General features: G+C 39.7%; 5 protein-coding genes and 2 long non-coding RNA genes across 7 annotated transcripts in view; 4 read left to right on the top strand and 3 right to left on the bottom strand.

The window, feature by feature from the left end:
• Nucleotides 1–482, top strand: part of LOC130721450 (uncharacterized) — a 2,251-nt gene extending 1,769 nt beyond the window's left edge. Inside the window, exon 2 of the mRNA XM_057572245.1 lies at nt 176–482. Within this exon, the coding sequence (XP_057428228.1) occupies nt 176–201 (26 nt within the window). The 3' untranslated portion in view covers nt 202–482. The remainder of the gene's footprint in view (nt 1–175) is intronic.
• A 3,871-nt stretch (nt 483–4,353) lies between these two features.
• Nucleotides 4,354–5,958, top strand: LOC130718394 (uncharacterized). Its single transcript, XR_009012619.1, has 4 exons — nt 4,354–4,511; nt 4,704–4,818; nt 5,160–5,222; nt 5,594–5,958. It is a non-coding gene; the product is annotated as an uncharacterized LOC130718394 (long non-coding RNA).
• A 1,558-nt stretch (nt 5,959–7,516) lies between these two features.
• On the bottom strand, nt 7,517–10,237 carry LOC130720965 (uncharacterized). The gene is made up of 3 exons (XR_009013299.1): nt 10,181–10,237; nt 8,627–8,694; nt 7,517–7,738 (listed from the first exon to the last, which is right to left on the bottom strand). It is a non-coding gene; the product is annotated as an uncharacterized LOC130720965 (long non-coding RNA).
• Nucleotides 10,238–18,158: 7,921 nt separating this feature from the next.
• On the top strand, nt 18,159–19,411 carry LOC130719284 (uncharacterized). Its single transcript, XM_057569911.1, has 2 exons — nt 18,159–18,331; nt 18,484–19,411. The coding sequence occupies exons 1-2, from the start codon at nt 18,159–18,161 to the stop codon at nt 19,409–19,411; spliced, it is 1,101 nt and encodes a 366-aa protein (XP_057425894.1).
• A 2,473-nt stretch (nt 19,412–21,884) lies between these two features.
• LOC130719285 (uncharacterized mitochondrial protein AtMg00810-like) lies at nt 21,885–23,126 on the bottom strand. Its single transcript, XM_057569912.1, has one exon. The coding sequence runs from the start codon at nt 23,124–23,126 to the stop codon at nt 21,885–21,887; it is 1,242 nt and encodes a 413-aa protein (XP_057425895.1).
• Nucleotides 23,127–39,069: 15,943 nt separating this feature from the next.
• On the bottom strand, nt 39,070–39,666 carry LOC130719288 (uncharacterized). Its single transcript, XM_057569913.1, has one exon. The coding sequence runs from the start codon at nt 39,664–39,666 to the stop codon at nt 39,070–39,072; it is 597 nt and encodes a 198-aa protein (XP_057425896.1).
• Nucleotides 39,667–41,167: 1,501 nt separating this feature from the next.
• Nucleotides 41,168–42,856, top strand: LOC130719289 (uncharacterized). The gene is made up of 2 exons (XM_057569914.1): nt 41,168–42,544; nt 42,659–42,856. Exons 1-2 carry the CDS (start codon nt 41,168–41,170, stop codon nt 42,854–42,856), a joined length of 1,575 nt encoding a protein of 524 aa, XP_057425897.1.
• Nucleotides 42,857–72,089: the final 29,233 nt, after the last annotated feature.

The following is a 72,089-nucleotide window of genomic DNA, read 5'->3' on the forward strand; positions in this document are numbered from 1 at the left end:
AATTCACGGTACCGTCACCACAACCATACCCACCTCACACCAACCTCTCACCCTAAACCGTGTTTTGCATGCCCCGCAAATTATTAAAAATTTAGTTTCTGTACGACAACTCACAACAGACAATAATGTCTCTGTCTCATTTGACCCATTTGGTTTCTCTATCTCTGATTTTCAGACGGGGGTCCCTCTTCTTCGATGTGACAGCTTCGGCGATCTCTATCCAGTCACCGCTCCCCCCAATTTTGTTGGTCTCACCTCCAGTCTTTGGCATCGTCGACTTGGTCATCCTGGAGCCTCAGTTTTGAATTTTCTTCGCACAAATAAGTTCATTAGTAGTAAACCTTTGGATTCATCTGTCATTTGTGATTCTTGTGTTTTTGGCAAACATGTTAAGTTGCCGTTTTATGATTCTCGAACTACTACATTGATGCCCTTTGATATTATTCACAGTGATTTATGGACATCTCCCGTTTTAAGTTCTACTGGTCATAAGTATTATGTTCTGTTTTTGGATGATTTCACAAACTTCTTGTGGACTTTTCCCATTTCCCGCAAATCACAAGTGTTTGACATGTTTATCTCTCTTATCACTCTTATTCACACTCAATTTAGGCAACCTGTCAAATGTTTTCAGTGTGACAATGGCGGTGAATATAATAATGAGCTTTTTCGCAAATATTGCACTGATAATGGCCTTGTTTTCCGCTTCTCTTGCCCCCATACCTCTCCTCAAAATGGGAAAGCTGAGCGGAAAATACGGACCATTAACAATATGATTCGCACTATGCTTGCTCATTCTTCTGTTCCTCACATTTTTTGGCCTCATGCACTTGAAATGGCGACTTATCTTTTGAACATTCTGCCTCACAAAACACTCAAGAATCAGTCTCCCACACAATTGCTATATCATCGTACTCCTTCCTATACACACCTTCGGATATTTGGTTGTCTGTGTTATCCTTTGTTTCCTTCTACTACTATACACAAACTACAACCTCGCTCCACTCCGTGTGTCTTTTTGGGTTATCCGTCCAATCATAGAGGCTACAAATGTTTTGATTTGTCGAACAGAAAAATAATAATTTCGCGGCATGTTGTCTTTGACGAGACCCAATTTCCTTTTGCCCACCTCAACCCCCCTCCTCCTCCATCTTATGCTTGTTTGGATGATGACTTCCATCCCTATTTAGTTAATCAGTGGAAGAATCAGTTACACCAGCCTGTTGTAGTTGAGCCAGCCACCTCGGCCCCCCACCTTGCCGAACCACCCACCTCTTCCATTAGTCAACAGCCACTAACTGATTCTATCCCAGCCAGCACTCAGTCCCCGCCCTCAGCACCAACACCATCACAACCACCGCCCCGCCCTAACCCACCTACTAGGACCGTCACCACTCGTAGCATGACAGGTATTGCCAAGCCCTGAAAGCTATTCACCTTATCGGCCTCTATATCTGATCCTGCTATATCTCCTGTTCCCAAGAACCCCAAACTTGCTTTGTCTGACCCGAATTGGAAATCTGCAATGCAATCTGAATTTGATGCACTTATTAGAAATAAGACGTGGGATTTAGTCCCTCGACCTTGTGATGTTAATATTATTCGTTGCATGTGGATATTTCTGCATAAGAAGAAATCTGATGGTTCTTTTGAGCATTACAAAGCTCGTCTTGTAGGTGATGGCAGGTCACAGGTTCCAGGTGTTGATTGTGATGAGACTTTTAGTCCCGTGGTGAAGCCTGCTACAATTTGCACTGTTCTCACCATAGCTCTCTCCAAGTCTTGGCCCATTCATCAACTCGACGTCCAGAATGCCTTTCTGCATGGTGACCTTTATGAGACTGTCTACATGCATCAGCCCCTCGGTTTTCGTGACCCACATCATCCTGATCATGTCTGTCGCTTGAAAAAGTCCCTCTATGGTCTCAAGCAAGCTCCAAGGGCGTGGTACCAACGTTTTGCTGATTATGTAGCCACCATTGGTTTTCACCATAGCACGTCAGATCACTCTCTCTTCATCTACAAACAGGGTTCTGACCTGGCATACATACTACTTTATGTTGATGACATCATCCTCATCACCTCCACTCAAGATCTTCGACGTAAGGTCATGTCTCTCTTGGCCTCTGAATTTGCGATGAAGGATCTCGGCCCTCTGAGCTACTTTCTGGGCATTGCCGTTCATCGACATCCTCATGGCCTCTTTCTCAGCCAGAGCACTTATGCTTCAGAGATTATTGAGCGTGCTGGCATGACGTCATGCCACCCGTCCGCTACTCCTGTTGACACCAAACAGAAGCTCAGCACCTCCTCCGGCACTCCTTATGCGGATCCCACTCTATATCGGAGTCTTGCAGGTGCATTACAGTATCTCACTTTTACTCGCCCTGATATCTCTTATGCTGTTCAGCAGGTTTGCCTTCACATGCATGCTCCGTGCACGGATCACATGCTAGCTCTCAAACGCATCCTGCGCTATGTTCAGGGTACTATTCATTTTGGATTGTCTCTGACCCCATCTCCCATTCAGAAGCTTATTACTTACACTGATGTTGATTGGGGTGGATGTCTTGACACTCGCCGTTCCACGTCTGGCTATTGTGTATTCCTCGGTGACAACCTCATCTCCTGGTCTTCTAAACGACAGCCTACTCTCTCTCGTTCCAGTGCTGAGGCTGAGTACCGAGGTGTCGCCAATGTTGTCTCTGAGTCTTGCTGGATTCGTAATCTTCTCCTGGAGCTTCATTTTCCGCTTCCTCGGGCCACTCTGGTGTATTGTGACAATGTTAGTGCCATCTATCTCTCTGGTAATCCTGTGCAGCATCAACGGACAAAACATATTGAGCTGGATATTCATTTTGTTCGAGAGAAGGTAGCACGTGGCCAGGTGCGTGTTCTTCATGTTCCTTCCCGGTACCAGATTGCAGATATCTTCACCAAAGGTCTACCCCGGGTTCTTTTTGATGATTTTCGGACCAGTCTAACCGTTCGTGATCCTCCCGCTTCGACTGCGGGGGTGTGATAGACTAGAATATTCTCCTGTAATTTTCCTGTAATTATGTTGAGTCATAATTAGGTTGTTGACCATACATTATATTTCTTGTATATATACTATTCACATATGAATGAGAAAGGCACCCAATCAATTTCTCACATTTGCATGTTTGTTGCTCTGTATATTTCATATCTTCTTGATATATTAATGTCTAAATACCATATGTCATACTCCTTGCTGTCATAATACACCAATTGTCATAACATCCCTACTCCTCATGCTTTCACTTGATACCATCTATCACTTTTTTTTATCACAAGCTAGTATCACCTGATTTGTATGCATGCCATATTTCTTCTCAACCGATCATATCCTCAAATATACATTATCTGCATTACATCTCTCAATATCCTATTCCTTCTTTGCCATTCTAAAGCTTTATTCATTTTATCCCCGTAATGCTTTTTGATAATGACAAGGGGGGGGGGGGGAGAGTTAGAGAAAAAGCTAAGTTCTTAGAGTGTTTTTAGAAACAAAGGTCATTGACCTATATTTAAAAAGTTGTCATTGACCTATATTTGAAAAGCTTTGATGTTACAAGTGTTGCTTTGAATATGTCTTCAAAAGGTCTAAAAGGAAAGTTTTCACAAATCATATAAAGGGAGAGAAAAGTAAAAAGATGTAAAAGCTTTTTCTGATAAGAATATTATCTCCTTTAAAAAACTCGTGCTTCAAGTCCAAACGTGAGGGGGAACACCAAGTAGAAAACTCAAGAGGAGATTTTTTATCGTTTTTCAAAAATTGGAAATCTTGTTTTTCTCTTTAAAATTGTCGTCATAAAAAAGGCCACCTGACTTATTTCCACCCCTACTTGCAGGTTGATTAAATAAGAGAGGAAGCGTCATCATCTGGTTGAGGTTGTGTTTGCCAATATTTCATTTTGATAGTGGAAATTTTTCATGAATTCTTTTTAGAGACCCCTTTTGAATGTTTTTTTAAACTATCTAACATCTATTTTAAGGTTTTCTAGCACGGGCTAAGAAAAAATTACTAGTTCAAAATTAAGAGTTTATTTGCAAATTTATTAAAATATAAAAGAGCATATAGATAATATATATATATATATATATCTAAAACCTCTTATTTCAAGGTTTCCAATGTCACTGTTCATGCAGGAAAAAAGGGACATAAAGAGGTACAAAATGGTATTGTTCATCCAATTGCAAATCACATAATGAGGAAGTTTCGAGGCAACTGTTCATGCAATTTTCTAATTATGGGCCGTTTTTTTGTGGTCTTTTGTTGTCTAGCCTGGCCCAACAAAACACCTTCCCAAGTCAAGTTACTAAACCCTCAACCTCCTCCCCCCCCCCAAAAAAAATAGCCACCCTATACTCAGTTCTCAATTCGAGCTTCAGAAGCCGTATCTCACCCAAATCCTACAATGGATTTCCCCAAGATTTACCAAATCCAAATCTCTAGCCGCCGGCCTGCACCCAGCTAGAGATATCATAAGGTACTGCCAACGATTTTGTTTAGATTTCCTATCTTCCACTCCTCAATTATTCATCAAGCTTATATATAGTTGTGTGTGTGTTAGTCTGTTCATATCATATCTTTTACACCATTGTTGTGTTAGATATTGTGTGAATCAGTTGTAACTTCCTATTCTCTGACATTCGATGGGTTCAATTAACTCTGTTGCTAGCATCTGCCATGGGAGAAATACTTGGAGGATTCATATTCGGGTGCTGAGGATGTGGGAGATGTGCCCAATTTCTGAGCTAGACATTGCAGTGCAATTGTTTCTTATTGATGCAGAGGTTTGTATATTGTATTTTATATTGTCCCAATTTATTTGTAATTCATTTTCTACGAACAAAAATTCAGTTGTTTATTAAACGTGTTGTGATTTAGCTTATAGCAGTATTGTTCTCATTAATTGTTTTTGCTATTTTCCTGTTAATGCCAACCTATTGGTATGTTTTTGTTTTCTTTTTCAAATCTTGCGTTAACCATAACACAATCATGGACATATCTTTCAGGAACTATTTAAACTAATACTTGCAATTGGACATTTTCTCATTTGTTACCAGGTGTGGTTTATGGAGTTTGTGATCAATATACTGCACCACCTAATTCTCTATTTTTTTTCCCTTTGCAGCTGGTTTGAATTAGCCTTAGGTGATTTGCTGGTGATCTCTGAACTTTGCATGTCCAGTTCTTGGTGATTATCCTCACTTTTTCTTATTTAATTTTTTTTACTAAAATTCTCCTTTGTCTGGTTTATTTCCCTTTTTAGGACCGAAAAGTGAAATTAAATGTTCACAAGTTATATTTTTTCTTTTCTTTCTCTTGGCATCCACAAAAATTGAGAGAATTAGAAAGGAACTGAAATATGAGCTCCCTTCTCTGTTGTTAGTTTCTTAATATGCTTTATAAGTATGAAGAAAATTCATTTATCATGGATTTAAAACTCTTATTCTATAGTAGGACAAAGCGCAACATGAATTTTCTTAGTATTTGTTCTTTATGTATCATACAGTGCAATATTTTGTATTTGGATCACATGTGATTTTTCCTTTTATCCCTATGTAGTGGTGTTATGCTGGTCTGGATGTTGCTGGAGAACATTTGCTTGATGATATTGATTGCCAAGGTGTTGTGAAGGATATATAGTCTTCAGTTTACTTGCTTGAAACAAATGGTTTGAAGAAGGTTTCTCTCTGTTCATTGGTTGTCAAGATGAAAATTTATTCTTTTTCAATATTCCCTATCAACTACAACTGTGTTAATATAATTGTCTCTAAATAGGAGGATATTTGACCATAGTTGGGCTTTTGTCAGATTTTTTCTTTCAAGTATTGTGTAATGACCCCAATGAAGTAGCCTCTGAGTGTGTACTCTGTATCATTTTCCTCCTTAATTCTCAGTCCTTACAACATATTTACATATATACATAATTCGTTAGAGTACATCTCCCCCCTCTAAAGAATGCTTTAATAGCCAATCATTATTTTCCTCAGCAACTCCATCTCATGAAAGCTCCAACTATTTGATGGTTTCACAAATTTCAATCTAATTATTTTAAAAGATTTTATATGATTGAGAATTTTGGTGCTCACATGCTGGCTTAAATAGATTTGAGTATCAATGAAGTAATGCTATAAGAACAATGACTTTGAAGAAAGCATGTGTCCTTGAAGACATATTTAATTTTCATTCTTAGGAGTATTTGATCTCATGAATTATGATGAGACTATTCGAATGAGCATACTTTGCTACAAATGTTGAACCAAAACCTTATTATGTTAGTAACATTGTATTATGTCACATGCATGTCATAGCACAAAATATGTGCCTTAACAACTCAAGGAAGGAGTAGTCTATTGGATGACATCACCTACTCATTTCTGAGTAGTAGTATGTTGGAGCAGTATATTTCTCAGTAGTTCAACATTATTCCAGGTTGAAGAAAATAACGTTTTTTTTTACTTTTGATTTTTATTTGTCTGAGTATTGAGTCAATTAATTTAATCACGTGTACTCTTTTTAATGTGTACTCTTTTTAAAATGTGCAAGCTGCTACAATTTTTTGAAAACTTGAACCCACGAAAATCTTATTTTGGTCCCCAACAAAGATGCATTGTTTCACGTTTGCCCACTTCTACCGTCTTTTTCATTGTTGTTCTTTTTAAGAGCTATTTGTTCTCATCTCTGTAGAGATTGTCTAACTCTATGAATTCAGAGCTTCCAAATTATTTTCATCATGAGGGTCAATGTTTGTATGTTGAAACAAAGTTTGATGAGTTTCGAGCAGCTGCAGTATTGCAGAGGCTATGGCTATGCAGTGGGCAACAAAAAAGGCATACCAGCCAGAGATAGACTGTGTGGTTGTGGAATCCGATGCCATAGAGGTCTGCACGGATTTCTCAGGGAGGAAGAGGATGGCGGTTTTAGAGCAAGCACTACTAGAAAAACTAGTTTTCACATCGGGTATTTTTGAGTTTTAACATCGGTTTTTATCCGATGTAAACAATGTTGACGTGGTATCTCCTAACCTTTTCACATCGGGTTTATAACCGATGTGAATGTCGGTTAAGTCAACCAACTGATGTGAAATGTACACTTTTCACATCGGTTCAGTCAGCCAACCGATGTGAAATGTATACCTTTCACATCGGTTCAGTCAGCCAACCGATGTGAATACTTTTCACATCGGTTCAGTCAGCCAACTGATGTGAAATGTATACTTTTCACATCGGTTCAGTCAGCCAACCGATGTGAAATGTATACTTTTCACATCGGTTAGACAAAAAACCGATGTGAAATGTGTATACTTTTCACATCGGTTAGACTAAAAACCGATGTAAATGCTCAACCATTTTTTTTCTTTTTTTTTTACACGAATTTGACCTGAATATACATATTTTTTTTAATGAAAATTTATTAAAATAAAAAGAGATCTTGAGAACAAACTCTCTCAAGTGAGTTAAACATCCAAGGTCCCAACAAAAAAAAAAACATAATAGCCTAAAAGAACTAGAACAATTCAGCAATTCTAGTTCTTTAAATGTAGTTAAACAGCAACAGCTCATGAAATTAGGACAAAATAGTTAAACAGCAACACAGCAACAATTCAGCAAAACAGCAACAGTTCAGCAAATTAATGCCCCAAGCAGGAAAGCCACCAGCACCATAAGCATAAATTAGGAGAGCAGTGGAGGTGAGCAACTTTGAACCCTATAAACAGATGCAATAAATACAGAGATCAGCAATCCATGTTATAATGTAAAAAATAAGTTGCCCAAACTTTAATTCAGACTGTTTAGGCACAAACTTTAAATACATACCAAATAAATTCTAAGGTTTATACAAGTCAAGAAAGCAAGTTGCCCAACTGTTTCGCAAATCATACAACTCTTGTTATGTTAATGCCGTTGGATCATTGAATACCTACAATTTGTAGAATAGGTTAAAATACCTATTTTGTGACATTTTGATGAAAACTCAAACAATGAGACAAATAGGGAAGAAAAACATTTGTAATACCTCCATCCAAGACTTAGTAATACTAGCAGAGACAATGTCAACCATATTCTTCATCACATAATATCCACAATCATTCCCATTAGGCTGCAACCTTGCCTACAAATGAATAGATTTTTATACACTGAATATATATCAAAACAGTACATATTACAACCAGTGTTAAGTAGTATAAACAGCAACATCAAGACACAACCATAATCTACACTACACTTACTTTGGGATGAAGCCATTGAGTCTTTTTTTTATTAACCTCAGCCAATTGATAAACCGCCATAGCTCTATATAAAAAACAATCATCGAAGTAAGTTATACATTTTAGTGTAAAAGGACATAATAATATATAACAAAAGCGACATAAAATATACACTTACTTTGTAACAATATTCTTCATTTGTGAATGAAGATCATTGTGTAATGAACAAAGGAGAACTAAAGTATTGTCTTTCAAGATTAATATTGCAAAATGTGTAAAACAATTTATGCATTTCCCAATCAAGCATAGCATCTAAAGAAATCATACTGTTTATACTTCAGACAAAGTATATGGCATGAAACTATAAGTATATAAAACATAGTTACCATAAATAAAAATCTTTTCTCCAAGGTGCCTTTTTAACTCAGCCTCTGCATAAGTCCAGTCATATGGGCTGCATCAGTTAAAACACCAATCAACTTTATATAGCAAAAACCAGCAGAAAGAAGTTAACAGATGCTAGGCATCTCTTGCTCTATATTTTGTACTGAATGCAAGAGATAACAGTACTTGAATGACTAATGATTTACACTTTTTTTTTAAAGGATAAAGATATATTAAAAGGGAAGATGAAATAGCTTGGAAACAGCCCATCCAAGTAGGAAACAGAGAACAAAACACCAAAGACAAAACTGAAGGGTTAACCACATGCAATCAATCATTCTCATTTCTCAGCTTTGAGTTTCTAGCTAGTAGCTGCTGGCCATTTCCAAAAATTGGAGAAAGATCTCTATATTGATTTGCTGCTTGCAATATCTTCCAGTGAGTTGAATAAACTTTCATGCATATTCACCTCTCTAATTCTATATCTTTTCCTTTTATGATCTTTGTGCTGGTTCTGTGAAGTGTGAACTATATAAATATATCGTATTCCAGCAAATTTGTATATGTTTCATACAAAGATCATGCTTAATTTATTTCCTTTCATATGGATTTGGATCTATATATGCTTGGTAGCCTATTTTACTATTGTATATCCTTCTCATGTTATGATCATTTCCTGGTAGTATTAATATTCTCTAGGTTGGATAAAAAAAAACAGCAAACTTTAAAGCAATAAGCTCCAATCCATGAACCTTCAAAGAAACAAATAAGCATGATTGTTGAATCATATTCTCTCTCTGTTATAAATGCTATGAGATCTGAATCAATGGCTTGGACTATTCAGAATGTCATACAGGACAGTAAGGAACTACCTATCTATAAGTTGTTTAAATGAGGGTATATAAATCCCTGTACAAGTTGAGCTCTTTAACAGAAATAGAATTAGTTAGAGCCTGAGTACAGAAACTAACCCACTAAGAGTCTATTCACATAAAAAATTATCAGCTTGTAATGACTAAGTATATTGCATACTCTAACAGAATACAATATATCATGGAAAAGAATTCCCAGAAACCAACTACCCTTGAGCTCTGATCACACACCTCTCTTACATTGAAAATATTTATCCATCCAACCAGAAAAATATCACACTTCAATGTTCAAGACATGCTCAAAAAAATATCAGTTTCATTCAAAGGTAACATAAATCAGAACAATCCCTCATCCAAACAACCATCACTAATTCACTATGCATAAGTCATAATACCCGAAATCCCTACTTAGCTAGTTGGTCTTAAATATTTAGCCAACCATATTTCTTGTTCAGTTAAATGATCTTCAAACTAGATCATAACAAAGTCAAGCAGTAGTGGCTCTGTAGTGCTGGAGGTCAATTAACTATGCCAATGCATTGAGACCAAGATAAAGACATAGCCTATTATACTAGCAATAAATAAAAGAAAGATACAAGATAACAAGATTATAATCTAAACACAACAAAGCTAGCCGTAGACTTGATTCTGCAGAGAAAAAAGGCAAGACAGTAGGCAACTTACTTCTTCTTACCAATTCTTACTGGAATACCAGTTCTGTCAGCTTTCTTCACAATCACCTGCACACAATTGCCATATTTGAAAAATTGAGCCTTAAGAAATAATAAACAAAGACACATAAAAACTCGGTCAATTGGAGAAAGACATGTAAGAGGTATCAGGATTGAAAAACTTAGTTTTTTGGTTGAAATTCCAGTAACAATTGGTAACCGATTTCCACTATTCAAACCGATATCTAAGTCAACAGAGGAGATTGGAAATCGATTTCCATCTTAGGGAAAAAGGGTGTGGTTTAAGGATGCGAAGGAGGGAGAGGTCGAAGTCATGGAACTTGAAGGGGAGGAGTTTAGCGGAATGTTCAACCAAAAGGAGGAATGAATTGACAGTGTCGAAGCAAATTACCTTGTAAGCAAACCGATTCACAGAGCAGGAGCGGCGGCGAGTCACAGAGAACGAGCGGCGGCGAGACTTAGCAACGAGCAGGAGCGGCGGTGAGGCTTAGCAACGAGCAGGAGCGGCTGCGAGGTCGTAGATTCTGGTGAAGGTTTCTTCGCGGAGAACGACGTCGTGGTGAAGTGTCAGATGGAGAACGTGGTGGGAAGGGGAAGAGAAAGGGAAGGTTTGTGAGTAATAGGGTTTAGGGTTTGAGTGCAGGAGTTGAGCAAGATGAAGCAGGAGCTGAGCAAGATGAACTTAGATTTTTCGTGAATGAATGAGTTTGGGTTTTCATGTACGGGTTTGTGTGAAAATTAAAGAAAGGAGAGACTTTTCCCAACGGTTACATTATAACTGATGTGAAAAATACTTCATCAAAATTTCAAAAATGTCACCGCACTTAGCTTTCACATCGCTTATTGTATCAACCGTTGTAAAAACTATTTACTAATTACTTTTCACATCGGATATATTCCCAACTGATGTGAAAACAATCATAAAGAAGGGACTTTTCCCAACGGTTACATTATACCTGATGTGAAAAGTACTTTATCAAAATTTCAAAATTGTCACCGCACTTAGCTTTTACATCGCTTATTGTATCAACCGTTGTAAAAACTCTTCACGAATTACTTTTCACATCGGATATATTCCCAACTGATGTAAAAACTCTCATAAAAGTTCACAATAATTTCAATATTGCCACCGGTTTATCTTTCACATCAGGTATTTCATTAACCGTTGTAAAAACCCTGATGTAGAAAATACTTTTTCTAGTAGTGAAGTGTTAGAGGATTGCAGGGCATTAACAACTAAATTCTTTGACTCTTTGAGTGTTGGTCATGTTAAGAGAGGAGCCAATACCACAATAGGGTGGCACATGTCTTAGATTCATTATTAGAACAACTATCTTAGTGAATGTATTTGCAGTAGAATATATTTGAAATTAGTACTTTACATTAAAAAAATGTTCATTTGTTTACACTTTTTCTATCAAAAATCGAGTCTTCTGATAAATCATTAATTAATATTTATATTTCTTCCTGATGAGATTTTACAGATTAGGACAAAATTACGAGATACTTAAGGTAACTATATATTCTTCATATTTTTTCTTTAAGCTTATGTGAAAAATCTAATTTATTGATTTTGTTATTTACAAATCATAACAATTGATATAATAAATAAAAAATACATGGACTTCCATGGTTGACAAATACCTTACGTTTATAAAAATTCCTTTAGGAATGGTTTGGAAATGGTGATATGTTTGGTTTTGATTAATCAATAATATACCATTTAAAAATTTCAAATATTAGAAGACATCTTAATAAAAAGGATTTGAACACTTATTTAATTTTATTATAACAAACATAAATATACACAATATAGTCTGCCTGATGAATTGTTCATCTTCACTACATAAATAATTTTAATTATATTGTGTGATCTACTTGATATACATTTTTCATGAAATCAAAATGAAATCATTGATTTAGAGAAGTCGTGCATGGCACGAGATTATCACTAGTATATATCATTGTATAACAAGTAGAATTGCCTATGTTTCATACATACTTATATTTTATTATCATGTTTTGTGCACTTATGACATGTTTAATGTTAAATAAAACACAATTGCTATTTTATTCATGATAATAACATGTATCTTAACTTTCTATTTTAATCATGATAATAGCATGTAAGTTAAAGTATTAATTATCGTGTTAGTCATAGTAAAAAAAAAGAATATCATTATGAAATTTAAATGTTTTAACACAACATGCATTGATAAATGAAATAATTTTTAATGACGAAAATCTAGGGTGAGAGGATAATGCTCTATTCTAAGCCAAGGAAAGTTGCAGGACTCAAAAAGCACTTACAGACGACTTACACTTATCTGCCTCATTCCAAGGGGATTAGGTACAATATAGGTATAAAATATGGGTCTATATACATGGATCTTAGCCTAGGTAAAAAATAACCCTTATAAATATAACTAGCCCAAAACCGGGGCGAGGTCATCTTAGGCTAATAAGTACATCAATCGCCAACAAGGCATAAAAATACATGAATCATAAATGGGGTGGCTAAAATACATAAATAATGTGGGCCGCCTGTATATGGAAGTGATCGCCTACGAGACAAAGACGTCGCAATTGAGGGCCCGCCAAATGTGAAGTGGCACTGCTCGCCAGCTATAATAAAATTGAATATTATAGATATAGATATTTGATAATTAAGGGGACAAGGCCCAAATGATTTAACAAAAGATAAAAATAGAAAAGAGCTATAAATAATAGTTTAAAAGGTACAATTATATATACTGAATATGGAAAACATTTAATCAGGTAATTGGGTTCATTCGGGTTATAAAATTAAATTTGAAAAATTAAATCAATTACAATTGGCTTCAAGTTTAGCTAAAGTGAGCTAAATAATAGTTTAAAAGGTACAATTATATAAATTGAATATGGAAAACATTTAATCGGGTAATTGGGTTCACTCGGGTAATAAAATTAAATTTGAGAAATTAAATCAATTACAATTGGCTTCAAGTTTAGCTTAAGTGAAACTAATTAGACTAATAAAATCAATCTGGTTATATTAATTTAATTTGGATCATTAAGTTCATCATCAAGTCAATCCGAATCGAGAAATGCCCTAATTAAAACTGTGTTTTTAATTTAAACATGCTTAGAAGTTTACTTTTTGAATGAGCCTTGTATTTTATAAGGTCTCCCTTCTACTTTTCTACTTGACAATCCATACTATGTTCTTTCAACTACATTTTGAAATTTTAGTATTACCAAATGCATATTGTATACTAAATAAATAATGTTTGAAATTTTTTAAATTATAAAAATGATATTTAATAAATTTATATCAAATAATTTAATTTTTTTTATGAATTAAAAGTTTGGGTGGTTTCGACTCTGGTTACCATTACGGGTCAAGATATGTTTTCAGGATCACAAGTCGCTTACTTACAAATCTCCGACTAACACAACCCTCACACAACAACGAGAATCTAACACACAACCTTCTAAAGAGAGTAGTGCTCTGTCCTTACAACTAAGCTAATCCAAGATGTGTTAGTTTTTTATATAATTTATTGACTAAAAAAATTCTCCCTTCGTTCCTAATTATAATACCCTTTTGAGACAATTACAATTATAAAGACCACGTTCGGGGTGGTTGCTAGTTTTCAGTTTTTGTTTTCAAATGCAAATCTGAAAACGAAACATGTTCGGCTAAAGTGGAGCTGGAGGGAGTTTTTATTGATTTTCAAAACTGTTTTAGTTTGTTTCTCAACATCACAAAATATGAATCTGGATCCTCTCCAGCAGATTTTCCCATCCAGCCCCTCCTGCAGTAATATTGGTCCTCATATTCATCTTGCGGTTTAGAATATTCTAGTCTTAAAATTATAATAAAAATTCAATGACAGCTCTTGGATGCATCTAACGGTGTACAAAATAAACCTCAATGGCAGATTCAATGGCAATCCAGAATTACAATTAATTCAAGAACTTCTTATCTTTCCAACAATCACCACCACAATACAACACCCTGCCTCCTCCTTGCCAAACTTAATCCATTTAGTTGCATCTGTGATGATTTCAAGCACCACAATTTTCTCCAACTGACAGCAAGTTGAAATTCAAATGACCACACATGAAATACCCCAAGATGACAACAAGTTGAAAATTTATTGTTCTCTGTAAAGGGTGGTCGGAACTGTGACGGCTTCGCTGGAGGGAAGGAAGATCAGAACTGCAACAGCAGCGGCAAACGATCTCTGGCGGTGGAGAGTGACGAAAATGTGCGCGATCCTTAAGGGTGATGGACCAGACGAAGCTCGGTGAGAGGAGGAGCGGTTATCGTTAATTGGAACTCAACCGTTGATATGAGGAGGAGATTCTCTCACGACTACAGGGAGCGACAAAATTGAGTGTTGATTGAGTTTCTGTTTGGAAAAATCCCTAATTAATGTCAACCATTAGATTAATCAGACAGTTGAGATTAACTTTCAGTATATAATTATTATAATTTTAAGCCTAGAATATTATCGACCACAAGAGGAATCAACCAATGTTATTGCAGGAGGGACTGGATAGAAAAATCTGCAGGAGAGGATCCAGATTCCACAAAATATGGTTTTGTGATTATGGTTCTTAGTTTCAATAACATATAACTTCATCACCATCACCACTGAGCGCAATCACCACCACCACCATCGCCACTACAGCCACCACCATCACTGCCACCACAACCACTTCACCTCCACCGTCGCCACCACCATCGTCACCACCTCCACCCGTGCCACTGCCCTTGACCGCCATTACCACCTCCACCACCGCCTCTCACCACCATTTACAACTATCACCTTTGCCACCACCACCTCCATCGTCACCGCCACCACCACCCCCACTGTCGCTGCAACCACAACCTCTACCATTATAATCGACACTGCCACAACCACTGCGTCGCTTCCACCACTATCATCATCACGAATACCAGGTAACACCCTCTCCGCCACCAAACCTCATTGCCACTACAACCACCTCCATCATCACCACCGCCGCCATCGATGATGGCACCACCACCTCCGCTGGTGTCACCACCCCTAACACGGCCACTGTTTCCACCTCCACCACCACTATCATTATTGCCACCACCACAACCGCCATTATCACCGATATTAGGTAACATCGAAACTCTACCACCGCTGCTATTTGGCCCCTCCATTATTATGTCGTCGTTACCACCCATTTTCGTGAATTCACAAAGTTGATCATTGTTGTAACTATAGTGAATTTACAAAGTTGACGGACATGCAAGGTTTGCTCTGTACAAGATCCTAAAGAGGACAAAGATTAACCCTGCATACTTGATATGAGACTACTTGGTCAAGTTCCCGGAAAGGGGAGCAGAAGAAGAAATCTGAAGAGAAAGTCTATTGCACCTGCTTTAGTGATCAAGGACTCGTGCGGGTAGATCAAGACAAGGATTTGAAGCTCAATCCGCTCCTTCCAGAAGAAGAAATCTGAAGAGAAAGTCTGTTGCACCTGCTTTATTGATCAAGAAAAGGAAGCTGACTATTGATATAAAAGATTCCTCACCTCTCAGCAGCCCAAGCTCTTCTTTGAATGAAATGCTCACACCTCCACACTATTCAAGTCATTCAAAGGACACTGAGGATATGAACACTCACGCCGTCTACACCATAAGTTCTGACAGTGAAGAGCAAAGTGTTCGTAACTCTCCAACAACAACATCTCGTGCACAACCAAAAGACACAACATCTAAGGAATCGTCTTCAAAGTCTGACTCTTTTTATGCAGCATCCAAAGCTCGCAAAAGACGTCTCAACTCTTTTGTGCGAGTTTCTCTGAAGAAAAAAAGGCAAACACCTCAACAAAAGCATCAACTTTCGAGCCTCCTTCTTGCACAAGCTTGCTCAACAAGTCTGGGAATCCGAATTTGACTATACTATACATTCGTGGATTGTGTCGCTTGCACTAATAAGAAATTCACACTCTTCGCAAGAAGAGACGTTGCTCCTACTCCTAAAGCTGATCGCTCTCAATGGAAACTGTCTCAAGTATCTGGACACATAGGAACAACACCACATTATCTAATCCAACGACCTTGGGCATTCATAGCTCCATGGTCCTCTTGGCCATTTGTTATGTTCCCTGCAGTGTCCCCAACAACGGAAGTGGATACACTTGATCATTTTCTCACTGGTTTCTCACTTCCGATCCAGATCAATAGAGAAACGATGCAAGCTAACCTACAACGACTTCATTTACCAAGTGGTGAAGGCCCATCAAAATCTAATGTTGCTTCATCTTCTGCTCACATTGAAGAAATCTATGAAGATGATAAAGAAGAGAAGAACCTGGTGCACCGCTAGAAGATGGTGATCTTGCTCCACTTGAAACTGATGATGAAGTTTGGCTACATGACCAGGAAGCTGACAATGATGGTAAAGATGCCAATGATCAAGAAAACGAACCAGCTAATGCGAACAGGATTTCCCAGCTTGCTCAAAATTTGGAGGAGCACAAGGCAAAGATGTGTTGTTCATGATCCTGGACAGACTCAAATAGAGGCTAAATCTTCTCAACTCTCAACTCTCAACTCTCAACTTTCAATTCCATTATTTTTATGCTCACATACCTTAGTTTAAGTTTTATGATTTTTTATGACTGCTATGACTTTCACCTGTATGCATTATCTTTATTTTCTCTCATCTGCTATTCCTATTAATTATTGTTTGTTTATGATCTTTATCTGTGTGATTCTTTTTTATTATACCAAAAGGGGAGAGTAAGAGAAAAAGGAAGTAAAAGAACATGAAAATGCTTTGAAAAGTTAAAATAATTTTTCAATTTAATGTAAGGGGAGAGAACAATACATGTTTAATGAAAAGTACATCTCCTTTTGAAATAATGCGTGTTTAAAGTGCAAAAGTTAGGGGGAGCACTGAGTAGAAAATTCAGGGGTAGCATTTTCATTTTTTTCAAAATTATTTTCACTGTTTTTCTCTTTAAAATTGTCATCATCAAAAAAGGGAGATTGTTAAGTTCAAACGATGCACACATCGTCTATCATATTTTTAATGATAACAATTTTCAAGAGTCTGAGTGAACCGGTGATATATTTCATGTAAACTACATTTCAGAAAATAACCCTTACGCTCACATCCTCATCATCTTATGACAATAAGGTACAAGACTGTACCAGAAGACTCCAGCAAGGCATAAACAGAAGACGTTCAAAGGTAGACAATGCAAGGCAGTCCAAACAAGACAAGAAAGGTCAAAGCTTCAAGCCAAACTACTTAAGCAATGGAAAGTCAAATCTGCAAAGACGTTTGAGCAAAAGAAGAGACGAAGACACAAACAAAAGGTATCCATACTTTTATCTCCTAGTATCTATTTTTTTTTCCTTTTTTATCGGTTGTTCTTTAATATAAACCAGGCCATTGCAATTGACTCATTATACATGAACCTGCCAGAAGCTTTACACAGGTTTAGTGCACGAGAGCCTAATTGGGGTTTTCATCAGTTCATATCTTTAGGTGAACTTTGTGGCTCTAGGAGTGGGTTTATTGAGAATGATACTTGTATCATTGAAGCTTATATTTTTTTTTGGCGAAGTCAGTTGTTGAAATTGAACCTGCTCGTGATATTGAACCTGGTGAACCGACATTTAGTATGGAATCTACTCAATATTTTGGTGATATTCATTTGCCCAGGGAAATCTCATTGGGTGACCTTGTGGAATTCAGGGGTTTAGGGAAAATAGAAAATGCATTTTTTCCACTACTAGAGGATATTTGTTTACGGTATCCTTCACTGATTAGTTGTCAACGGAAGAGAAGTCGTGAGTTTACACAATGGGCATTCACCTTGTTGGGTCGAGTTCTACATTTTCTTGACACTAAAAAAGTTAAAGAAATGAATGATGATGCTTGTAGTCATCTCCAAATGTTATGGGAGGAACTTGAGACATGTAGGTTTGATTTGACATGGCTGCAAGCCTGCAACCCCATATTCAATCTTCCTTGAGTATGAAAAATTATATGGAGAAAGTTGTGCAAGTGAAAATGATGAGGGAGAATGTTGCTAAGGGACTGAAGAAAGAGATGGTTACTGCAGAGGTCGATCTTGAAAGAGCAAAACGAGATTTGCTGAAAGTGCTGTAAGCAGAAGAAGGGTTTGAAGAGAGGGATGTGGATGCTAAAGTAGGATATGGAGGACCATAATGTTGATAGTGTGGTTGTGTTCTTGGAAAAATTTACGAGTTTTGATGCATTAACCCTTCATTTTTCATTTCATCTCATACTCACTTAGGGGGTTGGGGAATAGAATAAAATGGAGGGCAATTAGAGACTTAGTAGTGAGGGAGAAGATAGAGATGGTGATGCTGCAAGAGACAAAACTGCAAGAAGTGGAACAAAGTCTTTGTAATACACTATGGGGTGACTCGAGTTGTGAATGGAAAATGAGCCCGGCTGCGAATAGTGCAGGCGGCCTGCTTTGTATATGGAATAAAGATGCTTTTGAACTGGTAGATTGCACTATCAGCAGTCTTTTATTATATTGGTTGGTAAATTGGGCAAAAGACATTATTGTAAATGTTTATGCTCCTTGTGACCGGGAGGGAAAGAGGGATGTTTGGAGGGAACTTCAGTCGTGGAAACAAGGCTGCATGATTGATTCTTGGTGCATTGGAGGGGATTTTAACACGATGAGAGTAACTCAGGAAAGAAGAGGGGAAGCGAATATGTTGTATTATGGAAGAAGGGATATTGAGGATTCTAATGATTTCATCATCCAGATGGAACTATTGGACATACCTATCTCGGGTAAGCGGTTCACTTGGTTCAGGCCAAATGGCAAGTCTATGAGTAGAATTGATAGATTCCTTCTCTCGGGAGGTTGGTTGTTGTGCTGGCTCGAAAGTTCACAACATGTGCTTGATAGAGATTTCTCTGATCATTGTCCATTATTGTTGAGGTGTGTAGTCTGTGATTGGGGCTCGAAACCTTTTAGAACTCTTAATTGCTGGCTGAAAGATCAACGTTTCAAGGAGTTTGTGGAGAAATCCTGGGGTGAGACCCATGTTCAAGGTTGGGGGACACACGTTCTAAAGAAGAAACTTAAGTCCTTGAAAGCTTCTCTTCGCATATGGAATAAGGAGGTGTTTGGAGATGTGAATAAGCAAAGGAAGATCATCATAAAGGACTTGGCTAAACTTGATAAGAAAATGAAGAAGTAGGGTTATCAGAAGAGGAGTGTTTGAAAGGCAAGGAGTCGATCCTTTGCCGAAAAGCTCGGGTCCAATGGCTGAAAGAAGGTGACCGCAATTCAAATTTTTTCCATGTTTGTGTGAATTGGCGAAGGCGTACAAATTACTTGACGGGACTCACTATTGACGGAAGATGGGAAGAAAGGCCTTGTGAAATCAAGAAGGAAGTGCAGACTTTCTTTGAGAAGCGATTCGAGGAAGTGGTTCATCCTCAATTGGGTCTAGATGGTGTCCCGTTTAAGACTATCACCTCGGCAGAAAACATTGGCTTGTGTGCTAGATTTGACCCGGCTGAAATCAAGGAGGCGATATGGGATTGTGATGGCGACAAGTCCGGGTCCAGATGGGTTCAATTTTCAATTCATAAAAGCTTTTTGGCATATTCTGGAAGGAGATGTACATAGAGTCCTATATGAGTTCCATTCGTATAATGCTTGCCATCTGGAAGCAATTCGTCATTTATTGCTTTGATCCCAAAATGTGATTCGCCACAGGGCCTTAATAATTTTATGCCTATCTCATTCGTCGGATGCATCTACAAAATAGTGGCGAAGATCTAATTGGCTAATAGGCTTAAGCTCGTGCTCCCCAAAGTGATTTGGATGAACAATCAGCTTTCTTAGCTTGGAGGAATATGTTGGATGGCATCGTTGTGGCAAACGAGGTGATCCATGATGCAAAATGCAGGAAGAAGCAGGCTATGATTTTCAAGGTAGACTTTGAGAAGGCTTACGACACAGTGGGATGGGGCTTCTTGAGCTATATGTTGTGAAGGATGAATTTCCAAGAGAAATGGGTGGGTTGGATAGAGAGTTGCCTAAAAACTGCAAGAGTATCTGTCCTAGTGAACGGAAGCCCAGGAGAGGAGTTCAAAATGGGAAGGGGGTTGAGGCAGGGTGATCCAATGGCTCCTATCCTCTATCTCATAGTCGCGGAAGGCCTAAATGGCCTATTCTAACAGGCGGTGCGTCTTGGGAAGTTTGAAGGTTATGTTCTAGGCCAGTCAAATGATGTAGGAGTGTCTTTACTACAGTTCGCGGATGATACACTTTTCATTGGTAAGGAATCCCTTCAAAATGCCTTAGCAATAAAAAGTGTCCTTAGATGCTTTGAATTGACATCGGGGTTAAAGATTAACTTTCACAAAAGCAAGTTAGTGGGGCTTGAAGTGGAAGGTAGCACTACTAGAAGCATTGCTAGTTTTCTTAATTGCAAGGTTATGAAAATTCCATTCACGTACCTCGGGCTACCGATTGGGGGAAATCCGAGAGACTAGCTTTTTGGGGTGGTGAACAAAATTAAAGGAAAATTATCTCGGTGGAGGCAAAAAACTATTTCCTTCGGAGGGAGGATAAATTTGATTGCTAGTGTGCTATCGTCTTTACCGTTATTCTTCCTCTCTTTCTTCCGAATGCCAAAGGGGGTATTGAACAAATGCAAGAGAATTATGAGATCCTTTCTTTAGGGAGGCGTAGAGGAAAGCAATGGGGTAGCATGGATTAAGTGGGACACAATTTGCAAGCCAAAGGAATTAGGGGGGTTAGGCTTGAGAGATTGGGGCACTTTTAACAAAGCGCTTCTTGGGAAGTGGAGATGGAGGCTCTTATCCAACACAGAAAGCTTATGGGGTAGAGTTTTAAGGGCAAAATATGTCATCCCCCAACAATTTGGAGGTGTTGATTATGGGGGGAAAATGACTATTTGGTGGAAGGACATTATTGCTATGTGTTTTGATGATGGAGACAGTAGGTGGTTAGATCACGGAGTGAGGCGAGTGGTAGGCGATGGAAGGGGAGTTAGTTTTTGGCAAGAATGCTGGGTTGGACAAGAGAAATTACAAGACAAGTACAGCAGGTTATATAACCTGTCTATTCAGAAAATTTATTTCGTCTCTGATTTGGGATTTTGGCGTGATGGTTCTTGGCATTGGAATTTCCTTTGGAGAAGATCGCTATTGGCCCATGAGGAAGAGATGGTGGCTGCTTTTACCTCAGAAATAAATTCTGTAGCTCTTGCTGAAGGAAAAGAACCCAAATGGTTATGGTTGGTGTTAGAGTCTCACATTGGCTAGAGATGTGGCCAAGCAATTGCTTATATATGGTTGTGCAAACCTTAACTCTTGAGCTAGCTTTTGGGTTGAGTTAGGCCTACCTACTTCTAATATGGTATCAGAGCCAATGGTTGTTTGACCATGGGCCTGGGCCCCTATCCTAGATCCATTTGTTGACTCCCCATATTTGGGTCACCCGTTTCATTCCACGCTCCAGATGTTCTACACTGGGCGTGAGGGGGTGTGTTAGAGTCTCACATTGGCTAGAGATGTGGCCAAGCAATTGCTTATATATGGTTGTGCAAACCTTAACTCTTGAGCTAGCTTTTGGGTTGAGTTAGGCCTACCTACTTCTAATAACAAATATGGAATAATTGACATATTCCTATTCTATCACACCCCCGCAGTCGAAACGGGAGGTTCACTGACGCTGAGACTGGTCCGAAAATCATCAAAGAGAACTCGAGGGAGGCCTTTGGTGAAGATATCCGCAATCTGGTGGCGAGAAGGAACATGAATGATGCGTGCTTGACCACGGGCGACCTTCTCTCGAACAAAGTGAATGTCCATCTCAATGTGTTTAGTGCGCTGATGCTGGACAGGATTGCCTGATAGGTAGATGGCACTAACATTATCACAGTAGACCAAAGTAGCTTGAGAAAGAGGAAAGTGAAGCTCCAAAAGCAGGTTGCGTAGCCAACATGATTCTGAAACCACATTAGCAACGCCTCGGTACTCAGCCTCAGCACTGGACCGGGAAAGCGTGGGTTGTCTCTTGGACGACCAAGAAATGAGGTTGTCGCCGAGAAACACACAGTAGCCAGAAGTAGACCGGCGAGTGTCGGGACATCCACCCCAATCGGCATCAGTGTAGGAAATAAGCTTCTCGATAGGAGAAGGATAGAGATTCAAACCAAACTGTAAAGTGCCCTGAACATAACGCAGGATGCGCTTCAGTGCAAGCAGATGCTCTGTGTGGGGGGCATGCATGTGAAGACATACCTGCTGAACAGCATAGGAGATGTCAGGACGGGTGAATGTGAGATACTGTAAAGCCCCAGCAAGACTCCGATATAAAGTAGGATCATCACACGGAGTACCAGCAGAAGTACTGAGTTTCCGCTTGGTGTCAACAGGAGTGGCAGAAGGATTGCACGAGGTCATACCGGCCCGAGCAATAATGTCACGTGCATATGTACTCTGACTGAGAAAAAGTCCACCTGCATGTCTGGTGACGGCAATGCCCAAGAAATAGCTCAACGGTCCCAGATCCTTCATAGCAAACTCGGAGGCAAGAAGAGCCATGATAGATTTGCGAAGGTCATGAGAAGAGCTGATGAGGATGATGTCATCAACATAAAGCAGGAGGTAAGCCATGTCAGAGCCTCGTCTGTAGATGAAAAGAGAGTGATCAGAGGTGCTATGGCGAAACCCAATGGTGGAGACATAATCTGCAAAACGCTGGTACCAAGCACGAGGCGCTTGCTTCAATCCATAAAGAGATTTCCGCAAGCGACACACATAATCAGGATGAGTACGGTCACGGAAACCCAAGGGCAAATGATGATAGTTGCTATACTGTGAAATCTGCTTTTTGCCTTCTGCAGAGAAAACTTGAATCACCTGCTGCTGCATTGTTCCTTTTCTAACCAGATTTGGCAAAAATGTAATAGATGGTTAGGCTTTTTGTCGGTGATGCCAAAATCGTGTGGAGCACATTTCCTGCAGTTTGGGGGAGAAATGTGGACAGCAAACCAAAGGAGGGGAGCAAAATCATCAGTTTGGCTTGCACTGATCTGGACTTTGTGGCTGTCTAGAAATAAAATAATTTTCAGAAACGGTGAGTGGGATGCAGAAAAGATTTTTGATCTGGCTTAAATGAGGGCGTGGAATTGGCTAAGAGCAAAAGACAAGAGGTTTGTTTTTTCCTTACTAGCGGAATTACCCGTGCAATGCACGGGTTACTTTACTATATAGTAATATCTAAAATTTGTATAATATTATATTTATGAAATTTTGTATAACTTTATATTATATATATATATAAAATGTTTGTCAGAATATATATTTTATATTACCCGTGCAATGCACGAGTTGATTATTGAATAAATTTTATATATTAATGTTTTCTAAACAATTAAGAGATGTTAATGTCAATTGAGAAAAATCTTTTAGATGACAATTTTACATAAGATCATATTTCATATTCATTTTGCTTTCTATTCTAGAACTCTCAAGCATATTTTTCCTTCATATGTTTGCAATTGGCATAATTCATCACTCCTTTATTAAAATAAGACATCTTATGTCTTCCCTTGAACTGGCATCACTACCTTCCCATCCTCAATATATTTTGCAACATTTGATTGAGTGTCTCATATACTCATTCCCTTGCTTCCCAAATGATTGAGAAAAATACCAAAGCAAAGTTAAATTAGAGAAGATAGAAGAAAAGAACTCCACATAAAGTAGAAGAAAATTAGCAAATCATGCACAATTTTAAGGAAATTATCGATGACAAAGTCATGCATGGCCGGTTAAAAAAATAAGAAAATGGGAAATAGAAATCATGAAGAAGAAGATAACACACGATATATCATGGAAAAGTGAAGAGAAGAAGTGCATACATGCCTGCGCAAATGATGAATGTCTCTGGAGAAGTAGAATCCTCGGAGGAAAAAAAAATCAGGGGAAGATTAGATGAAATCATGGAGAAAAGATAGCACAATTTTTTTTGGTACATCGGAAAGATAAATTGCACCCGCAAGGAATCGATCCCTGGACCTTTCCCAACCCAACCCATATGTCCCTCAGCTCCTACCACTTGAGTTATCCTACGAGGACAAAGATAACACAATTAATTATAGTAGGGAAAAGAGAAGAGGAGAATAACTTTAAATGATAGAATACATTATCTCATGGGTAAAGAGATTAAAAGTAGTGTACAATGCACCAAGTGAAATTGAAAAAATATAAGGATTGAGTGTTATTTTTCCATAGAAAAGGAGAAGAGGAGGAGAAAAAAGTGTGTGTGGTAGAAAATGACGTGAAAGTCTCTATCTATATAGTGAATTTGTGTTGTAAACGTGTATAGAATTGAAGATTCATGATTGTTGACATTTCTCTAGTTCCAAATTATATGTTTTGAATTGAAATTGAAATTTCGGAATTTTTGTGAAATTTGAGAGCCAACCACTATGATTCATTATGTTAAAACCTTAGAAAAGTTAGAAATCACTTTGTTTGATTGCTAATTATTAAGAAATAAATTAGTATAATTTGAATCATAGTAGTTTGTCAAAACTACAATAGCCCAGTAACTCGAGATGTCAGCCATATATATAAAAAATTCTACACCTTTCGCGAAATTAATGTCCAAAAGTTATCCAGTACTAATGTAGTGACCTACTGCATAAATATGTGCCAATATTCTTGATTAATTAACCGGAGGTAACCATTATTTCATATTGCTTGACGTTGAATTAATTGCTAATTCTAACCCCTATAGAATGATATAATAATATACGTAAAAGAAGAAGAAAAAAAGATTAGGGAAAAAGAAAAAATTAAACCCAAAATAAGATCATTGGTAATGATATAGTTAAATCTAGTGATTCACACATGATAGCGTAAAATAAGAAAAAATAAAGTCGAAGAACATAACATAGCAACACACTTCCAGTAAGGCATGAACTGTGTCTTATCTGCACGTGGAAAAAAAAAAACAAATAACAACACATTAGTAAATTAGCAAAGTGAATATGGACATACAATAGAAATTTTCAAATAGGCATATTATACGATTGCAAAAGAAGAAAAACATTGACAATGAATATAACAAAACAACCCTAACTGTATCATTGCATGTGGTATATGATTAGAAATAACAAACATTTGAACCAAAGATATTTGGAGAGAAATAGAATAATAAGGATCGCTAATGGAAAAAACCTTGGGAATTTGTTTAGTAATGAAATGTTTAGTAATGATGTGTGTCTAAAATATAAATTATTTGTTTGATTTGTAGAAGTTTTAGCAAAAAAAAAGCAAAATTTTTAAAAAATTGATTTTTTTCATTTTTGAATTTGGAAAGGTAATTAATTATATTCATTAACTTTAGGTATTAATTAGAGTCATTAATAACTATTATAAGGGATAAAATGTTTAATATAGATTAAAATTTCGGAAAAATAAATCAAACTTAATAAAAACATGATGCTTATTTTATGATTTACCAAAAAAATCATGATGCTGGAAAAAAATATTTATTTGATTTGAAAACATTCATTTTCTCATCTTACTCATTCTACAACCAATTATTAATTAAATTTTCAACAATTATTATAATTAAGAAAGTTCAAATTTCAAATGTAAAATTAATATGATATTTCCTTCCATTATATTTTTAAAAACGTGTTAAAGACATAAATTATAGGTTAGAAAATAATGATATTTTAAATTAAAAGTTTCAATATTTATTATCAACACTGCTGTTGGAGTTGCACATACAAAGGATTCCAATTTTTGGTGTGTATCATATTTTTGAATTTGTAATAAAAAATTAATGTTAGATTTATTTTTAAAATAATTTCAAGTTATTTTTATATTTAAAATTTAAAAAAAAAAAGGAAAAGATTCGTAATAATACTTGAATTGTTACAAACTTTCATAAATATAACATTTAAAAATATACATTCAAGTGTATCATATGGAATAAGGAATTATTAATAATAAATGAAATTAAATAGGGTGAGAGATGAAATATGTTGTAACAAAAAAAGTGGGATGTCTTTTTTTTTTCTTGGAGGGAAAATGAATTATTTAGGAAGGGACATGCACTACAAAAAAATGTATTTTTAGTGGCATTGATATTGTTAAGTTGTGGCATTTATTAAATGCCCCAAGTGTTATTAGTGGCATTCACCTTTAAGTGCCTCTATTACAGGTGCCACAACTGTTTTGTGGCATTTTTTGCTTAAATGCATGTTTTTGTATGCTACAAATGCTTCTGGCATTTTCTAAATGCCACAAATTGAAACTGGCATCTTTTTAAATGCCACAAAGTACATATATGCCTCATTTTATCAATAATATTTTATTTACTTATATATTCATACTTTTATACTTTGTAGCTGAAATCCTGTTATTTTTATTTTTTTGAAAATGAAATCCTGTTATCTTTTATAGAGAAAATGATTAATTAAAGGAAAATATTTTTAACAATCAATATAAGCTCTACCTTCACAAGAGAAATAAACAAATGGGCATGAACATGAAAGGACATATATGGTTCCAGCAATTGAATTTGAGTACAAAGAGATTAAAACACCAAAATACATAAACCGATTAGAAGAAGATATATGTAAACAGCCAACACTAGCTAACCAATTACATAAAGATATAAAGACTCAAATATTGTTAGACATTTCTTCATTGTATCTATATTGCCATCAATTGACCCTGCAATGAAAAGAGTAGGCATATGTCAAATTTCTAATCTGTAGCTGAAATCCTAAAAAAAACCAATGCTAGGTGATAACAAATGAGAGAATAGTTGTGGATGCAAGGACCCAATCAAATAATCACTTCAATGAGAAATAGAAAGGAAAACATTCCAGATTCAAAACTAAATTTCCAAACTAGTGGCAAACATGACTAACCTCACTAACATTAGTGAAATCCTTTTGCATGATCAGCAGTTTCAATCGGTTCATCGTAAAATTGTTGGTTTGAGTTAGTTCTTGTTCCACCTGCTCCTACATGTCATTTGGGTGAGTTGATAGCATGTCATTAACTTAACTTATTTTGAATCAGCAGCACAAAAATACAGTAAAATAAGTATGGTTACATGTATAAAATAATAATCATAACTTAAATAAACTTAAAAACATATGACATACAACCCAAGGGTTGGAGGCTCCCTTTGAGACATAGAAACACTTCAGCACACTTTATCTAAAAGAAAGCATAATACTCTACAGTTCAGATAGATGTATTACCAACAGTATATAAAACCGTACAAATTTTGTAAAAGCAAACACCCAATCTGCTAATTGTGAGAGACAAAAAAAATTACCTGAGAAGACTCCGGATCATCTGAAGACGAAGCCTTAGCTCGACTTCTTCCTTCTAACACAGCATGCGCATTTAGATAGCTAACCATGGGTGTCTGCAATAAAAGAGTTGCAATGATTTTATCAATTATTCTTTCCAAGTTATCACCGAAAGAATACATGTAATAGGGCAACACTGCAATGGTTTACCTCGTCCGCAGTATAATCAGTTTCAATATTATTATCCATTTCAATCGATGCACCGTACCAAGTAAAACTTGCAACACTACAATGGTTCTGGAAAGAGTACCTTGTAGGACCTATTGACAATGGAAAGAAGCATAAAACTTTCAAAACTCTATCGAACATAAAGACCAAATCCGACTTTACTCAAGTACACATATATACCTTCTCCACGATGATGATACGCCCTTCAAGTACACATATATTAGATACTAATATAACCATAATGTAGATAAAAATTATAAAATTACTGCCTCACTCTGACTGTATGCACCAGTTGCTCTCCCAGGAATCTGATTCAGAACTTTCCTTGATTGCTTTATTGCATTAGCACTGTTATTTTTCAAAAGGAAGATCATAGAGGGGGAAAAAGAAATCAGAAAGATAAGAGGAAGAATATTGAAATCCAGAAGCTCATGATCATATCATCAACAATGAAAGCAAATTTTACTCTTTTTTGTTTCACATGACAATTATAGACTACGGCAGTTAAATAAAACAAAATCTACAAAACTAATATATATTCATTGAAAGATTCAAACTCATATGCCCCTGTGGTTCTTTGCTAGTTAAACCCATCCTGAACCAAATTGTGTTACAGCAGCAATCTTGAACTCATCTAGGATTCTTTAAAATGAACAAAAGTCTCTCTCGTTCGTCAAACATGCTAATAGAGTACAAAGCCCTCTACTTTTGAAATGCAGCATAAATATACCCTAATAAAAGAGCAGGAGCGGCATAGCTTACGATTTCAAACTTTACTTCATGTTTGCATGAAGGCATTAACTCACTTTGACCCCCTCACCCAAGAAAAAAAATGCTTACTCCAGGCAAATGCATAATCAAAGAAAAGATAAGGTTCTTAATTCTTATAGGCTACCTCACCTCAAAGACATAAATTCTTGTAACATGAGGCCCACTCTGTTCCAAAAGAAGTTTATTTTCCTGTGGAAGAAAATATCAGTGACATAGGAAAAACACTGTCGGATTATTCACTGGATCACCTGCTCATAAGTCATGAAGAAACAGGAAAAGGATCAATCATAAAATATCAAAGCTGAACTTGTGTAACCTAAGATCACTACAAATCATACTTTCCCCCTCAGGAAATTAATTCTTAGTGCAGCTCCTTAACAAATACCATATCACTAAGTTCAAGTTATCACTTAAAAAGAAATTATCTGAGCTCACATTACTAGTTACTAGATCTCTAAAAATAATGAAAAGCAACCAAAGCATATTGAATTATGTCTATAAAGTCAAAACAACCACATATAACTGCACAGTGTTAAGAGGCAATATATGGATCATTGATCTAAGAATTTGTAATGCAGAATCAAGGGCCATAACAAAATACACAATGCTGGAGTATGCTGATAAGGGGACAGAGTTGGTAAGCAAAGACTCCAAGAAGATGGTAGTAGCGACGGTGCCGCTAGAAGTGGAAGCCCATCAAATCATATGACTCGGATAATATAAAAACATCTATGATTGCTACCTAGATGAAACTATACATATACATTTCAAATCTCTCTCTAAGTCATTTCATCAAACAGCTTATGCACAATCTACCACCTCCTTGTCATTAAGTGGATAAATCAAGAGATTCAACATTGAAGCTAAAATCATTACCTAGTAGTGCAATAATCATGGTATCAGTCAGTAGTAGTAATTATGGGAAACAAATGAGTATCCTCTCACCCTTTTTTCATAATCAAGACCAACTCTCTAATCAATCTCAAACCAGAATCATGATTTTCAAATCATCTTAACATAACTCAGAACATATCCATCGCCATTTGCAAGGTTATAGCAACATAAATCAACAGCTCAGAAGCATTGTTAATCAAAATTTCCACAAATTTTCAAGTTAATCAAAATTTCCATAAATTTCCAAGTTACCCTAACTATAAGGACTATCAGAACATGAAAAAAGGTTGATCGAATCATACCAAAAGAAAAAGCTGCACAAAATCCAGTGACGAGATTCAATGACGATGAACCTCGACGGAGCCCAACACCATTCAAAGGCATCTCAAAAACCCTTCGCATTCTGGATCTCTGCATCACCGTTTTGCAAATTTCCTGAACCCTAACATGACTCCCCCTTCGCTCATAACGTCTCCGCCAATTTCCTCTGTACCCTCGCCGCAACCCTGTCTTCGAGTTCACGGTTTCCAACGCCATCATCGTCGCCCTCCTCGCTCAATCAAGCAACTTCTCTGCCAAAAACGCCGCTGGTGAACTCTACCACGAGTTCCTGAATGGCACCAACATCGTCGTTGATCCTCCGCTACCTGAGACAGTTATCTCCAAAACGGTTCAGGATCTGACGCCGGAGTGGGTTCTAATGTGACGACGGAAAGAAAACCCTTGCTCGGAGACGGAGAAGCGGCGAGAAAACGATGATCAAGGGAGAGAAATCGAAAGAGTGTGCTCTTTTAGAGATTTTAGAAACTTAAGTAATGAATGTTTGATAATTGAGCTTCGTAGAGTCTCTCTCTAGCACAATAGTAATTAGGTGAAAGAACACTTTAGAAAACTTGCTGCCAAATAGCTACTAATTCACTAGGAATGCAGTAGTGGCATTTTAACTAAATGCCAGAGTAATACCGGTTTGTTGCCAAATAGCTGCTAATTAGCTAGGAAGCGGTCCTAAATTAGTGGCATTCTAATTAAATGCCAGAGTAATATCAGTTTGTTGCCAAATAGCTGCTAATTAGCTAGGAAGCGGTTTTAAATTAGTGGCATTCTAATTAAATGCCAAAATAAAATCAGTTTGTGGCAGTTTTTGGTAAATGCCACAAATATAGTGCCACTAAAAACAAGTTTTTTTGTAGTGATGTGGCATAGGCTTCTAGAAGGAAACATTATTTTCATATATATATAGATATGACTGGATTTCCAACCCAAGGTACTGCTTGGGGTGTTTGTGATTTAAGTGATTCTGCTTTCCCTGGCCTTGGTGATGAACGATGTTGCTGGTTTTGAATTGCTGTCTTGGAATTGAGCTTTAGCAGACAAGGGATTTATATGCTCTTTGCAAATTGTGGGAAAAAGGGAATTAGAGCGCAGCGTAGTTTGTTATAGGGGTGTACAAGACCCGGCCCTACCCGCCAACCTGTCCCGGCCCAAGCCTTTAGGGACAGGTTGAACCCGGCCCGATCATTAAAAGAAACCGGGTTCGGGTTGAACTTTGAGTTACACGACTTCGGGTAGGGTCGGGTTCGGGTTGACACTCGGGTCACCCGGCCCGTCCCACATATATATTTTATAAAATTTTAATTTATTATAATAATTAAAATGTGATACATGGTGCTCAAATTTATCTTACCATGTGGATGAGATTAAAATGTTTAACATCTACCTTATAAATTAAATAAACGTTCATCAAACTATGGACACTTTCATGCTCTAACAAGAGAAAATCATGTGTGTGTATTATGCACATGTGAGACAAGTGAAGAATGATCAAACAAAATGAGTGACACGTGTATATAGATTAAACAAAATGTAAACCTCTCAAGTGCAATAGGTTATGAAAGAATTGGATCCTTTCAAGTTCTTTTCTTCTAAAAAATAGTTCCAACTTATAACTCTTTAAGTATGTTATTATATTTAAATTTTACAATTAGTATCAAATAGTCTTAAACTTACTGTCCCTCAGGCCAACCCGGTCCCGTCCTACATAGACCTGTCCTAAATTGGACCCGCATAATGTCGGGTTGCTTCGGGTCTAGGGACAGGTTAGGGTCTATGAATTGACCCGGTCAATATTTAGGGCCGGGTTAGGGTTAACCAAAACTCATCCCAACCCGTCCCTTGTACACTCCTAGTTTGTTATACATGTAATTCTTTTTGGTTGTGGGCTTGGCTTTGTAATATCATCTCTACCTCTGTCTATTTAGAGCGTGATACCCCTTGCTTCTATTTTGTAAATACTTTCTCGTATCTTTTTGGGTTTGAGTGCCCTTAATACTCTCTTTCAATACAATTTTGCTTACCCAAAAAAAAAATGTCATATTCACTTTGTTTCAATTATCTTCATATCTTTCACTTCCACTCTTATCACATCACCAATCACATGTTGCCAAATGATTTTGTGAATTCAGTGTTTATATGAATTAATATGGATTAGTCTTTGTGAATTATTTTCTTACATCGGTGAATCTATTGTGTGAAATGATTTTTCTGAAATTTTGTGATAAATTTGTCAGGCTTAATCAGTGACGGATCTATGTAGACAAGTATGAGGGCAAGTGCCCTCACTTGAATATTAAATATAAAAAAATGCATTAGAAAAAAAATTGAGTAGTAAAAGTATGCGGTTTTTTATAATTTCTTTGATAAAAATTGCCCTCACTTATGTTTCACATTGCTAAATGCCCTCACTTGTATCTCACATTGTTAAATGCTCTCACTTCAATAGTAAAAATATGTGATTTTTGGTGGCCCCTTTGGTAAAAAATGTTTTCATGTGTGTCTATTTTAGTAAAATATGTCCTCGATCACTTCTAATAGCATATGTTAATTTTTTTATTACAAATTTATATGTATATACTGCCCTCACTGCATAAAATTTCTGGATCCGTCACTAAATCAGATTTTTATCGTTACATAATTGCTTGAAATAAAATCCACACGCAGCGTGTGGGTCTTGCAACATATATTTTGAAGTTCATTTTGTTCTGGTTGAATAAGGTGAAAGATAAGAGTGCACTTGACCGACATGGTATAACTCGTAATGATATAACTAGTTACTACCATTTTACCAGCATTTACCATATTAATGTTGATATGGAGAATTATAAAGCTAGCTTTTGGCAAAGACTACTTTGGTTGTGTTTGGTACACAGATGTGAATAAAATGGCTGCCCTTACTTATATTTGTGTGTTATGTTATTCCAAGATAACGTTACATCGGGACACTCTTATAAGCCATATGGGTGAAAAAATATGGGTGAAAAAATAAGCCATATGGGTGAAAAAATAAATTATGAGAAAGTAGTTATATCTGTCAACTGCACTCTTATCCCTTCACCTTATTCAACCAGGACAAAATGAACCTAAAATACGTTTTAGGTGAAAACTAATTTACATGCATATATGCTGAGCTGATTTTCTTTCAAACAATTATGCAACAAACAAAAAAAATGATTTGGGCGCTCCATATCCTAGTTCAGCATCCATATCACTCTCTTTAAACCCTACTTTAGCTTTCACCAAATCACTTCTTGCTATTTCTAAATCTTCCTTTGCAGCAACCAATCTTCAGTCTCTTGGCTTTCATGTCTACAGCAGCAACATTCAACTTCATTGTTTTCAACTGCATTGCTTTCTCTACATAACTTTTCTTACCCAAGTCTGATTAAAGACACCGTTCTAGCTAGCCATGTCAAATCAAACCTACATTTCTCAAATTCCTCCGATAAAATTTGTCAAAGAACTTTGGAGTGGCCAAGTTAGCCAAACAAAAGAAAACAGGGGAGCTTATTGCTGTGAAATACTTTGGGAGAGGGGGTAAAGGTTAATATTTTGTTGTGATATCAGAAATTATAATTCAAATTTGCTTTGGCATATTTAATTTGTCTCTGACTTCTGGTTTGCTTTATAAGAATAGGGTGAAATGATCTATTTATGCATCTCAATTTCCATATGCAATCGAGAATACTAGCTTGACTTCATGACAATAAATTATAGAAGTTTATTTTTTCTTCATCCATTTTTTCTTTCTTTCTTATGAAAGAGTTATACTCCGTATGTTTCTATGTTTTTGGTATCACATATTGATGATTGCGTTCAAAGAGAGATAGCTAATCACCGATTTTTAAGGCATCCAAATATTATCGAGTTCAAAGAGGTAATAAGAGAGTTTATCTATTACATTAGCTTCTACCTTATTAAAATATTAAATAGTAGTCCCTTACATGATAGCCTAATGAATGTAGAAGTTAACATAACAAATAAACTTGTATTACCTCGATAATATTTGGATGTCTTAAAGATCGATGACTAATTATCTCCTTGAAACACAATCATTAATATGATATATACCAGGGAAACATAACTCTTTCATAAGAAAAAAAAGATAAAATGGATGAAGAAGAAACAAACGCCCGTTATTTATTATCAAGAAGCCATTAGACTCGATTGTATAAAAAATTGAGATAAATAGAGCATTTCATCATATTATTCTTACTGTGTAAACTAAAAGTGACACACAAAACATGGACAAGTCAATTTAAATTATAAATTTATAACATCACAAGAAGAAAATATTACCCTCTGTCAATGTACTTGACAGCAATATGCTCTCTTGTTTCCTTGTGTTTGACTAACTTGGTCACTCCAAAGTTCTTTAAATTTGGCCACCCCAAAATTCTCTAAACCATTAAATAATTATTAAGGTATTACTTAATGGTAGAGAAGCAAAATTTTTACTATAAAAGTAAAATCAAAAGATTGAATCACACAAGAATCATTTATTAAGACGGACTGCAATTGTATTTCAAACAGGTTAACACTTAGTGTTATGCGTGGGATGTAACGCCCCGATTTCTCGGGTGTCACACAGTAACTAAATACCCAATTTTCGTAAAGAGTTTACGTCGTTTCAATTATTAATCTTCAATTAATGACAAAGGTTCAGTTATTCGAAACTCTTGAAAACTTTAACCAAATTAAGTTGCGGAAATAAATACCAATGTAAACCTCGACATTAATTAATGCATGGAAAATAGTAAGTACTCGTCTGAAAGAATCCTCAATGTAAGATTACATCAATCTTTAAAAAAAGATATCCAGATGAAAGAAAATAAATAAAGAAGGAAATAAATAAAGTTCAGTGCTAAAAGGTCTCTCAACCCGACAGAAAAGTATAAATCACTCGGACTCCTCATCATCTTCATCTACTTCTACGGGCTCCAGCAAACTGAAGAACCCTCTAAGTCCGTCGTGCCTTTCCCTGATCCTTAGCCTCCTGCTCTTCGGGGTCGACCACTGGATTTTGTATCAATGATGCACTGGGCTCTGCTACTGGCTGCTCAGAAGCGATCTCCATATCCTCGAAAGGATTCAGCTCCTCCTCAGATACTTGCACATATGATGTCCTGGAACCCATGTTCATAGGGAATTGGAAACGAGGGGGTGCATATGGCATCTTCAACATCTCGTTCTCCAGCTCCTGGACCTCGATGACTCGTCCTCCACTGTCACGACCCGTAAGCGTAGCACCGCCGACATAGATGCGACGTACCTGGTGTGAGTCGAACACCCAAGCCTCGTCGTTCTCCTCGTCATGGAGTGTTAGCGTCCAAGAATGAACCGAATTCGTGATCAGCCTATTCTGGCCCCCCTAGAACAAACACATAACAAATAGTAGAGGGTCAAATCTCATGCTGGACGCACAGGTAAATCAAGTAAATCACATAATATCACATGAATATAACAAGAGTATATTTTCATATCTCAGTTAGCAACCTAATAGTTTAGTTAGGTTAACGACCTCACCATCACACTACCACCACATCACCTTGGCCAAAGACGATCATCCGCAGATGAACAATCTCGAGGGGACCACACAGTCAACCCACAGTTCTCGGGGAGACCGCACATACAATCTCTAACCCGTGACTCAGGGTTATCACATGGAGACCACACAGTCAATCCATAAATTTCTCCCTCGCGTGCAAGTAACCGTTTGTTTCTAACGGCATCATCGTTCTCATGGTCCATAGCCTACTCTAACACTATAGCCATGCAATACTACTTGCAAGTGAAATCTCATTCTCTAGGCTTTACTACTAAAGTCAAGTTATAGAAGTAAGCTATTAAAGCATCATACATTGCATAATACTAAGAGGTCTAGGGTTTGATCCCTTCCTCTCACAAGAGCAACAACCTGAGTTGGACGGGCGGCGAAAAATAATATATTTATCTAGCGAAATTAGAGATTTGCTAAGTATCCTCTATACAGGTGTCCATAGTTCTTGTGGAAGAAACTTGATATTTTTGTATTTTTATGATTTTATTAATTATGAGGTATTTTATGTATTTGGTACTTATTGAATTTTGGAATAATTAAAGTTAAGTGAAGATATATTTTACTTTTATTTTTGTTACAGATGTGAAAACAAAAACGTTGGAACTTTTCGGCCTAGTTCTGAATCACTCTTTAATTTGTATTTTTTTCATTAGTATAATAATTAAATCTAAGACTTATCGGAATATTCTGGACCCGAACTTGTGATGAAGAAGGGTTTATTGTTGTTTTGGCTGTCTAAGGATCGCTTTAACTTTATAGTTTTCATTTAAATTTCCATTAAAAAAAATAATCAGAGAAAGAAGGAAAAAAAAAACCAAAAATCTATCTAAACGAAGTGCCGCTATACCAACCCTAAATTGAACCCGACAACTCTTGCATTGTTCAAGTTTCTGTGAATTATGATTTCATGATGACTCAAGGAATACAGCAATGACTGTGTAGCAAATAAGGGAGTGTCGTGAGTGATTTTATATCTTCTGAGAGTGTTAGTGTTGTTGATAATTGTAATGTAAAATTTTTTGTTCGATTAGCTTTTGCAATTTTGTCTTCGTTTCCATTGATTCAAAATAACAATGATCTGCTTACGCGCCGCCAGGTTCAAACAAATTAACAAAATACGAGAAGCATGGAATCATTCATATATCAGAATATCAAAAATATTGGTCTTACTCTGATGTGTGTTGCTCTCTACTCCTTCTACTACTCTTTCTTTATTCCCCTCTTTGATCTTCGTAATTCTCACTCGAATCCGCGATGTTCAAACAAACTAACAAAACATAAAAAGCATACAACAGAATAAGCATGGAATCATTCACAAAACAGAAAGATTGTTGCAAACAAAATTAGAGGAGGGTCAAGTGTGAAGGATAATTACTTGGTTAATGTCAAAATACGTCCTGCTCCTTACTCTGATGTGTCTTGTTGATGATTGTAATGATTAATTCACAGTTGAAAGATTGGCTCTGTGCGTTTTCTGAACTCTCTCTGATCAAACGTGAGTAGCCACCATGACTCTCATCTATTTATAATTGGGGCCCTAGGGTTTCTTGTTACTGATTTGTTAAGATTTATATTTTATTTTGAATTTAATCATAAGATTTGATGAGATTTTGATTCAGTTTTTAAATTATTCTCAGAACCTTGGATGAGTTCTCGAACCTAATCATCAAATCGGACTAGGTTAGCCGAAAGATGGTTATCGGTTTAAGGACGCAAGGTGCCCCTGTTTTTTCAGGGTAAGAACAGGTAGAGAAAATGCCCCGAGCCATTGTTCGTTTATTTTCTACAATCTTTCTATTATTATTTTTTGGGTTAAGCATCATATTAGTAAATGTCTTTGTGTCGCCGTCTAATCTAGGTTACTCGCCGGAAAAATTATTGTATATGGTCCTCATGTTTAAAAATTATTTGAAGCAGAGCTCCGGCGAACGCTTAAATGACATGCTGACAGTGTTTAATGAGGTGGTGTGGATTAAAAAAAATTAAAATTTAAAAAAAATTACAAGTCAGATTATTAAACTATATTAACATATTCTTAATTAAGACCCTAATTAAATTAACTAAATTAATTTCTCCCCCAAACTTATCTCAATTCACCCCCAATTAACCCAAATCTTAACTCAATCATTTTCCAGAATCATCATCATCATCTTCTACCATCAACCCTAACCCAGCCACACCTGCAACCTCACCCTCACCCACCTTATTTTTATCAGCAAATAAGTTAATATATTGAAGGATGTAAAGAGAGAACAAGAACCAGGAAAAAGGAGAAACAAAACAGGAACAAGGAGAAAAACCAAGCTCTCCCACGCCAAAACCTACTGGAAGCAAAAGTGCAAATCTAAAAACAATATAAAGACGCAAGAAGAGCAGCCAAGGACTTGGAGGAAAAGAGAGGAAAATCCACAGATCTGCAAAATTCTCAGTAACAGCCCTTCCTCTTGCAGCTTACAGAGCTCCCCCAACCCAAACCTCACCCTCACTCGCAGCCCCTCAACCCCAACACCCACCCACCTGCAAAACCAAAACCCCAACCCCAAACCAAAACCAAAACCCCAACCCCCACCCCCACCCCAAACCAGATCTGTGAATCGGCGTGGAAAACCCATCACCCTCCGTGACCCACAGCCATGGAAAACCGAGCTGAAGGTGCAGAGGAAGAAACAGCGTAAGGCCTCACCGTCATCGAAGCTTCTGGTGAAAAGCAATTCAACGTGTTTAGCTCCAATGGTTTGAGGACGTCGGAGAGGTTGTGTTCATTGGTGTTTTGTGGTTGTTTGGGTGGGTTTGATGTGGAGGGGGAAGGAGAAGAAGGGGAGAAAGAGGCTTGTGATTGGGTTGCAGGGAGGATGCAAGATGGAGCCGGCTTCAGGAAGGAGGCTTGAAGATGGAAAAAATGTTAGGGTTTGAAATTGGGGGTGTTAAGATTTAAAATTTGGGTTAATTGGGGGGATTTTGAGTTAATTTGGGGGAAAACTTATTTGGTTAATTAGATTAGGGCTATATAGTTAATTTAGTTTAATTTTAGTTAATTGGATTGATATAACTGATGTGCATTTCAAAAAAAAAGATAAAATTGATGTGTAATTTTTTTTAATTTTTTTAATCCACGTAAGTATTTTTATCCCCGTCAGCGATCCAAATCAGCGTTCGCCGGAGCTCTGACCTCCGGCGAGGATCCGCTCCAAATAATTTTCAAACATGAGGACCATTTACAATAATTTTTCCGATGAGGGACCTATATCAGACGGTGACACAAAGACAATGACTAATATGATGCTTAACCCTTATTTTTTTGTTTTTGGTACATTTCTATTATTTCTTTGAATCGTCTACTGATTCGGTTCCATAATTAACCATCTAATTTTATTTAATTTTGTATCATCTTTTGATTTTCATCATTCTTCTAGAATATCTTTCAAAAAAAAATGATTCTTCTAGAATATTTCGATTTTTTAATTATCTTTTAGAAACTTTCATAAGTTATTTATATTATGAGGGTTGGGACTATTCCCCCAAAGTTATTGCATTTACCAAAACAATTGGTCAAGTAACTTGTGAGTTGTGATCGTTGATCCACCGGTTGAAAGGTATCTCCTTGAACTTTGAATATAAATAGGAAAAAGAGTTTTTTTTTTTTTTGAATGGCTGTCAAATATATTAAAAATCAAGCCGGCACAGAGGCCAAAATGTCGGAACGTACAAAAGCAACAAGGCCGGGCGGTCCTTCCTCTATTCAAACCAAAAACGAGAAAGCACCCCGGGCTAAAAAGTCAGCGACAGAATTGCCGGATCTACGGATAAAAGAAACATCCATACTGTCAAAAGAAACTGAAAGTGAACGACAATCAAAAATAACTAAATCAAGGTAAGAAGAGCCTCGGCTGCGACGTCTCCACCACTGAAATAACTGCAAAGAGTTTGTCTCAAAACAAACAGCGCGAAACCCTAAATCAATAGTTATGCGCATCGCCCACTGTAGACAAAGAGCCTCAGTCAGGCCAGCCGGTTGCCTCATAACAGGTGCCAAAGTAGCACTAGCAAGCACCTCACCCTCCTCATCTCGAGCTATAAGACCAAACCCCGCCACAGAATGGCGCACTGACGCATCAAAATTAACCTTTATCCAACCTGGTGTTGGTCTCCTCCACGTCGCATGCTCCTCCCTTGCTGAACGCACTACCACCACGGGCTTAGGCAAAGAGTGAAGAGCCTCCATCCTTTCAATAACGCGCGGCAGCTGCAGCTCTTTGCTGTCAAAAACAAGGGCGTTGCGAGCCTCCCAGAACATGTACAGCAGCGTGATCACTTTCTCCACCACCTCATCATCCATACCCAACACAATCTGTTGAAAAATCTCATGAAACGCACCAGTCCCACACACCCGGAGCCCAGCTGCAGCAAACCAGAAACGTGAAATAATCGGGCAGAGGAGAAGAACATTGATGATGCTCTCATCTTCATATAGAAAAAATAGTTACTTTGAGCACAAAAAATTATGAGCGTGTTGGCCCAAAATGTTTGGCCCAAAACGCATGGGGCAGTCGAAAATGGACCAGGAGAGGTGAGGAAAAAATGCCAAGTTAAATGGATAGTAGATTTCGACGAGGGGACGTTGATAACCGTTGCTACAAACGCGGGCACACTAAACACGTGCAACCATTGACTAAGTCAATAAAGAGAACGTGCGCTTCCCATGACGTGGCCAAGAGGCGGTTGAAGAACATCATCTCCACCACTACGCATGGAACTTCTGGAGCAAGCGACAGATCGTGGGGGGGGGGTAAGACCCACTAACTCGTCCAGCAAGGAAGAAGAAACCGCCAAGTTCATACAGGACATAGAGCTCTATAAATAGGGGAGTTTAATGCAGAAAAAGGGTTCCCAACTCAACTCTAAAAATCACTACAAAGCTCTCATGTCCGCATCAAAGGGACTCAACGAGCCTAACGTGATCATGGAGGAGTATGTTGCCGAACCAGCCGTTTATGATTCCTGCACTTAGATAGTTTCGAACTTGTTGTCATTGTTGCTTTTGTTAGATTTCCTGTCGATTTTATGGGTTTGGATTGATGTAAAGCTTTTTACTTAGTGAATTTTATTTTCCAGCACTTTTGATTGTCTTGCATTTTGCTTTCGAATCCTTATTTCCTTTTATCCTTTGACACACGGTTGTCGAAAAACCTGATTTCACACGCGCTTTGGCAAGACGTTTTCCCAAAAGAACCCTTAATTTGCAAAACTCTTAAACTTTTTCCAGTCGAATTTGGAAGATGTTTGTTTACCAAATATCACGGTAAACAAATTGGCACGCCCAGTGGAACCGTTTTTGTGAAAACCAAGTTTTACAGAAGCGTTTTGTGTGAAGTTTTATTGTTTTTGCTACTTGTTTTTCGTCCTTGCTTGCGTGAGTTAGTTTTATGCACTTGAGAAGTGGTAGGACAGTAAGTATGGCGAATAGTCAAGGTAGAACCTCCCCGCAGGGATCCAATGTGGTGAATCAGAATAGCCCTGGAGGGAGCAGTAGTAACAATGAGGAGGAGTTGCCTCCTGGAACGAATCCTGGCGTCATAGCACCACCCCAGGGTATAGTAATGTCGGCCGTGGCCGAGATACCTATCTCCACCACGGTTCAGGCCGTCACACTGCCAACTGTGACGAGGGGAGTGGCCAACGTGGCCCAAACATCCTTTATGCCGAACCTTCCTCCGCCTGCGAGAGATATGCCCTTTGGCATGCCTACATCGTTAATGCATGGCTTGCAGGGCAATTATTCGACGTAGTATGAGAATGTGCCCTCTTTTGGGATGCCTCCATTCGGGGCAAATGACACAATGATGAACTTAGGAAATCGAGTGAGCCCTCCCGGCTTTGCCACGGGGCAAAGTTCGCAAATGTACTTGCCCACGGGCATGAACTCAGGGTCACTTCAGGCTATCAGGCAACAGTTTGACGATAGCCAGCACGAGATGGTTAATATGTTATCTCGACAAATGGGAGAGATCTTTAATCCCTTGATCCAGAACACCAATGCCAATAACCAAGAGTTAGCCCATCAGATGGGGCGTCTGGCAACAATGTTAGGAGCACAAAATGAGATAGCACCTCTGCCGAGGATTGAACCAATTCCACCGGTTGCAATCCCAGCTCGCGGGCCCGTACAACCCTACCAACACGTAGGACAAAGCCCTTTATTCGAAGAAAATGAAGGGGGACAACCAGGGCCGCAGAACGTATACATGGTAAATAGGAATGAGCACGCCGATGGAGTGTTGGAAAGAATTCGACACCAAAATGCTGGGGGGCAACAAAACATTGCTGCTGTTGTCGAACAATTGCTAAATCAGCACGGTTTTAATGTGGGTTTTGCGAATAGACCCCATTTTGTTTCAGCCTTCACTGGAGAAGTTCTCGAAGCGGAACTCCCTCGAGGTTGGAAAGTCCCAAAGTTCACTAAGTTCTCTGGGGACTCAGAGGAGTCTACTGTGGAACACGTGGCGAGATACCGGATTGAGGCTGGAGACCTGGCCATTAACGAAAATTTGAAAATGAAGTATTTTCCAAGTTCTTTGACTAAGAACGCGTTTACATGGTTCACAACCCTTGCTCCTAGGTCAGTCCACACTTGGACACAATTGGAAAGGATTTTCCATGAGCAGTTCCTTAGAGGGGAGTGCAAAGTGAGTCTAAAGGATTTGGCTAGAGTCAAAAGAAAGAATGCTGAATCCATTGATGACTACTTGAATAGATTCAGGATGTTGAAATCTCGATGCTTTACTCACGTCCCAGAACATGAACTGGTTGTTTTGGCCGCAGGTGGTTTAGAGTATTCGATTAGGAAGAAACTCGACACGCAGTATATTCGAGATATGTCTCAGCTCGCTGATAGAGTAAGGCATGTCGAATTACTCAAAGCGGAGAAGAACGACGAGAAAGCTAAGACAACTCACAAGTGGCCTAAAAAAGAGAAAGTGGCCTACATAGATACAGAGTTGGCGTGTCCAACTCAGTACACATACCACGAGGTCACCCCCGAAGTCGACATTAATGACATCAATCTGGCTGAGCTCCAGCTAGGAGACCCTTATGTGTGCAAGGCACTGAAGCCTTATGAAAACAAGTTAGGAGAAGAATCTCCCAAAGACAGTATTCCTACTGTTAAAACTTATACTTTTGACGTGACCAAATGTGATGCAATTTATGACATACTTGTATCTGATGGTTTAATTGTGGTCCCTAAAGACCAAAAATTGCCTTCTCCTGAACAGAAGAAAGGTAAAAAATACTGTAAGTATCATAACTTTTTTGGCCACTGGACCTCACAGTGTGTTCGTTTCAGGGACCTTGTTCAAGGAGCACTGGATTCTGGTAGGCTCAAGTACGGCGAAAAGACTAAAGGCCAAGCAAAGGTCGACTCAGATCCACTCCAGAAAGCTGAAGCCAATTATGTGGAGCCCCTCCACATTTGCATGGTAGACATCACTAAGAAGCTCGACTTGGGTTTGATTCTGGAAGAAACATAAACTAAAGAAGCGGCAGTCGAAGCGCCAGGTGGAGAAGCTAGCTTGGAGGAGGTCTACCCCAAAGCTGGAGAAACTCTTGTCGAGTTCCTATCTCGAAGCCAAGATGGAGAGAAGGAAGTCATGTTGTGCCCTAGATGCAGCGCTGTTTTCGACAAGTCAGCAGCAAAGGCTTACCAAGACTCTGAAATGAAGAGGCATTATCAACAGAAAGCTCCTGTGGCTAGAGGATTGACTTACCCTCATGAAGAGATGGCCACCCAGGAGCACTACGGCCATATGGGCCAAGATCGAAAGGGGAAGAGCAAAACCTACCTCCCCAATGCTGAGGTGCCCAAAAACCAATGGTTTAGGTCAGCACCACCTAAACCAAAGCCAAGGCAGAAGTGGCAGAAAATAGACTTAGGCCAAAGATCTTCATACGTTAATAACTCTCAGGTGTCAAGGAACTACTCCTATGGCTTGAGGAACTACTATGGGCCAGAGTAGATGACCAGGACCCAATTTCGACGCTTCCTAAGGAAAAGAAAGGAGGAGCGGGAAAGGGGTGGCAAATTTCGATCTCGGTGGGATGTCAAGCCTTCAGATGCCCCAGAAGACAAGTCAAGTGTAACACCCCGATTTCGGTGGCGTCACTTTAGTAACCAAAATAACTTAATGCGGAAAAACATGATATATTTTTTTTTTTCGATAATGAAATAATAACTGAAAGAAATGAAACTCGACAATAAAAGATAAACAGAGCTAATATACAATATAAAATACAGCCCCCGCTGTAAGTAGCTACCTCGTCACGAGTAACCTCCAGTGACGGAAAGAAAAGTGTAACGCCCGTAGGCAATATGTACAGACAAAATAAAAAGGTAAAGTGTCCGCAACACAAACCTTCCAAGATGAGAATAAGCTGGCCCATCGGCCTAAAACAAGACCTCATAAGTCCAACCAACTCTCTGTGATTCCCGTAAAGAAACCACACAAAAAGCTATAGGCGGGAAACTACCCTGTCCCCAAAGAAACAAATGATGTTCAGAGCTAAGACTCTACTCCTACACTAATCCTATCTCGAGGAGCTCACACCAGCACTATAACCTACATGCTAGCATGATCGTCGTCTGAATCAGAATCCAGAACAACCAAGTCTACAAACACTATCCGTCCTCCCCTCGCAACCGCGATGCGCTCCGGTGCTGGACTCACGGGCTTTGGGCCCGAACCATGATCAACAATGAAAGCAACGGTGGGTGTGCTGGACTCTGATGAGTGCACTCCCACAGGCTCCTCCTCGGAGGGGTCCTCATCATCCGAAGACGACGGTGGCGGTGGTGCTCCCACTCCTGGTCCGCAATGTACTCCTGGCGGCAAGTTGAAGCTGACAGTGCTCCTCCTCAGTACTCCTTCCATCAAGTGTCCTACTCTATCTACCCTATCCTCCATGATCCTCCCCGAGTACGTCGCGCGATGGTTAGCGGGGTCTACCACCCACGAACCGGGGTCATCCTGGTCTATCATCTCGTATCTAGTCCCCCCGAAGGGTGGACCATTGTGAACCAGTCCGCTAAAGACATCTGACAATAGGCGTAGTCCGCCAAAACACACACAGAAGACGCGAGGGTCAACTCCAAAGAATTATGTAAATAATATCACCAATAGATACAGATAAGAGATTAGCCACTTAGGCTTATAGCTAGAGATAGCATCCTAGGGTTGCATATTCCACAATGAATATAAACGACAGTAATAACAAATAGCATGCTCCAAGTAGGACTAACAAGTAACAATCACACTCAACAACTAATTTAGTATGCATGTTGCATGATATGCAATGCAGGTTAACCCAGTTAACCAATATGCATTCCGGAACGGATGGACATCAACGGATCAGCCCTAGCACCAGCCACGGTGGGACCATTTCGGCCCGTGTGCCTCTTACTCCAACAACAACGGTAGTCAGATCAGCATAAAACCCGAAGGCCTGCCATTTCGGTCTGCTACTAAGAGTCGCCTAGCAGCGCTCTTACGCGGAAATCCGGGTCTTATAACCATTTTGGAATCCGCCGTGGTCCGGCATCTCACCGTGTTTAAACCACTTAATGAGTGCATGCAATGCAGTGATTAGCCAAACAACGTCTCCGACCTCACTCGACACGTCGCCACGTGTTCTAGCTAAATTAATGTCTCTAAAAGCTTACCCTAAGGTAAAGTCGATTCTGCGACAAAAGACACTTCTTTACAACAACATAGTAACTCATGATGATCTCCAAATCATCCGACTCATCTCAATCCGATGGTCAAAACTGCTCAACGAGCAGAGAGTATCACATACTCGGAAACTACCTGTTTCCCGGACTTATCCCCCGGATAGCCCAACAACACAACTGCTCCCAGAGCACAAGAGTATCAACATACTCAGAACTTACCAATCTCCTAAACACTTGGATCCGACGACACTTCCCGTTTTTCCAAAACTAAGATTTGCATCCTAAGCTTCCTTTCGAGTTTATTATCATAATTTGAAGATTTAGAGGTTGTTTAATGTCTTATGAATTTTCTTTACAAAATAATATCCTTTTAGTCTTATCGCAAATCTTATGAGTTTTCAACATCCAAATATCCCAATTAATTCCCCGAGAATGTCTCGATCCATCATAAACATAACCAGGCCCGAATCTCATTCGTCCTATCAAACTTTCCCCAAAATCTCAAAATAAAATCGGCATGACCTGCCCGCTATCCTCACTACTCAGAATCACAGATATCATTGAAAAGGCATAATTAAATCAGCACAATCAACCAACATGTCATATATCAACATATTCTAAAATAACCACGTAGCACTTAGCATATAAAGCATGCATCACACATCCTAGATTACCCACTTAGCACGTACCATGTAATTCAATCTCAAAAACATTCAGTAGATGAATCATCTACATTGTCAGCCGAAGCCTCAGAAAACATTTTTCCAATCAAACACATACAAGTGCATAAACAGTAAATCAATGTCGAAAGCATCGGCCCTAAGCATTAACTAAGGATTCAGTGAGAAGCCCTCACCTGAAGATTCTCCAGGGTGATCTTCGAGAGTTCCTTCACAATCAATGCCTTGCTCTTCAGGAAATTCCTCAAAAGCACCTTTAGAGCAAAACCACAGAATTCTATCAAAATCTATCGGAAACTAAGCTATCAATACTCACTAAGGTTTCACGAAGTAGTACATACTTTGAGGTACGATAATCTAGCACGAAAGGACAAGTTTTCGAAAAAGGAATTTTCCTCCCTCCCCCTTAGGGTGCTCGGCCACTATAGGTAATTAGGTGGGTCGATTTTTCTTTGATCAAACTTGGTTCCTAGGTTATTATTAGTCGTAACTAAGGGTATTCTAAACTCGGAAAAATTATCGGATCAAAAACTGTCGCAGGGGTATTTTGGTCAATATTTTTAGCTCAGAATTTCAAAACTGAAATTTCGAAAAACAAATTGGATGGGGACGTCACCAACGACGTTTATGACAACTAATCCTACTAGCACTAAGCTAAGGCGATAGTTTTCAGCCCAAAGGACGAAGCTTTGCCCCAAAATGGGTATTTTAAGCAGAATTGAAACTCGACGGTAGTTTTTTCGAGAATCGGCGCAGTATTATTAGCTAAACATACTCAGGAGAACGTAGGGAAAATGTTTAGAATCAAAAATGAAATTATCAGGATAGTTTTGCAAAAACCTCAAAACTATTAGCACAGAAAGACATAGAGAAAAGCTATGGAAAAGACGATCAGAGGTAAGGATTAGCGACTATACCTCGATACCTTCAAGCAGCAACTGTCGAATCAACGATCAAGCAAGAAATGAACAAAATCTCTTCTCCTCCTCCTCCTCCAAAGCTCGCGGGTTCAAGAGAGAAAATGAGTAAGATTTTTGTGTTTTTTTCTCATTTATTGGCTATACATAGAGGTTGGAAAAACGCGGGAAAATGAAAGTTTCGCAAATCTGATTTTTCCGGCTTCATGCTCCGTGAATTCTAAGATAGGTTTTGGCGACATAAATCCAAAACTCAAAAGAGGTTTCCTTGTATTTTAGGTGCCTAATGCAAAGTCGGTGTAAAACTATTTTACCCGATAAGTTACTTTTTGCATCGAATGTCGGAATAGAAAATTTCCTTCTGAAGAAAGATTGAAATCATCAAGAGAAATGGGTGTATGCGTGTGGAATCTTCATTTGAAGCTCCGAATAGAAAAAGTCTTCATCGTCGGTTGATTCTAGGGTTTTGAACTATCAGGGTTTTAGTTTCAGCAAACTTCCGATGATTGGAATCGGACGTTCGTACATCCTAGAGTTTCGCCTTGAAACGATTGTTATAAAAAGGAATAAGAGAAAGTCTTATATTCCTCTTGAAGATTTTTGGAATTATTCCTATAGTGTTCCAAGGGTGGAACTTAGTCTTTTCCTAAGGTTCTGTCCTAGGTTTAAGCGAATCGATCGTGTTATACCTTTTATCGATTTTGATACAATCCTTAGACTTTTCCTGAACATTCTCCTTCATAAATTTATTTCATTTGATCAACTCTTGTTCAGGTTTCCCTTCACGATACATCAACCCTAATCGTGAATATGATTTTATTCACTTGACATAAACAGAAAAACTTGGGTCTTACATTACTACCCTCCAAAAAGAAAGTTTCGACCTCGAAACTTAAGGGTCAGTAAAAAAAGTTCTGGATATTGTTCTTGGATCTTCTCCTTCAGCTCCCATGTCGCATCACCGGTGTCTTTATTCCAAATGACTTTCACTAACTCGATCTCTTTTCCTCTCAACTGTTTTATCCTGGTGTCACCAATGCTAATTGGCGGTGTCTCGAAAGACAGATCATCCTTCAGCTCAATGTCATCCAGCTCGATAACATGTGTCGGATCTGCAATATATTTCCTCAGTTGTGACACGTGGAATATGTCATGAATGTTCGATAGAAATGGAGGTAGTGCAATCTTATAAGCGACTGGTCCTATTCGATGAGTGATCTGATACGGTCCAATAAACTTGGGCGTAAGCTTCTTTGACTTGATTGCTCGACCAACTCCCGTAGTCTGAGTAACTCGCAGAAATACATGGTCTCCTTCTTCGAATTCTAGAGTTCTGCGCCTTTGATCTGCTTAACTCTTCTGTCTACTCTAAGAAGTCTTCATCTTCTCTCTGATCTGCTTGATCTTCTCGGTTGTCTGTTGCAGAAGTTCTGGTCCTACTAACAGATTTTCTCCATTTTGATACCAACACAAAGGTGTTCTACACTTGCGGCCATACAAAGCCTCATACGGTGCCATACCTATACTCGTATGAAAACTGTTGTTGTATGTGAACTCAATCAATGGCAATAGGTTATCCCAACTTCCCTTGTTATCTAACACGCAAGCTCGTAGCAAATCCTCCAATGATTGGATAGTCCTCTCAGTCTGTCCATCAGTCTGTGGATGATAAGCAGAACTTAGTCTCAGCCTCGTTCCCAAAGCCTCTTGAAGAGCTCCCCAAAAGTGTGAAGTAAACTTTGGATCTCGATCTGAAACAATACTGGTCGGTACCCCATGTAGGCGTACAATCTCAGCTATATATATCTCTGATAGTTTCTCCACGTTGTACGTAGTCCTCACAGGTACGAAATGAGCCGACTTAGTCAATCGATCCACTATTACCCAAATAGAATCGTATCCCTTTTGAGTTCTTGGCAAGGCCATTACAAAATCCATCGATATGCTATCCCATTTCCACTCTGGTACATCTAAGCTTTGGAGCGTACCTGAAGATTTCTGGTGTTCCACCTTCGCCTTCTGACAGGTTAAACATGCAGCCACATACTCAGCCACTTGTCTTTTCATTCCTGGCCACCAAAAATTCATCTTCAAGTCCTGGTACATCTTTTTCATTCCTGGATGAATGCTTAACTTGCTCTTGTGACCCTCATCCATAATCAACCTTCTCAAGTCAGGGTTGTTAGGTACGCAAACCCTATCCTTACACCGTAGGATATTGTCACTTTCTACCTTAAATTCCGGGTCCTTACCTTGAATTACCAAATTCCTTTTCCCGAGCAGAAACTCATCTTGTAACTGTTGGTCTCGGATTTCTTCCATTAATCCATTGGCAATTCTGATCATTCCGAACTTCAGTTCTCCCTCGGATAATCTCACATCCAAGCTCAAATCTCTAAATTGTTCCAGCAATTGCAGCTCTTTCACCATCATCGACGAGATATGCATCTTCCTGCTCAAGGCATCAGCAACAACGTTAGCCTTTCCAGGATGATATTGTAGAGTAAACTCGTAATCTTTGAGAAATTCCATCCACCGACGTTGTCTCATGTTCAGCTCCTTCTGCTCAAACAGGTACTTCAAGCTCTTATGATCACTGAATATGGTGAAATTGCATCCATATAAGTGATGTCTCCAAATCTTCAGTGCAAATACGATTGCAGCTAGCTCTAAGTCATGAGTTGGATAATTCTTCTCATGAACCTTCAGTTGTCTTGAAGCATAAGCAACTACCTTCCGATGTTGCATCAGCACACATCCGAAACCTTGATGCGAAGCATCACAGTATACCTCATAAGGTTCCTCTGGTTGCGGTAGAACGAGTACAGGTGACGTCATCAACCGTTCCTTCATCGTCTGGAAACTAGTTTCGCACGCTTCAGTCCATGCGAAAGGTTGATCCTTCCTCGTGAGTTGAGTCAAAGGTCCAACAATCTTGGCGAAATTCTCGATAAAGCGACGATAGTATCCCTCCAAACCGACAAAACTCCTGATCTCAGTCACCGTCTTTGGCCGTTCCCATGACAATACAGTCTCTACCTTCGCTGGGTCCACAGCTATACCCTCCTTAGAGATCACATGGCCTAAGAATTTTACCTCTTCGAGCCAAAATTCGCACTTAGAAGGATTGGCGTACAACTCCTTCTCCCTCAGCACTTGTAAGACTTGTCGCAAGTGCCCCTCATGATCCTCAGCATTCTTTGAGTAGATCAGAATATCGTCGATAAACACCACGACGAACCAATCTAAGAATGTATGGAAAGTCCTGTTCATGTAATCCATGAATATGGCAGGTGCGTTTGTCACCCCAAATGGCATCACTAAGTACTCATAGTGTCCATAACGGGTTCTGAATGCCGTCTTCTAGATATCCTCAGTCTTAACTTTGATTTGATGATTACCCGACTTCAGATCGATCTTCGAGAATATCGCAGCTCCTCGCAGTTGATCCATCAAATCATCAATTCTAGGTAACGGATACCTATTCTTGACGGTTACCTTGTTCAGTTGTCGGTAGTCGACACACAATCTCGATTTCCCGTCCTTCTTCTTCACCAATAAGACTGGCGCTCCCCAAGGTGAAACGCTTGGTCGTATAAATCCCTTCGACAAAAGATCTTCTAGTTGGGACTTCAATTGCACTAGCTCCGGAGGTGCCATACGATATGGTGCAATCGAAATCGGCCCCGTTCCCGGTACGATGTCAATAGCAAACTCAATGTCGCGTACAGGCGGCAATCCAGGTACATCGCCAGGAAAAACATCCGTGAAGTCTCTCACCACTGGAATATTGTCAACTTCCGGATTCCCTTTACTCTCCAGACTTAGCAATACGGAATACTCTTGAGATCCCTCGTTCAAAGCGACGCTAATGTGATTGGCAGATAGATACTCGGAAAGATCCGAATCAGGAAGTACCACTCTCTTTCGGTTGCAGTCCAAAAGACAATGATAGTGGGACAACCAATCCATTCCTAAGATAACATCTAGGTTCTTAAGAGTTAGGCATACTAGGTTAGCATGGTAGTCTCTATTGTTATATGTTATCGAACAGTACATACATGCTGTATTAGCAAGTAGAGTTTTGGCAGGAGTGGTAACTATAAGATCGAAGCTCAAAGCAGTAATAGGAAGTCTTAACTTGATCGCACATTCCTTAGAGATAAATGAATGCGTTGCACCGGAATCAAAAAGTACGGATAGGAGATTACCGTCAATCTCGCAGTCTCCTCTAATCAGCCCATCGACCCCTTCAGCATCTTCACCATCCATGGTGTAGACTCTCGCCTTTGCAGCAGGACGCTTTCCCCGAGCAGTGTTGACGGTTGGTTCCGTCTTGGGTACCCTGCACTGAGCAGCAGTATGCCCCAATTTGTTACAGTTGAAGCATTGAGGTCGCGTGTCGGGACAATCACGAGCATAATGCCCCGGCTTCCCACACTTGTAGCAAGTCATCTCCCTGTTCACGGTCTGGTTTCCGGAACCACCAGCAGTACCCGTCATGGGCCTGTAAGATCCCGAAGCAAACCCTCTACCAGCAGGGCGCTGATACGGCCTCCTATTCTGAAATTTCCCTCTGTTCTGAGAATTTTGAGAGCCCGACCTCATCGACCCTCCAGTTCCAGCACGGTTCAGCCTCCGGTTCTTCATCAGTTCCACCTCCGTGGCTTTTTCAACCAAGGATTGGAATCGCATGATTCCCAGCGGCCTCACTGAGTCCTCAATGTCAGGCCTCAGTCCATTAACAAAGCGCTTGCACATGTAGCGCTCATTCACGTGATCATGGAAGAATTGGAAATGCTTCGCCAAAGATTCCAGCTTGGAAGCAAATTCCGGTACAGACATACCTCCTTGACGGAGTGTCAGAAATTGTGACTCTCGCTCATCCCGAGCACTTGTTGGAAAATATTTCTCCAAAAACGCAGTTCGAAAGGAGTTCCAGTTGATCTCCTCATGGTTGTCTTCCATAATCCCCCTGGTGCCCTTCCACCAGAACTCAGCATCACCGAGCAGTAGATAAGTTGCCATACCCAACTTGGCACCCTCAGCAGTTTGCAGCACACCAAATATCTTCTCAATCTCCTGAATCCAGAGATCCGCTTTGTCCGGGTCAGTACCACCCGAGAACTTGGGTGGGTCTTGCCTCCTAAAGTCATTGAGTCCCTTGTTTTGGTCGAGAGTTACTTCCCTCTAACGCTGATGCTGTTCACGTGCTTCCTCAGCAGCACGCCTCATAGCACTATCGTTCGCTTGCGCTGTCACAGCTTGGGCCATAGTGGCCATCATCTCAGCTAACTGATTAGTATTCACCATGTTCTGTTAAGTGAAACAAACAGTTAGTACTTATCATAAGATAGCATCAAGCATAACTATACAATATGAGTAAGCAATAACTTCAATCAATTCTAAGCGAAAAATCGCTCGCAGACAATCAATTTTCACTATTTGCAGAGTCACACAACCTAGCACAGAAGACATATTCCCCAAAGACTCCCGAAAGACTCGACAAGCTCTGATACCACAATGTAACACCCCAATTTCGGTGGCATCACTTTAGTAACCAAAATAACTTAATGCGGAAAAACGTGATATATTTTTCTTTTCGATAATGAAATAATAACTGAAAGAAATGAAACTCGACAATAAAAGATAAACAGAGCTAATATACAATATAAAATAAAGCCCCCGCTGTAAGTAGCTACCTCGTCACGAGTAACCTCCAGTGACGGAAAGAAAAGTGTAACGCCCGTAGGCAATATGTACAGACAAAATAAAAAGGTAAAGTGTCCGCAACACAAACCTTCCAAGATGAGAATAAGCTGGCCCATCGGCCTAAAACAAGACAAGACCTCCTAAGTCCAACCAACTCTCTGTGATTCCCGTAAAGAAACCACACAAAAATCTATAGGCGGGAAACTACCCTGTCCCCAAAGAAACAAATGATGTTCAGAGCTAAGACTCTACTCCTACACTAATCCTATCTCGAGGAGCTCACACCAGCACTATAACCTACATGCTAGCATGATCGTCGTCTGAATCTGAATCCAGAACAACCAAGTCTACAAACGCTATCCGTCCTCCCCTCGCAACTGCGATGCGCTCCGGTGCTGGACTCACGGGCTTTGGGCCCGAACCATGATCATCAATGATAGCAACGGTGGGTGTGCTGGACTCTGATGAGTGCACTCCCACAGGCTCCTCCTCGGAGGAGTCCTCATCATCCGAAGACGACGGTGGCGGTGGTGCTCCCACTCCTGGTCCGCAATGCACTCCTGGCGGCAAGTTGAAGCTGACAGTGCTCCTCCTCAGTACTCCTTCCATCAAGTGTCCTACTCTATCTACCCTATCCTCTATGATCCTCCCCGAGTACGTCGCGCGATGGTTAGCGGGGTCTACCACCCACGAACCGGGGTCATCCTGGTCTATCATCTCGTATCTAGTCCCCCCCGAAGGGTGGACCATTGTGAACCAGTCCGCTAAAGACATCTGACAATAGGCGTAGTCCGCCAAAACACACACAGAAGACGCGAGGGTCAACTCCAAAGAATTATGTAAATAATATCACCAATAGATACAGATAAGAGATTAGCCACTTAGGCTTATAGCTAGAGATAGCATCCTAGGGTTGCATATTCCACAATGAATATAAACGACAGTAATAACAAATAGCATGCTCCAAGTAGGACTAACAAGTAACAATCACACTCAGCAACTAAGTTAGTATGCATGTTGCATGATATGCAATGCAGGTTAACCCAGTTAGCCAATATGCATTCCGGAACGGATGGACATCAACGGATCAGCCCTAGCACCAGCCACGGTGGGACCATTTCGGCCCGTGTGCCTCTTACTCCAACAACAACGGTAGTCAGATCAGCATAAAATCCGAAGGCCTGCCATTTCGGTCTGCTACTAAGAGTCGCCTAGCAGCGCTCTTACGCGGAAATCCGGGTCTTATAACCATTTTGGAATCTGCCGTGGTCCGGCATCTCACCGTGTTTAAACCACTTAATGAGTGCAAACAATGCAGTGATTAGCCAAACAACGTCTCCGACCTCACTCGACACGTCGCCACGTGTTCTAGCTAAATTAATGTCTCTAAATGCTTACCCTAAGGTAAAGTCGATTCTGCGACAAAAGACACTTCTTTACAACAACATAGTAACTCATGATGATCTCCAAATCATCCGACTCATCTCAATCCGATGGTCAAAACTGCTCAACGAGCAGAGAGTATCACATACTCGGAAACTACCTGTTTCCCGGACTTATCCCCCGGATAGCCCAACAACACAACTGCTCCCAGAGCACAAGAGTATCAACATACTCAGAACTTACCAATCTCCTCAACACTTGGATCCGACGACACTTCCCGTTTTTTCAAAACTAAGATTTGCATCCTAAGCTTCCTTTCGAGTTTATTATCATAATTTGAAGATTTAGAGGTTGTTTAATGTCTTATGAATTTTCTTTACAAAATAATATCCTTTTAGTCTTATCGCAAATCTTATGAGTTTTCAACATCCAAATATCCCAATTAATTCCCCGAGAATGTCTCGATCCATCATAAACATAACCAGGCCCGAATCTCATTCGTCCTATCAAACTTTCCCCAAAATCTCAAAATAAAATCGGCATGACCTGCCCGCTATCCTCACTACTCAGAATCACAGATATCATTGAAAAGGCATAATTAAATCAGCACAATCAACCAACATGTCATATATCAACATATTCTAAAATAACCACGTAGCACTTAGCATATAAAGCATGCATCACACATCCTAGATTACCCACTTAGCACGTACCATGTAATTCAATCTCAAAAACATTCAGTAGATGAATCATCTACATTGTCAGCCGAAGCCTCAGAAAACATTTTTCCAATCAAACACAAACAAGTGCATAAACAGTAAATCAATGTCGAAAGCATCGACCCTAAGAATTAACTAAGGATTCAGTGAGAAGCCCTCACCTGAAGATTCTCCAGGGTGATCTTCGAGAGTTCCTTCACAATCAATGCCTTGCTCTTCAGGAAATTCCTCAAAAGCACCTTTAGAGCAAAACCACAGAATTCTATCAAAATCTATCGGAAACTAAGCTATCAATACTCACTAAGGTTTCACAAAGTAGTACATACTCCGAGGTACGATAATCTAGCACGAAAGGACAAGTTTTCGAAAAAGGAATTTTCCTCCCTCCCCCTTAGGGTGCTCGGCCACTATAGGTAATTAGGTGGGTCGATTTTTCTTCGATCAAACTTGGTTCCTAGGTTATTATTAGTCGTAACAAAGGGTATTCTAAACTCTGAAAAATTATCGGATCAAAAACTGTCGCAGGGGTATTTTGGTCAATATTTTTAGCTCAAAATTTCAAAACTGAAATTTCGAAAAACAAATTGGATGGGGACGTCACCAACGACGTTTATGACAACTAATCCTACTAGCACTAAGCTAAGGCGATAGTTTTCAGCCCAAAGGACGAAGCTTTGCCCCAAAATGGGTATTTTCAGCAGAATTGAAACTCGACGGTAGTTTTTCGAGAATCGGCGCAGTATTATTAGCTAAACATACTCAGGAGAACGTAGGGAAGATGTTTATAATCATAAATGGAATTATCAGGATAGTTTTGCAAAAACCTCAAAACTATTAGCACAGAAAGACATAGAGAAAAGCTATGGAAAAGACGATCAGAGGTAAGGATTAGCGACTATACCTCGATACCTTCAAGCAGCAACTGTCGAATCAACGATCAAGCAAGAAATGAACAAAATCTCTTCTCCTCCTCCTCCTCCAAAGCTCGCGGGTTCAAGAGAGAAAATGGGTAAGATTTTTGTGTTTTTTTCTCATTTCTTGGCTATATATAGAGGTTGGAAAAACGCGGGAAAATGAAAGTTTCGGGAATCTGATTTTTCCGGCTTCATTCTCCGTGAATTCTAAGATAGGTTTTGGCGACATAAATCCAAAACTCAAAAGAGGTTTCCTTGTATTTTAGGTGCCTAATGCAAAGTCGGTGTAAAACTATTTTACCCGATAAGTTACTTTTTGCATTGAATGTCGGAATAGAAAATTTTCTTCTGAAGAAAGATTGAAATCATCAAGAGAAATGGGTGTACGCGTGTGGAATCTTCATTTGAAGCTCCGAATAGAAAAATTCTTCATCGTCGGTTGATTCTAGGGTTTTGAACTATCAGGGTTTTAGTTTCGACAAACTTCCGATGATTGGAATCGGACGTTCGTACATCCTAGAGTTTCGCCTTGAAACGATTGTTATAAAAAGGAATAAGAGAAAGTCTTATATTCCTCTTGAAGATTTTTGGAATTATTCCTATAGTGTTCCAAGGGTGGAACTTAGTCTTTTCCTAAGGTTCTGTCCTAGGTTTAAGCGAATCGATCGTGTTATACCTTTTATCGATTTTGATACAATCCTTAGACTTTTCCTGAACTTTCTCCTTCATAAATTTATTTCATTTGATCAACTCTTGTTCAGGTTTCCCTTCACGATACATCAACCCTAATCGTGAATAGGATTTTATTCACTTGACATAAACTGAAAAACTTGGGTCTTACATCAAGCGTGGCGTCGATCATCAATCATCTGGACCAAGCCATCAAGCAAGGAATGACCCTGCCAAACCTCACCTAAGAGAAGGTAAAGGTAGCTGCTGGAAATGAAGATGAAGATGAAGACAAGCTAGAGGACTTCGACGAAAGTGATGGGGAAGACCTCAACATCATCTGCATAGTGTCCATACTCTCGGCTGATTTCGACCGAATACCCGAGGTCATTGAAGGCGACGAAGATTACTATGTCGAGGAAGAGGCTGATGATAACCCTTTATGCTATTATGTCATGCAGAGGGGAGCTGTTGAAGACGACAGGGCCATCTTCCAAAGGCCTTCAGAGCATATGAAGAGTCACTTGAAGCCCTTGTTTGTGTGGGCCAAAGTGCTTACAAAGGGGTCAATAAGATACTTGTCGACGGTGGTGTTGCTATCAACCTAATGCCCAGGTTCATGATGAAGAGGTTGGGCAAGACAGAGACAGATTTGATTCCCCATGACATGGTCTTATCAGACTATGAAGGTAAGACCAGCACCTCCATGCGTGCGATCATGCTGAATATAACAGTGGGGACAGTAAGTAGATCGACCTTGTTCATTTTTGTGCCTTCAAAGGCCAACTACAACCTTTTATTGGGCAGAGAATGGATCCATGGAGTAGGGGCAGTGCCTTCTACCCTACATCAGAGAATCTCCATATGGAAAGCAGATGGAGTTGTCGAGAATGTGCAAGCTGACCAAAGTTACTATTTGGCAGAAGCAGGCTATGTCGACAAGAAGAATTTTGAGAAGAGTTTGGCTACAATTGCTCCACTTGACACAGTGGCCAATCAGTACTTCAACCCTTACTCAGAATACTCAGTGACACTAGACCCAATTTGAAGATTGCACCTCAATGAGTCCTGCAAGGCGGATGCTATGAGTGGATGGCACAGTGAAGAAGAAGAAGCTGCCACTAAAGAAGTGGCAAGTGATGAGGCTGCCACCAATGTGCAACACAACATAATGATGATTAATTCGAGCTTGGCTCGGATTTCGGCTTAGGCTGCCGAAAACAAGATAAAAACGGCTCTAGAGGCCGACAAAATGGCTAAAAACATGGCCATTAAAGTAAAGATTGAAGTTGCAGTTTCACCTGTCGAGATGCTATCTCGGAATGGAAAGGATAGTGCACGTGGAGATGAGCCAAGTGAAGAGGCCCAAGAAGACGTGTATGATCTGAGGTTGGATTGCATTTATGATGATGGTCCGTTGGGGTTCGAAAAACCTTTAGTGGACGCCATGAAAATGGAGGCTCAGGACCCTTTGGAGGAAATAAATTTGGGAGATGGCTCAAAGAAAAGACCAACCTACATAAGTTCCTTCATCGACCAAGAGCTTAGAGGCAGAATGATAGAGTTGTTGAAAGAATTCAAAGATTGTTTCGCCTGGGATTACGATGAGATGCCTGGTTTGAGTCGAGACTTGGTAGAATTACAACTGCCAATCAAAGAGGACAGAAAGCCAGTAAAACAACTGCCCAAGAGTTTCCATCCAGACGTTCTAGTAAAAATCAAGGAAGAAATCGAAAGATTGCTACGGTGCAAGTTCATTAGAGCGGCCAAATATGTTGAGTGGCTGGCCAATGTAGTCCCGGTAATCAAGAAAAATGGTAAGAAGAGGGTCTGCATAGATTTTCGAGACCTGAATGTTGCCACATCCAAGGATGAATATCACATGCCCATAGCCGAGATGATGGTAGATTCAGCAGCAGGCCATGAATACTTAAGTCTCTTAGATGGATATTCTGGCTACAACCAGATTTTCATTGCCAAGGAGGATGTGTCGAAAACAGAATTTCGATGTCCTGGTGCTTTAGGGACATATGAGTGGGTGGTCATGCCATTTGGTTTGAAAAACGCTGGCGCGACCTACCAGAGGGTAATGAATACTATCTTCGATGACTTTATTGAAACTTTTATGCAGGTTTATATTGATGACACAGTGGTCAAGTCCCCATCCAGGGATGAACACTTGTCGCATTTGAGGAAGACATTCGAGAGAATGAGGATACATGGCCTAAAAATGAACCCTCTTAAATGTGCATTTGGTGTAATTGCAGGTGACTTTTTGGGTTTTGTAGTGCACAAGAAAGGCATCGAAATCAACAATAACAAAGCCAAAGCTATTCTCGACACAAGTCCACCAACTAGCATGAAACAACTGCAGTCGCTATTGGGCAAAGTCAATTTCCTTAGAAGGTTTATTGCTAACCTTAGCGACAAAACTAAGCCTTTCTCATCCCTTCTTCGACTAAAGAAGGAAGACATTTTTCGCTGGGAAGCAGAGCACCAAAAAGCATTTGATGAGCTCAAAAACTATTTGGCAAGCCCTCCAGTGATGATTCCTCCTATAAAAGGGAAGCCAATGATGTTATATATTTCGGCTACAGATGAAACCATTGGCAGCATTTTGGCACAAGAAGACGAAGATGGCATCGAAAGAGCCATATTTTATTTGAGTCGTGTGTTAAACGATGCTGATACTCGATACACTATGATCGAGAAATTGTGTTTGTGTTTGTACTTTTCTTGCACCAAGCTGAAATATTATATAAAGCCAATTGATGTAATGGTTTTTTCTCACTTTGATATAATAAAGCACATGTTATCCAAGCCTATTTTGCATAGTCGAATTGGTAAATGGTCTTTAGCATTAACCGAATATTCGCTCACTTATGCCCCTTAAAGGCAATTAAGGGGCAAGCAGTAGCTGATTTCTTGGCAATTCACACTTTGCCTGAAGAGATAGCTTATGTAGGATTACAGCCTTGGAAGTTGTTTTTCGATGGCTCAAGCCATAAGGAAGGATCAGGAATCGGTATGTTCATAGTATCCCCACAAGGCATCCCAACCAAATTCATGTTTCGAATTCGAGAAAGTTGCTCTAATAACGAATCTGAATATGAGGCCTTAGTCTCGGGCCTCGAAATATTGTTGGCCTTGGGGGCAAAGAACGTTGAAGTTAAAGGTGACTCAGAATTGGTTGTAAAGCAACTTACCAAGGAATATAAGTGCATAAGTGAAAATTTGGCAAAATACTACGTAAAGGCCTTGAGTTTACTAGCCAATTTTGACCAAGCAGGAATTAGCTACATACCTAGGGTAAGCAATCAAGAGGCTAATGAGTTAGCACAAATTGCTTCTGGGTACATGATAGATAAACAAAAATTGAAAGAGTTGATTAGGATCAAGGAGAAATTGAGTCCTTTGGATCTCGACGTTATGGCTATCGATAACCTTACTCCCAATGATTGGAGAAAGCCAATCGTCAAATACTTGCAGAACCCTGTAGGGTCAACCGACAGAAAAGTCAAATATAGGGCTCTAAATTATACCATCATAGGCAATGAATTGTTCAAGAAGAATGTCGACGGCACGTTGTTGAAGTGCTTGAGCGAAGACGATGCGTTCATAGCTGTGTCAGCCGCTCACGACGGCCTATGTGGCGCTCACCAAGCAGGGGCAAAGATGAAATGGATTCTTTTTAGGCAAGGGATGTATTGGCCAACTATCATGAAAGATTGAATCGAATACGCAAAAGGTTGTCAAGATTGTCAGAAACATTCAGGAATCCAACACGTGCCAACTAGAGAGTTACACTCTATCATCAAGCCATGGCCCTTTAGGGGATGGGCTATAGATTTAATTGGCGAGATTCACCCAGCCTCGTCAAGGCAGCACAAGTATATAATTGTAGCAATAGATTATTTTACTAAATGGGTCGAAGCCATTCCACTACAGAGCGTGACGCAAGAGACGGTAATCGAGTTCATACAGGATCACATTGTGTATCGTTTTGGATTGCCGTAGTCACTCACAACGGACCAAGGTACAGTGTTCGAAGGACGAAAAGTAGCAGCCTTTGCAGAATCCTGGGGCATAAAGCTCTTAACCTCGACCCCCTACTATGCTCAGGCAAACGGCCAAGTAGAGGCTGCCAATAGAACTCTAATAAGCTTGATTAAAAAGCACGTGGGTCGAAAGCCGAAAAACTGGCATGAGTCTTTAAGCCAAGTCTTGTGGGCTTACAGGAATTCGCCAAGGGAAGCGACAGGAACAACACCTTTCCGACTGGCCTATGGCCAAGAAGCGGTGCTACCAGCAGAAGTATACTTGCAATCGTGCAGAATTCAAAGACAAGAAGAAATCCCTAGCGAAGTCTATTGGAACATGATGCTAGACGAATTGGTAAATCACGACGAGGAAAGAGTCTTGGCGCTGGACGTTTTAATGAGGCAGAAGGATCGCATAGCTAAAGCATACAACAAGAAGGTTAAAAATCAATCTTTTGTCACAGGGGACTACGTGTGGAAGGTTATCCTGCCAATGGACAAGAAACATAGGGCTTACGGAAAATGGGCCCCCAATTGGGAAGGGCCGTTTAAAGTCGAGAAAGCACTGTCTAATAATGCCTACTTGATTAAAGAATTAAGCGGTCAACGTCAATTTGTTACAATAAATGACAAGTACCTAAAAGCGTATAAGCCAATGCTACATGAAGTCAAAATCGAATAAACGAAAGTGTCGAGATTGCCAAAATAGAAATGTTTCATTAAAATAGGACATTACAAGTATGGCGAGATACAAAAAGAAATTAAAAGCCTAAAACGGAAGATTGGCTCTATAGCCATCATATCTAGCTTGCATAGGTTCCAGTTGATCCACCAGCGCTGCCATCTGGCCCTCAAGTTGAGCCTTCTTCTGACGAGCAGCTAGGCCTTCAAGAGAGACCGCAGATATCTCGACAGCCAGTCGAACGAGACCTTCTGGGTCTTGCTGGTCCAAGGAGGCTTGGAAAGAGTCGAACTTCTCCTTCAACTCATCTATTTGATACTCCTGGAAAAACACCATCACGGAAAGCTCCCTGAATTCTTCAAACAGAGGCTTGGCTTCGAAGAGTAGCCCCCGGAACTCCTGAAGAGGGATCCTAACGCGTGCAACAATGGCCCTTTGGAGCAGTTGATCAATGAGCCCTAAAAGCTCATCGAGGCGAGAGGAAGACTCATACATGCCGTGAAAAAGGTTACGGTGGAAGGCCATGTCTCAGATGCGGTGAAGGATAAGTCTGCTATCCATAATCAGAGGTGAAGGTTGCAGTGACAGGGAGAAGATGAGAATGGAGAGGAGAAGTTACTGATGATAAAGGGTAAAAAACGGCTTTATTTATAACAGAAATGAAACAAACAGCCGTATTAATGCATGGCATGCAGTTGCCAAATCGTTAACCAAGCACAGTTAGCCACGTCAGCCACTACCGTGAGTGGAGGAAGTTCTTTCGTCGTTGAACAAGAACGTGGTAAAAGAGCGTCATAAATTACCCTATTTTCCAAGAAGTTGGTTAATGGTTTGGAAGATGGAAAGTTAGATTACCGCAAAAGGTACCAAGCTAAATGGTATGAAACTCAGAAATACTACGCAAGGAGTATTTTAACAAGATAATGTGAACTCGACAATAAAAGCTTAGTCAGAAGACAAACTATGTAACACCCCGATTTCGGTGGCGTCACTTTAGTAACCAAAAATAAACTTAATGCGGAAAAACGTGAATATTTTTTTTTGATAATAACTAAGACAAGACTGAATTGAATAAAACCCGAATGCGAAAAGCAATAGAACTAATATACAATATATAAACAGCCCCCGCTGTAAGTAACAACCTCGTCACGAGTAACCTCTAGTGACGGAAAGAAAACTGTAACGCCCGTAGGCAAAATGTACAAACCAAATCTAAAGGTAAGTGTCCGCAACACTATCCCTCAAAACTGGGAATAAGCTGGCCCATCGGCCTGAAACAAGACCTCCTAAGTCCAACCAACTCTCTGTGATTCCCGTAAAGAAACCACACAAAAAGCTATAGGTGGGAAACTACCCTGTCCCCAAAGAAAACAAATGATGTTCAGAGCTAAGACTCTACTCCTACACTAATCCCATCTCGAGGAGCTCACACTAACACTCAATCCTACATGCTAGCATGATCGTCGTCCGAATTCGAAATCCAGAACGACCTAGTCTAAGTACACCATCCGTCCTCCTCTCGCTACCGCGATGCGCTCCTGTTCCAGTATCTCAACTCTAGTTTCCCCCGAAGGGTGAACCATCATGATCTAGTCCGCCGTGGACATCTGACAAAGGGCGTTTGTCCGCCAAAGCACACACAGAAGACGCGAGGGTCAACTCCAAAGAATTATGTAAATAATAGCAAGGATAGATACAGATAATAGGATAGCCACTTAGGCTTATAGCTAGGGATAACATCCTAGGGTTGCATATTCCATAATGAACTTAACAGCAATAATAACAATTAACATGTTCCAAATAGGATTAACAAATAACAATCACACTCGACAACTAAATTAGTATGCATGAATGCAGGATGATTAGTCAAACAACGTCTCCGAATCTCACTCGACACGTCGCCACGTGTTCTAGGTAAATTAAAGTCTCTAAAAGCTTACCCTAAGGTAAAGTCGATTCTGCGACAAAAGACACTTCTTCACATCAACATAGTAACTCATGATGATCTCCGGATCATCCGACTCATCTCAATCCGATGGTCACAACTGCTCAACAAGCAAAGAGTATCACATACTCGGAAACTACCGGTTTCCCGGACTTATCCCCAGGATAGCCCAACGATTAGGCATGTCAAGTCGATCCAACCCCTTGGGTTGAACATACGGACTCGCACACGCAACTCCCACAATTAGGCATGTCGAGTCGATCCAACCAATCGGGATGAACGTACGGACTCGCACACGCAACAAATGACAACGCCAAGTCGGTTCACTCAAAGGAGTCGAACATACGGACGTTGCACGTGTCCAATGACTATCGCCGAATCGATCCAATCCATCGGATTGAACATACGGATCCGCGCGTGTCGAAAAGTTGTCGCTGAATCGATCCAATCCCTCGGGTTGAACATACGGATTCACGTGAGGTAAAATGGCAATCGCTGAATCGATCCAATCCATCGGATTGAACATACGGACTCACGCGTGCCTGAGTGACTACCGCCGAATCGATCCAATCCATCGGATTGAATATACGGATTCGCGCGTGTCAACAATTATTGCCGAATCGGCCCAACCCGTCGGGTTTGGACATACGGATTCGCGCCGCAAAGTCGAAGATACACCCAACAACATAGCTGCTCCAACAGCACAACCACAATAGCTGCTCCAACAGCACAACAACAAACGCTGCTCCAACAGCACCACAACATCTACATACTCGAAGCCCCTCAACTTTCTCAATGCTGGGATCCGACGACACTTCTCGTTTTCCAAAACTATGATTTGCATCCAAAGCTTCCTTCCGAGATTATTACCATTACTTAAAGATTTAGAGGTTGTTTAATGTCTTATGAGTTTTCTTTACAAAATAATTATCCTTTTAGTCTTATCGCGAATCCTATAAGTTCTCGGGATCTCCTAATCCCCAAATGACTCCAGAGAATGTCTCGATCCATACAACACCACAACAAGGCCCGAATCTCATTCGTCCTTTCAAGCTTTCTCAAAACTCTCAAAATAAAATCGGCATGACCTGCCCGCTTTTCTCACCGTTCAGAAACTCAGATTATAGTGCAAAAGCAGAATTAGCTCATCATAATCAATCAACATGTCATATGTCAATATCTTAAGCAATAACCACATAGCACCTAGCATATAAGGCATGCACCACACATCCTAAATTACCCAATTAGCACTTAGCATGTCATTCACTCATCAAAAACATTCAGTAGATGCATCATCTACATTGTCAGCCGAAGCCTCAGAAAACATTTTCCAATCACACACAATTCCAGTGCATAAACAGTAAACAATGTCGAAACATCGACCCTAAGCATTAACTAGAGATTCAGTGAGAAGCCCTCACCTGTAGATTCTCCAGGACGATCTCCTAACACTTGTTCACAATCAAAGGCTTGCTCCTCTAGGAATTCCTCAAAATCACCTTTAGAGCAAAACCACAGAAATACTATCAAAATCTATCGAAAACTAAGCTATCGATACTTACTAAGGTTACTCGAAGTAATCTATACTCTAAGGTACGATAATCTAGCGCGAAAAGACAAGTTTTCGGAAAAGGAAATTTTCCTCCTCCCCCCTAATAGGGCTCGGCCACTTTGTGCAATTAGGAGACTCGATTTTTCTTCGATCAAACTTGGTTCCTATACTATCATTAGCCGTAACTAAGGATATTCTGGACTCGGAAAAATTATCGGATCAAAAACTGTCGCAGGGGTATTTTGGTCATGATTTTTAACTTAGAATTTTCAAAACTGAAATCCCAAAAACCAAATTTTGCAGGGACGTTACTAACGACGTTTATGACAACTAATCCTACTAGCACTAAGCTAAGGCGATAGTTTTCAGCCTAAAGGTTGAAGCTTTACACCAAAAACTCCAAAAATGGGTATTTTAGGCTCAAATTGATTCCGGCGGAATTCCGGCGACATAACGGAAAATCTAACCCGGCAGAAGTGATCTTGGGCACATATAGAAGAGGTTTAGAATCAGAAATGAAAGATTCATGATAGTTTTGCAAAAACCCATAAACTATCAGCTCAGAAAAGTCTACAGAAAAGCTATGGAAAAAGCGATCAGAGGTAAGGATTAGCGACTATACCTCGAAACCTTGAAGCAGCAACTAACGGATCAACGATCAAGCAAGAAATGAAGAAAATCTTCTCCTCCTCCTCTCCTCTCAAACTCGCGGCCTTGGTGGGTAGAAAATGGTGGAGTTTTGTGATTTCTTCTCACTTGCTTGCTATATATAGAAGATGGCAAATCGCGGAAAAATGAAAGTTTCGCGAATCTGACTTTTCCGGCGTCATTCTCCGTGAATTAATAGATATGTTTTGGCAAAAGAATTCCAAAACCATAAAGAGGTCTCCTTGTATTTTTGGCAACTAATGCATAGTCGGTATAAAACTATTTTACCCGATAAGTTGCTTTTTGCATCGAATGTCGGAATAGAAAACTTCCTTCTGAAGAAAGATTGAAATCATCAAGAGAAATGGGTGTACGCGTGTGGAATATTCATTTGAAGCTCTGAATAGAAAAAGTCTTCATTGTCGAGAAATTCTAGGGTTTTGAAATACCAGGGTTTCGGTTTCGGCAAACTTCCGATGATTGGAATCGGACGTTCGTAGATCCTAGAGTTTCGCCTCGAAACGGTTGTGATATATGGAAAAAGAGAAGTTCTAACATTTCTCTGAAGATTTTTGGAATTAACTTCCGTCGTGCCTAAAAGTGAAAATTAGCTATATACTAGGGTTTCTGACCTAGGTTAAGCGTATAACGATCGTGCTATAACTTAAATCGACTTCGATAAAATCCTTTGACTTTTCCTGAACTTTCTCCTTCATAAATATATTTCCTTTAATAAACTTTTGTTCAGGTTTCCCTTCTCAATACGTCAAACCTAATCGTGAATGGAAATCTCTTCCACTTATTCTAAGCTTAAAATCTTGGGTCTTACATTACTACCCCCCAAAAAGAAAGTTTCGTCCTTGAAACTTAAGGTCAGTAAAAGTTCTGGATATTGTTTCCATGATCTTTTCCTCTAACTCCCATATAGCACCGTCCGTGTCTTTGATCCAAATAACTTACACTAAAGCACCCTGCTTTCCCTTCAATTGTTTCACTCTTCTAGCCCCAATGTTGACTGACGGCGTCTCAAAAGACATATCGTCTTCTAACTCTCTGTTGTCCGGTTTGACCACTTGCGTCGGGTCTCCGTTGGAAATAATATTTGTTGGCATTCGTGCAATCGCACAACCTTAACCACTTGCTCCTTTGCTTTTGTTCGTCCAAAATACTGATTAGAAACTCGGTACATCTCTATGCTCCGGAGTGAGTGCTCAACTTGAGTCTTAATACCTTGTGCATCACAAGACTCATTCCCTTTAACATTAACTTATCAACAACTTATAAGCTAACCTTCATCTTAATATCTAACAATTCATTATTATCGTCTTCGTCCTCAAAACCTCCTTCACTCAAACCAATTCAGACTTACTGAAATCCCTAACACTTCGCATAAATCGAGACTTATCCTCTAGAAGATCAATTCATAAATGTACCTCAAAGGTCTTAACTAATCGTTTTATCATCTGATCCTCCAACCTTCTGAGGTTTAACTACTATCACCACCACATCCCTTATTCATACATGATTTTCAACCACCTAAGTCAATCTTAATCATAGGATTCTTATTCAACTGAGCAAAAATTCACTTGCTAACTCTAGCATGCATCACCGAAATCCATGACAAAGTTCCATTCACTATTAGACTCTGAGTAGCTTGTCCAAATGTGATGACTTCAAGTACTCATCTTAATGCTAACACTTTCCTTCTTGTAACTTGATTACCATCTCGTCGATAAACTTCTCAATCTCCAAATCAAATTATGACAAACTTCAAGTCCTACATACTTATGACAAGAATTAATATACTTAAGACCTAAACCCTTTCCAAGTTCTAGATCTCTGATGCTCGGTAACTCTTCAACATTTCCTAAAAGAATATTCCTCTCTTCAAACTACAACTCCTTCGCAAGGAAGACAAATACTTAATGAGAACTTTTTCCTCCCAAACTCAACTAATCTTCGATCAACTCAAGTTAATCTTACCAATCCTTCTATCAAAGTCCATATCCAGCTGTGATTCCGAATATCACCCCCTCAATATTAAGTTGATCAGGCCTAATACATCGAAGGTGAGAATTTAGAAAAAGCCCACTGGAACAGTCAATGAGTTCCTATCATCCAGTAGTCGCAAATATCTTGATATTAAATCTTCAATGATGTCGCTACGGAACTACACACCCTCGACATCATACGTATACTATCCATGAGGAATCTCCCTGAGATTCATTCTTCAGCTTCTACCTTCCTTATAATCGCATCGGTGCAATACTACTTTCTAGGCTTAGTGGGTTATTCTAAACCTCGTGTAACTTCTATAGTGGAAACACGAGTAGCAGTCAAATAAACTTTTGTAGGTGTAATAACTATAAGGTCAACGCTTAGCGGTAAAAGCAAGTTCAGACGTGTTGCACACGCTACGGGGGTGACGAAGGGTATATTATACTAAAATGAGAAAGAATGGTTAGAAAGTTACCATCGTTCTTGCGCTCTCTTCTGACTAATCCATCAGCTCCCTCGTCGCACAAGACATAGGTTCTTCCCCGTGCAGTAGGATGTCTTCCCCTCACCGTATGCACAGATGGCTCAACCTTGGTTATATTGCAATCCTTGGCTTGATGCCCTGGACGGTTGCAGTTGAAACATAGAGGTCTCCTTTCTGGACACTTGTTAGTGTAGTGCCCCACCTTCTTGCACCTGTAACACGTCACTCCTTGACCCGAAGTCTTGTTTCCTGTTCCTCCGGTAACATTTATGGGCTTATACTGCCCCGAGGTAAAACCTTCCGCCACAGGACGTTGATACGGCTTCTTCTGTCGGAATCTCTCTTTCCCATGATTATTTTGAAAGTTCGACCTCATTGGTCCCCTAGTGCCTGTTCTATTCATCCTCTTGTTCTTCATAAGTTCAACTTCTGTTGCCTTCTCAACCAAAGCTTGGAAACGCATAATTCCCAATGGCCTCACAGAGTCCTCGATATCTGGCCTCAGTCCATTGACGAAACGCTTACACATGTAGCGCTCATCAACATGGTCGGTGAAAAATTGGAAGTGTTTGGCCAAAGACTCCAATTTAGAAGCAAATTCAGGTACAGACATGCTCCCTTGTCGGAGTGTCAGAAACTGTGCCTCCCGCTCGTCCCGAGCACTAGTTGGAAAATACTTTTCCAAGAATGCAGTTCGAAAGGAGTTCCAATTCACCTCCTCGTCGTTAGCTTCCATAATTCCTCTGGTACCCTTCCACCAGTACTCAGCATCGCCCAGCAGCAGATAAGTTGCCAGGCCCACCTTAGCCCCTTCAGCAGTCTGCAGTACTTCGAAAATCTTCTCAATCTCTTGGATCCATAGATCCGCATTGTCTGGGTCAGTCCCGCCCGTGAACTTGGGTGGATCCTGCCTTCTAAAATCATTCAGTCCCCTGTTCTGGTCTAGGGCTAACTCCCTCTCACGCTTATGTCGCTCACGTTCAGCCTTGTCAGCACGCCACTGAGCGTTCTCCACGGTTTGATTTGTCATTGCCTGGGCCACAACAGTCATTGCCCCAGCGAGTTGATTCATGTTCACCATGTTCTCTGTTTGTTAAGTAGACAGTCAGTACCAATCACAAGATAGTATTATGCATAGCTATACAATATGATTAGGTAGCAACTTCAATCAATTTAAAGCGAAAATCGCTTGCAGACAATCAAGGTTTTACTCTTTGCAGAGTCACACAACCTAGCACAAAAGACCTATTCCCCAACAACTCCCGAAAGACTCGACCGTGCTCTGATACCACAATGTAACACCCCGATTTCGGTGGCGTCACTTTAGTAACCAAAAATAAACTTAATGCGGAAAAACGTGAATATTTTTTTTTGGTAATAACTAAGACAAGACTGAATTGAATAAAACCCGAATGCGAAAAGCAATAGAACTAATATACAATATATAAACAGCCCCCGCTGTAAGTAACAACCTCGTCACGAGTAACCTCCAGTGACGGAAAGAAAACTGTAACGCCCGTAGGCAAAATGTACAAACCAAATCTAAAGGTAAGTGTCCGCAACATTATCCCTCAAAACTGGGAATAAGCTGGCCCATTGGCCTGAAACAAGACCTCCTAAGTCCAACCAACTCTCTGTGATTCCCGTAAAGAAACCACACAAAAAGCTATAGGTGGGAAACTACCCTGTCCCCAAAGAAAACAAATGATGTTCAGAGCTAAGACTCTACTCCTACACTAATCCCATCTCGAGGAGCTCACACTAACACTCAATCCTACATGCTAGCATGATCGTCGTCCGAATTCGAAATCCAGAACGACCTAGTCTAAGTACACCATCCGTCCTCCTCTCGCTACCGCGATGCGCTCCTGTTCCAGTATCTCAACTCTAGTTTCCCCCGAAGGGTGAACCATCATGATCTAGTCCGCCGTGGACATCTGACAAAGGGCGTTTGTCCGCCAAAGCACACACAGAAGACGCGAGGGTCAACTCCAAAGAATTATGTAAATAATAGCAAGGATAGATACAGATAATAGGATAGCCACTTAGGCTTATAGCTAGGGATAACATCCTAGGGTTGCATATTCCATAATGAACTTAACAGCAATAATAACAATTAACATGTTCCAAATAGGATTAACAAATAACAATCACACTCGACAACTAAATTAGTATGCATGAATGCAGGATGATTAGTCAAACAACGTCTCCGAATCTCACTCGACACGTCGCCACGTGTTCTAGGTAAATTAAAGTCTCTAAAAGCTTACCCTAAGGTAAAGTCGATTCTGCGACAAAAGACACTTCTTCACATCAACATAGTAACTCATGATGATCTCCGGATCATCCGACTCATCTCAATCCGATGGTCACAACTGCTCAACAAGCAAAGAGTATCACATACTCGGAAACTACCGGTTTCCCGGACTTATCCCCAGGATAGCCCAACGATTAGGCATGTCAAGTCGATCCAACCCCTTGGGTTGAACATACGGACTCGCACACGCAACTCCCACAATTAGGCATGTCGAGTCGATCCAACCCATCGGGATGGACGTACGGACTCGCACACGCAACAAATGACAACGCCAAGTCGGTTCACTCAAAGGAGTCGAACATACGGACGTTGCGCGTGTCCAATGACTATCGCCGAATCGATCCAATCCATCGGATTGAACATACGGATCCGCGCGTGTCGAAAAGTTGTCGCTGAATCGATCCAATCCCTCGGATTGAACATACGGATTCACGCGAGGTAAAATGGCAATCGCTGAATCGATCCAATCCATCGGATTGAACATGCGGACTCACGCGTGCCTGAGTGACTACCGCCGAATCGATCCAATCCATCGGATTGAATATACGGATTCGCGCGTGTCAACAATTATTGCCGAATCGGCCCAACCCGTCGGGTTTGGACATACGGATTCGCGCCGCAAAGTCGAAGATACACCCAACAACATAGCTGCTCCAACAGCACAACCACAATAGCTGCTCCAACAGCACAACAACAAACGCTGCTCCAACAGCACCACAACATCTACATACTCGAAGCCCCTCAACTTTCTCAATGCTGGGATCCGACGACACTTCTCGTTTTCCAAAACTATGATTTGCATCCAAAGCTTCCTTCCGAGATTATTACCATTACTTAAAGATTTAGAGGTTGTTTAATGTCTTATGAGTTTTCTTTACAAAATAATTATCCTTTTAGTCTTATCGCGAATCCTATAAGTTATCGGGATCTCCTAATCCCCAAATGACTCCAGAGAATGTCTCGATCCATACAACACCACAACAAGGCCCGAATCTCATTCGTCCTTTCAAGCTTTCTCAAAACTCTCAAAATAAAATCGGCATGACCTGCCCGCTTTTCTCACCGTTCAGAAACTCAGATTATAGTGCAAAAGCAGAATTAGCTCATCATAATCAATCAACATGTCATATGTCAATATCTTAAGCAATAACCACATAGCACCTAGCATATAAGGCATGCACCACACATCCTAAATTACCCAATTAGCACTTAGCATGTCATTCACTCATCAAAAACATTCAGTAGATGCATCATCTACATTGTCAGCCGAAGCCTCAGAAAACATTTTCCAATCACACACAATTCCAGTGCATAAACAGTAAACAATGTCGAAACATCGACCCTAAGCATTAACTAGAGATTCAGTGAGAAGCCCTCACCTGTAGATTCTCCAGGACGATCTCCTAACACTTGTTCACAATCAAAGGCTTGCTCCTCTAGGAATTCCTCAAAATCACCTTTAGAGCAAAACCACAGAAATACTATCAAAATCTATCGAAAACTAAGCTATCGATACTTACTAAGGTTACTCGAAGTAATCTATACTCTAAGGTACGATAATCTAGCGCGAAAAGACAAGTTTTCGGAAAAGGAAATTTTCCTCCTCCCCCCTAATAGGGCTCGGCCACTTTGTGCAATTAGGAGACTCGATTTTTCTTCGATCAAACTTGGTTCCTATACTATCATTAGCCGTAACTAAGGGTATTCTGGACTCGGAAAAATTATCGGATCAAAAACTGTCGCAGGGGTATTTTGGTCATGATTTTTAACTTAGAATTTTCAAAACTGAAATCCCAAAAACCAAATTTTGCAGGGACGTTACTAACGACGTTTATGACAACTAATCCTACTAGCACTAAGCTAAGGCGATAGTTTTCAGCCTAAAGGTTGAAGCTTTACACCAAAAACTCCAAAAATGGGTATTTTAGGCTCAAATTGATTCCGGCGGAATTCCGGCGACATAACGGAAAATCTAACCCGGCAGAAGTGATCTTGGGCACATATAGAAGAGGTTTAGAATCAGAAATGAAAGATTCATGATAGTTTTGCAAAAACCCATAAACTATCAGCTCAGAAAAGTCTACAGAAAAGCTATGGAAAAAGCGATCAGAGGTAAGGATTAGCGACTATACCTCGAAACCTTGAAGCAGCAACTAACGGATCAACGATCAAGCAAGAAATGAAGAAAATCTTCTCCTCCTCCTCTCCTCTCAAACTCGCGGCCTTGGTGGGTAGAAAATGGTGGAGTTTTGTGATTTCTTCTCACTTGCTTGCTATATATAGAAGATGGCAAATCGCGGAAAAATGAAAGTTTCGCGAATCTGACTTTTCCGGCGTCATTCTCCGTGAATTAATAGATATGTTTTGGCAAAAGAATT

This window comes from Lotus japonicus, chromosome 5 (assembly GCF_012489685.1).
Source record: "Lotus japonicus ecotype B-129 chromosome 5, LjGifu_v1.2".
Classification (NCBI taxonomy): Eukaryota; Viridiplantae; Streptophyta; class Magnoliopsida; order Fabales; family Fabaceae; genus Lotus; species Lotus japonicus.

Excerpts from the sequence above, each read along its gene's own strand:
- LOC130719284 (XM_057569911.1), top strand. The coding sequence starts at position 18,159 with ATGGCTGCAAGCCTGCAACCCCATATTCAATCTTCCTTGAGTATGAAA. Across the intron at positions 18,332-18,483 it reads CGAGATTTGCTGAAAGTGCT|GGGGTTGGGGAATAGAATAA; the intron begins GTAAGCAGAAGA and ends ATACTCACTTAG.
- LOC130719285 (XM_057569912.1), bottom strand. The coding sequence starts at position 23,126 with ATGCAGCAGCAGGTGATTCAAGTTTTCTCTGCAGAAGGCAAAAAGCAG.
- LOC130719288 (XM_057569913.1), bottom strand. The coding sequence starts at position 39,666 with ATGGATGATGAGGTGGTGGAGAAAGTGATCACGCTGCTGTACATGTTC.
- LOC130719289 (XM_057569914.1), top strand. The coding sequence starts at position 41,168 with ATGATGAACTTAGGAAATCGAGTGAGCCCTCCCGGCTTTGCCACGGGG. Across the intron at positions 42,545-42,658 it reads ATGCAATTTATGACATACTT|TGTGTTCGTTTCAGGGACCT; the intron begins GTATCTGATGGT and ends TGGACCTCACAG.